The 72,089-nt window shown below is 45.9% G+C and overlaps 6 non-coding genes across 6 annotated transcripts; 4 read left to right on the top strand and 2 right to left on the bottom strand.

Annotated features, from left to right (window-relative positions):
* Positions 1-23,267: 23,267 nt before the first annotated feature.
* Positions 23,268-23,340, bottom strand: trnaf-gaa (transfer RNA phenylalanine (anticodon GAA)). The gene has a single exon. It is a non-coding gene; the product is annotated as a tRNA-Phe (tRNA).
* A 4,536-nt stretch (positions 23,341-27,876) lies between these two features.
* Positions 27,877-27,949, bottom strand: trnas-gga (transfer RNA serine (anticodon GGA)). Its single transcript has one exon. It is a non-coding gene; the product is annotated as a tRNA-Ser (tRNA).
* Positions 27,950-34,283: 6,334 nt separating this feature from the next.
* On the top strand, positions 34,284-34,374 carry trnar-ucu (transfer RNA arginine (anticodon UCU)). Its single transcript is given in 2 exon segments — positions 34,284-34,320; positions 34,339-34,374. It is a non-coding gene; the product is annotated as a tRNA-Arg (tRNA).
* Positions 34,375-43,503: 9,129 nt separating this feature from the next.
* Positions 43,504-43,575, top strand: trnaw-cca (transfer RNA tryptophan (anticodon CCA)). The gene has a single exon. It is a non-coding gene; the product is annotated as a tRNA-Trp (tRNA).
* Positions 43,576-57,933: 14,358 nt separating this feature from the next.
* On the top strand, positions 57,934-58,016 carry trnal-uaa (transfer RNA leucine (anticodon UAA)). Its single transcript has one exon. It is a non-coding gene; the product is annotated as a tRNA-Leu (tRNA).
* Positions 58,017-61,875: 3,859 nt separating this feature from the next.
* On the top strand, positions 61,876-61,958 carry trnal-uag (transfer RNA leucine (anticodon UAG)). Its single transcript has one exon. It is a non-coding gene; the product is annotated as a tRNA-Leu (tRNA).
* Positions 61,959-72,089: the final 10,131 nt, after the last annotated feature.

The following is a 72,089-nucleotide window of genomic DNA, read 5'->3' as shown; positions in this document are numbered from 1 at the left end:
TGAATAATAAAATTGTGAGTTTCTCGATATTTTCTGGACACAGTTCCTGCTGAAAGAACTAAGAACTCTTTTCTAATTTGCACAATACTCGATGCACACTCATCAAGCCTGCTAAGCTAGCATCCTTGGTGCTGCTCTCTCTTCTCCCAAACTTCATCTCATGTGACTGTTACATCATCACTCTGACACTGGGAGGGGTTGATCCCACTATCTTCAGCATTAACCCTTTACATCCTTGTACCACACTGTCTGTCCAAAGAAAATGGGTGGAGGGAACTTCCTTCATTTATCAAAACACCAACAGCAGCACAGTGGCACAATGGTTAGCACCGCAGCCTCACAGCTCCAGCGACCAGGATTAAGTTTTGGGTACTGCCTGTGTGGAGTTTGCAAGTTCTCCCTGTGTCTCTGTGGGTTTCCGCCGGGTGCTCTGGTTTCCTCCCACCTCCAAAAGACTTGCAGGTTGGTAGGTAAATTGTAAATTGTCCGTAGTGTAGGTACATGGTTGGACAATGGTGGGATGTGGTAGAGAATATGGGATTAATGTAGGATTAGTATAAATGGGTGGTTGCTGGTTGGCACAGACTCGGTGGGCCGAAGGGCCTGTTTCAGTGCTGTATCTCTAAATAAGAAAAGTAAAATAAAAGCTACCAGTCGTAAATCAACTCAAACCCATCAGAAAGATAGAGGGAGACTGTCAGAGAACTTCCTGCATCCAGTCCTGACCCTGTCACACTCAGCAGCTTCTCACCCAGACCCCACTCTCATCAACACTGAACATTGTTACCAAGACCCTTCAAATGCTGTTTATAAAAGGTAGAAAAATTCAAACTTCATCACAGCTCGATTGAATAGAACAAAGTTTAATATCTTCTCGTCATCACTCGGTAACCACATGAGACAGTCCTTAAATCAGTAGCATAAATTATCAGCTGTAAGAATGTTTGTCATTGGGTTGAATCATTTCTGTGTGAGGAATGTTCCAGCATCATAAACCAGGGGAACGTGTTGACTGAGCTGTGTCTTCATCTCTTCTGGACAGTTCACCCTTCATTCTGCTCTGATTCACTTTCCCAAAGCGAATCTACAGATTCTCAAATCCAGAGACTGGGTTTTCTTATTTTGTTCCTTTTGATTTTTCTTGCTCCTGAATGATAACATATTCCAACCTCGGATCAACCTTGCCCTGTGTCCCAGTCTCGGTTAAAAGCGACAAATAACGGCACCAACATTCTGAAACATACAACACGGTCACATTCTGCTTCAGTGAGATTAATGCTGAGGCATTTTCCGTGTCGAATGCGATTGTGAACAAATTTCTCTCAAGGAAATTGTGAGTGATCGAGTATTTGCACTGAATTTCTGTGCAAGAAGGGACAGTTTCAAACAGCCATTCCCAAATCACTTCCTTCACAAAGACAAAGACTGTGCTGTCTTAACGTGTGAATCAACTTCACAAACAAATTTGAACTCGAAGTTCAGGAGAAGACAGAGATGTGAATGATTGACAGTGTAATCTTTAAATTATAATTTTCCGTTTCTTCGTTGAAGTGAGGCTCAACCCTAAGCCACTGGAGATCGCGGAAAGCTACAAACCTGGATCCAGAAATCAGAAAAGTAGTGAAACAGTTGGTGAGTACATTGTGACACTGAAGAATTTATCACCACATTGCAACATTGGCACATTCTTAGACCGTACATTATGAGACAGATTTGTGCTTATATTGGTGGATGAGGAAAGATACTAAACACACAAAATCCCAATTTGAGCTAGTGTGTAAGATTGCTCTTTCCACAGAGATAGCATCAAAGAATGCTCGTGAATTGCGTCCTATGCCAGTGACAGTAACACACTTCAGAGGAACTTAATCACACTGGTAAAATGGGCTTTCACACAACAGATAAAATTTTACACAGAAAATTGTGAAGTGATACAGTTTGGGAGGAAGAATGAGACAATGTACACCAATCTTTTTTGAATCAAGGTTTGAAAAGGTTGCTAAGAGCAAACAGGACACTTGGCTTTATGAATAGAGGCATAGAGTAAAAGCAAATAAGTTATGCTAAACCTTTATAAAACACTGGGGCTGAATGACCTACTTCTGCACCTCCACGGAAAGCTTCCACTCCAGGCTCAGACACCCTCTTCAGGATCACTCTCCATACATCCTGCCATTCCACGCATGCATATCTCCCTCAGGATCAGATCACAGCTCCACAGTCCTGCCACATCCAGTCGTGAATGGTGGTGGATAATTAAATAACTAACAAGATGAGGAGGCTCCAAATACAATCACATCCTCACTGATGGTGGTGCTGAGCACGTCAGTGCAAAAGATGAAGCTGAAGCATTTGCAACCATCTTCAGTCAGAAATATTAAGTGGATTTGATCTGTGCTAATTTCAGCTCCTCATGCTCGCTGGTGCCTTGGTTCTCTGGTGCTAATTTCAGAGTAAATCATGCAGCTTGACAATTGGAGCCAAAGAAAAAGACACAGGAGAGGTTGAAAGTGCCAAAACCTGGGATTGAACCAAGAACTGTTTAACTGTTAGTACAGCACGAACTCAACAAAGCTATTTCAACAACACACTAAAGCCACCATTCTGTCACTGCTTTGGAAGACAATATATACATTAAAGTGTTTGTAAAAAGTTACAGAACACAACATGTGAGTAATATTCCCCATTGTTTTCTCAGTACTGATGGATTGTGAAGTGGGACACAGCCAGAAGTCCCATTGTGCCACACTGACCCTGAGCTGTGAGTGAAATGAGATAAAGTTCAATCTTTAGCAGAGAGATTCTGGAGAGAGGTAAGAGTCCTGAATGAAGGAAAGACTTTCTGACACAATAAAAGCAAAATACTGCAGATGCTGGAAATCTGAAATAAAAACAAAAAGTGCTGGAAATACTCAATAGCTCTGGCAGCACCTGTGGAGAGAGAAACAAAGTTAACGTTTCTGGTCTGTGACCTTTCATCAGAACTGACACAGGTTAGAAAATAATTAGGTTTTAAACAAGTGAAGGGGAGGGGCATGTGGGAGAGAACAAAAGGGAAGGTGTTTGATAGAGCAGAGGGCAGGAGAGATTAAATAACAAAGCTGTCCTGGGATAAAGGCAAAGAGTGTGTTAATGCTTGTGGTTGCCTGACACCAGTCATGCTCTGATGTTATTGAACACAATGTTCAATCCACAAGGCTGTAGAGTGCCGAATCAAAAGGTCGGGTGCTGCTCCTCGAGCTTGGGTTGATTTTCACTGGAACACTGGAGCAGGCCAAAGACAGAAATGTTGACATGAGAGCAGTGGGGAGTGTTGAAATGGCAAGCAACCAGAAGCTCAGGGTCATGATTTCGGCCTGAGCAGAGGTGTTCCACCTAATCTGCATTTGGTCTCCCCAGTTTAGAGGAGACCACATTGTGAGCAGTGAATCCAGTATACATAATTGAAAGAAGTACAAGTAAATCGCTGCTTCACCTAAAAGGAGTGTTTGGGGCTTTGGATAATGAGCAGAGAGGAGGGAAAAGGGCAGGTATTATATCTCCTGCGATTGCATGGGAAGGTGCCTTGGAAAGGGGATGAGGTATCGGGGGTAATGGAGGAGTGGACCAGGGTGTCGCGGAGGGAACAATCCCTTCAGAATGTTGACAGGGGAGGGGAGGATGCGTTTGGTGGTAGCATCACGCTGGCGGTGGTGGAAATGGTGGAGGATGATCCTTTGGATGTGGAGGCAGGTGGGGTGTTAAGTGAGGACTAGGGGAACCCTGTCGCAGTTCTGGGAGGGAGGGGAAGGGGGAAGGGGGAAGGCAGAGGTTGAGAGTCCTGTCAACCACACTGGGAGGGGGTGGGGGCGGAGTAGTCAATTATATCTGAGGGAAGAAATGAACAGAACTGGCAGCTCAAAACTGGACATCCATGAGGCACTGTGGGCCATCAGCCGCAGCAGAATTGTATTTAAACACAATATGTTACCTCATGGCCTGACATATCCCTGACTCTGCCATTACCATCAAGCCAAGGGAGCAATGGTGCTTCAATGAAGTGTGCAGGAGGGCATGTCAGGAGCAGCACCAAGCAGACCTAAAAATGAGTGAAGCTACAACACAGGATTACTTGCATGTCATATAGCGGAAGCAGCATGCAATAGACAGAGCTGAGTGATCTCACAACCAACAGATCAGATCAAAGCTCTGCAGTCCTGCCACATCCAGTCCTGAATGGTGGTGGATAATTAAACAATTAACAGGAGGACGAGGCTCCACAAATATCCCCATCCTTAATGACAGGGGAGACCAGTATATCAGTGCAAAATACAAGGTTGAATCATTTGCAAACATCTTCAGCCAGAAGTGCCAAGTAGATGATCCATCTCGGCCTCCTCCTGAGATCCCCAGCATCACAGGTGCCAACCTTCAGCTAAATCCACTTCACTCCACATGATATCAAGAAATGGCTGAAGGCTCTGGATACTGAAAACATCCTGGCTGCAGTGCTGAAGACTTGTGCTCCAGAACTAGCCATGCCGCCTGCCAAGCTACACCACTGGCATCTATCCGGCAATGTGGAAAATTGCACAGGTATGTCCTGTACACAAAAAGCAGGACAAATCCAACCCGGTCAATTACTGCCCCGTCAGCCTCCTCTTGATCATCAGTAAAGTGATGGAAGGTGTCGTTGACAGTGCTATCAAGCAGCACTTACACAGCAATAACCTGCTCACCGATGCTCATTTTGGTTTCCGCCAAGGCCACTCGGTTCCTGACCTCATTATGGCCTTGGTTCAAATATGGACAGAAGAGCTGAATTCAGGAGGTGAGGTGAGGTGACAGTGACTGCTCTTGCCAAGGGCATCAAGGAGCCCTTTCAAAATTGAAGTAAATGGCAATCAAGGAGAAAAACCTCCACTGGTTGGAGGCATACCTCTCGCAAAGGAATATGGTGCTGGTTGTTGGTGGCCAATCATCTCAGTACCAGACATCGCTCAGGAGTTCCTCAGGGTAGTGTCCTAGGCCCCAACCGTCTTCAGTTGCTTCATCAATAAACTTCCTTCCATCATAAGGTCAGAAGTGGAAATGTTCACTGATGATTGCAAAATGTTCAGTTGCATTAGTAACTCCTCAGATACTGAAGCAGTCCGTGTCCAAATGTAGAGAGACCTGGGCAAGATTGGGCTTGGACTGATAAGTGGCAAGTAACATGCACGCCACAAAAATGCCAGGCAATGACCATTTCCAACAAGAGTGAATCTAACCATCTCCCCTTGACAGTCAATGACATTACCATTGCTGAATCCTTCACAATCAACATCCGGGGGGTTACCAATGAGCAGAAACTGAATTGGATCAGTCATATAAATACCGTAGCTACAAGAGCAGGTCAGAGGCTGGGAATTCTGCTGCAAGGAACTCACCTCCTGTCCACCATCTACAAGGCACAAGTCAGGAGTGTGATGTAATACTCCCCACTTGCCTGGATGAGTGGAGCTCCAACAACACCAAAGAAACTCAACACCATCCAGGACAAAGCAGATCACTTGATCAGCACTCCATCCACTACTTTAAATATTCACTTCCTGCACCACCAGTGAGCAGTGGCAGCAGTGTGTACCATCTACAAGATGCACTGCAGCAACTCACCAAGCCTCCTTCGACAGCACCTTCCAAACCCCCAACCTCGACCACCTAGAAGGATATTGGATGAATGGGAACACCACCATCTGCAAGCTTGCCTCCAAGTTACACACTGTCCTGACTGGGAACTATATCACCATTCCTTCACTGTCACTGGATCAAAATCTTGGAACTCCCTTCCTAACAGCACTGTGGGTTTACATACAACACATGGACTGCAGCAGCTCCAAAAAGGCAGCTCACCACCACCTTCTCAAGGGCAATTAAGGATGGACAATAAAGGCTGCGTTTGCTGACAACGCAACCACTAGGTGGCACAACTCGCTTTCTCCCCCTGCTTTGCACCGGCCGCTTCCACCCTCCACAGTCGCTCGCTCCAGACCTCACTGCTCACCCTCCCGCTACTTCCCTGGCCGATTGTCTCCCGATCATGTCACCCCATTCTCCAGTCGTTCGCTCACTCCCCACCCCCCTCCCCTCCAGCCGCTAGCTCTATGCTGCGCTGCTTCCCTTCTCTCGGCCACTTGCTCCCACGTTTGTCCAGTCTCCACGCGCCGCCCGAAGAAGCAAGGTGGGCTGCAAAGTGTGACGTAGGAGTGAGTAGTGAGTGGCCTAGAGGAGGGAAGTGGCACGGCCTAGAGCTAGCGGCTGGAGCGGGGGTTGGGGGGCAGAGAGCAAGTGGCCAGAGAGCTGGATGACGCGAGTGGGGAACAATTGTCAAGGGGAGCATCGAGGTGTCGAGCGAGTAGCTGAGGGGAGGAAGCGTCGAGGCCTGGAGCGAGTTGCCGAGGGGGGAGAGCTCCAGCCTCAAAGTCTCCTATTCAGCCGCTTCCTCCAGCTGAGTGAGGGGCTGGATACCCGATGATGCTTTCGCGCCCGTGTGTGAAGATGGACCAGGCGCGGATATGCGATGATGTTGGCGCTGCGCAATGACATCATCCTACGCATGTGCCACTTAATCCTGGCAAGATGTAGCTGTGCCGATGCACAGCTTGGCACAGTCCGATGATGTCAGTGGGCCGCTCCGTTGATAGGAATCACATTGTATCAGCAGTGCCCACATCCCATGAAAGAATAAAAAAGAGATTTGCCACAATGGTAGCAGGGTGAGGGATTTCAGTGATGTGGAGAGATTGGAGAAGCTGGGGTTGTTCTCCTTGCAGCAGAGAAAATTCAGAAGAGATTTGACACATTTGTTCAAAATCATGAAGTTCTTCAATAGTTTAAATAAGGAGAAACTGTTTCCAGTGGCAAAAGGGGCAGTAAGCAGAGGACACGGATATCAGGTGATTGGCAGAAGAACCATTTTTTACACAGCAATGTGTTGTGATAAAGAAAGAAAAGACTTGCATTTATATAGCACCTTTCAAGACCACTGGACATATCAAAGCACTTTGTAGACAATGAAATACTTTTGAAGTGTAATCACTGTTGTAATGTCAGAAATGCAGCAGCTAATACCCACAAACAGCAATGTGATAATGACCAACTGATCTGAATGAGAGGCAAATATTGATCACAACACCAGGGAGAATTGCTCTTCACTTGTTTGAAATTGCAGCATGGGATCTTTTACATTCACCCAAACATGCAGACCAGGTCTTGGTTTAACATCACACCTGAAAGGCAGCACCTTCAACACCCTCAGTGCTGTACTGGAGTGTCAGCTGTGAAATCTGAACCCAGAAGCTTGTGATTTCGAGGTGAGTGTGACCAACTGAGCCACAGATTTTACCTGAGTCTCAATCCTTCTACCAACAGTTTCTATCGGGTCTGTCACGACCCCTCATGATTGTGAACACCTCTATCAAATCTCCTCTCCAAGGAGAACAACCCCAGCTTCTCCAATCTATCCACATAACTGAAATGCTAACCACACGTTGCAGAAAGGAATTTTTCCTCAAGTTCCTTCTGGTTTTGTGAGTCACCTTAAATCTATAACCTTCGGTTATAGACCCTTCAGCAGTTAGAAACAGTTCCTCAGTATTTACTCTACCTCAAACCTTCAAGGAAGCTCTGCAAAGTAACTGAAAATCAAGTTGTCAGAAGTGGGATTTTAGCACATGCCTCCAGTGAAAGCTGCAACCTGAACAGAGAAGCTGAAACCGCTCAGTCACCTTACCTGTTCAGACCTTTTTGACCTCGTCATCACTTCCGTACTTTGAAAGGTTCACTCAGTTCAGGAACTTGTTCAATGTTACTGGAATGCTCAGTGACTGGGATATTAACTCCCCCGGGCTTTCCTGAGCTTGTTCTCGGTGTATGGGGATGTTTGTCCTGGGCCGTGGAATCTTGCATCCCTGTAATGGACATTAACCCACTGATTGAATCTGTATTCACTGCTTTCCGCTGGTGCTGGGTAATTGCAGAGTGTGGGGCCGGAATGTTGCTGCTTGTCCCGGCCTCACTCACTCTGGGAAAGAGTGAATAATTGATGCGTCTGTTTCTGTATCTGAAATGTGACTTCGATCTGCTGTTATTAACCGAGGCAGCGCTGCAGAAGGATACGTTAATAATCTCTCACTAATCAACTGCAAACAGTCAGAATGTGTAACTTTGAGCAGCGCTTTCTGCACCGTCAGGGCTGTAAAGTTGAGGGAGGGAGAGACAGTGTCAGTATCTGAGTGTGTACAGCACTGTACAGAGAAAGAGCCAATATACCGGGGCTGAGAAACAGTGCATCTTTTCACATTTAATCACAAAAATATCCACAGTCAGGAGCTGAAAATGATGAAAAACCAAATAGCAAGAGCAAAAATAAGAAAAGGAAGTAATTATAAATTAGCTGATCAGCTTTCACTGTGTTACCTGGTAGTCTACAGTTTTATATTCAATGCTCTCTCCACTGTGGCCAGGGAATGATTTCTTCTCAAAGGCTGAATATTAACAAAACTGCTTGTAATTTAAAATCTTTTAAAAGTAATTTCATGGAGCGAATGGGGCAAAGTCAAATAACTGCACCAATTATAGGAGAGCTGGTTGGTGATGACGTGGATGTGTCTGCAGTGTGCAGGACCAGACTGTTTCTGTAGATTCACAATGAATCTTCCACCCTTTATTTATGACAGTAAAACTGATCGTGGGCAATGGCTATTCTGGTTGCAGCAACCTGAAGCTTTAACTCATTAACACTCTCCTTTAGGGTAATTTAGAAAGCACAACATGCAGCTCTGTCAGTTAGTGTGTTTGTTTGTTAACCCACAATTTGATGGTTCAAGCACATAAATGGATGAGGCTTTATTAACTAAAACTCTTCTACATCTGCTATATTACTCTTGCTGTTGATTTTTCAATGATAAGGTTAATCAAGTCTTTCTTTGTGAAATCCATGCTGACTGTGTTTTATTATTTTTCATTTCCATCTGTATTTTCTACTTTGGAGGATTACAGGATATTATCATTTTTTTTATTCATTCATGGGAGGTGGGTGTCGCTGGCTGGGCCAGCATTTATTATCCATCCCTAATTGCCTTGAGAAGGTGGTGCTGTGCTGCCTTCTTGAACCACTGCAGTCCATGTGCTGCTGTAATGAAGAGAGTTCCAGGATTTTGACCCAGCAACAGTGAAGGAACGGTGATACAGTTACAATTCAGGATGGTGTGTGGCTTGGAGGGGAACTTGCAGGTTGTGGTGTTCCCATGCATCTGCTGCCCTTGTCCTTCTCGGTGATAAAGGTCGCGGGTTTGGAAGGTGCTGTCTCAGGAGCCTTGGCGCATTGCTGCAGTGCATCTTGTGGATGGTACACACTGCTGCCACTGTGTGCCAGTGATGGAGGGCATGAATGTTGTAAATGGGGTGCCAATCAAGCGGGCTGCTTTGTCCTGTTGAGTTTCTTGAGTATTGTTGGAGCTGCACCCAGCCAGACAAGTGGAGAGTATTCCATCACACTCCTAACTTGTGGACAGGCTTTGGGGAGTCAGGAGGTGAGTTACGTGCCGCAGGATTCCTAGTCTCTGACCTGCTCTTGTCGCCATAATATTTATATGGCTACTGCAGTTCAGTTTCTGCTCAGTGGTAACCCCCAGGTTGTTGAGAGTGGGGGATTCAGCGATGGTAATGCCATTGAATGTCAAAGGGAGATGGTTAGATTCTCTCTTGTTTGGGATGGTCATAATCTGGCAGTTGTGTGGTGAGAATCTTATACATCTTTATTGTAGGGTACTCTATTGTACTGTTGAGTGACTACACTTGAAAAGTCCTTCCTTCATTGGCTGGAAAAGGCTTTGCAATGTCCTGTGGTCGTGAAATGCAAGTCTTGCTTTTTCCATTGCTTGCAGTGTCATTGTGATCAAAAGATAGGATTCATGAGCACAAAGTTTAAATCAATTTTGATTAAAATAATGTCAAAGCATCAATATTTTAGCACTGCACTTAATAATCTCCATCTTCCTATCCTTACCAAGTACAATGTCTTTGACCCTGAAATTGATTCCACAATCGCAGTCCCTCAGACAATTTCAGCTCAGTTCTGATGAAAGGTCACAGATCTGAAACGTTAACTTTGTTTCTCTCTCCACAGATGCTGCCAGACCTGCTGAGTATTTCCAGCATTTTCTGTTTTTATTTCAGATTTCCAGTATCAGCATTATTTTGCTTCTGTGTTACTTTGAAAGTTAAAACTGACCCACCTGTCTACAATTCACACTGGGGTCTCCCATGAAATGATTCTGTATCATGTTGATGTAATGAATACAGACGCCGAGCACAGAGCTTCCTGTGGGGAATTGGGGATATGAAAACCAGCAGACTCTGCAGGAATTTCCACTGGGAGCACAAATTCACAAAATCTACCTTTTATATATCGATTCATTTTGATTGTCCTTCTGGAAAATTATTTTGAAACAATTTAAACATCAACCCACAGCTCCATGACTGGGTCAATTATGAGGTCATCCTCTGACAGGTCATGTGACAGCTGGAGCCACAAGACGTCAGAACCAGATTTGTGACTGGATTAAAACCCGGAATCCTGTCCCAATGGCTTTTCAAATAAAGCTGTTGCTGTTTGAAAACACAGCAGTTAAACTTTCTGCCTGACCATGAGGGGAGCTAGGGAGAAATTTACAAAACTAAATCCTTTTACAAAATAGTTCAAAAACCATTCACTGAGAAATCATGTGAGGACTCATGTGCTGTAGAGAAACAAGCAGAATACAGAAAGTGCAGAGGAGAGCTGAAAAAGGAAAAGAGATCAGCAAGCTGTATGAGAAAAGATTGGCAGGTCACATAACTGGGAACACTGAAGTCTTTTCCCAACATATGGACAGTCAATGAAAGGGTGGGTCAATTAGGAGATCCTGTGGAGGCAGAGGGTGTGGCTGAGGCACTAATTAAGTACATTTCATCTGTCACAAAACAAACGGGTGCTGCAAATGTCACAGTAAAGGAGGAGGAAGTGGAGAATTTGGAGGGGATGAAAATAGATAAAGAGGAGACAATTACAAGGTGAGCAATGCTCACAGTAGAAAGGTCACCCGGTCTGGATGGGCTGCATCCTGGGTTGCTGAGGGAAGTCAGGGTGGAAATAGCAGAGACTCGAACCACAATCTTTCAATCCTCCTTGAATATGGGAATGACGCCAGAGGACTGGAGGATGGAGGTAAGCTTGGGTAGTTCGATCTCAGTTTAACTTGACCATTTTTATCATGTATCCATTGTCATAACTAACAACGTTAAGAAAGCCATTTTATAATGAACACATGACCAAAGGAACCATTTTGTGTTCAGTACTAACGTTTATATCCTGTATAATTAATGAGTAGCTACCCATCCTGAAACAGATGATTGTAAAAGTAATGAACCTTGATTGAGTTATAATTAATGAATCAATAAACATTTTAGAGAGAATGGGTTTTCATTTCAAGGTAGTTCAATCTAATTACTGTGAGTTTCTGTGTCTGTGTGGGAAAGGACAGTTTCAGCTAAATGTATTCAAACAATGGATCTTTCTCGGACCCCTGATAAAACCCATGGTATGGTACATCGTGACCTTCAAGAGTCTTGATTTAATGAACAGGAAACTTGTTTCCGATCAGATTGGGAGACAGTGTGAAACCACTCCATTGTACTCATGTCTGAGATTCTGAGGACAGGTGACTGTTAGTGGAAGACATTATTAAGAACTAATTAAATGTACCTAGCAACAGCTAGGACCAATTATTATTTTACATGGTGGTGTGATGGCCATCCAGGGGTTAAAAGTAGGGAGCTTGTAAGGTTTCAGTGTGCAGGAACACTAGAAGATCTCAGGGGTAAAGGCTCAGATCATCAACCAAGTTCTCCACCTGATGATGGATCTCGACTGGACAAAGAGGACCGTGACACTCTGAGACCAAGCTCGACCAGTCCCCAGAGCTGTAAAGTTATATTCCCCAAGTTTGTTAAGTAAAATTTTACTTTCAATTATTAAGTACTATTTTACTCTCAATAAAAGTTCTGGACTTATTAATCAAGTATCCTGTTGCTTTAATTGGTTAAAGTCATTCCCAAAGTGATTGTCTACAATAGACTTTCCAGAATTAAAAGATAAGTCTGCAAGGATTGTGAATATTACAGCCCTGTTTAAAAAGAGAGATAAACCCAGGAACTACAGGCCAATTAGTCTAATGTCGGTGGTGGGGAAACTTTTAGAGACAATTATCCAAGAGGAAATTAACTGTCACTTGGTAGAACATGGGCTGATAAATGACAGCCAGTACAGATTGGTTAACAGAAGATTGTGTCTGAAATAATTAATGAATTAATTTCTTTGATGAAGTTTCAGAGAGAGTTGACCAGGGTGGTGAGGTTAATGGTGCGTGTCTGGACATCAAAATTGTGTTTGAAAAGGTACCATAAACTAGACTTGGGGCAGCACAATGGCACAGTGGTTGGCACTGCAACCTCACAGCTCTCGCAACCCAGGTTCTGTTCTGGGTACTGCCTGTGCAGAGTTTGCAAGTTCTCCCTGTGACTGTGTGTGTTTCTGCTGGGTGCTCCGGTTTCCTCCCACAAGCAAAGACTGCAGGTTAATAGGTAAATTGGCTGTTGTAAATTGTCCCTAGTGTAGGTAAGAGAATGGTGGGGATGTGGTAGGGAATATGGGATTATGGTGTAGGATTACTATAAATGGGTGGTGGTTGGTCAGCACAGACTCAGTGGGCCGGATGGCCTGTTTCAGTTTTGCATCTCTCTATGACTTGTTAACAAAATTCAAGCAGATGGGATTAAAGGGGCAGTGGCAGTGTGGATCCAAAATTGGCTGCAGGGTAAAAAGTAGGGTGAATGCTTGTTTTTCAGAATGGATGGAGTTATACAGTAATGTCCTTGTTGTTGCAATATGTTCAATGTCAGACCCCGAGCTGTCCGAGGGATGGGGCAATTTGTGATGTTCCTGTGGTTGCAATATTTGCAGTGTCTGAACTTGATCTGTCACAGGGACGTGGCATTTATGAGGTCCCTGTGGGGTGCTGTTTGTTTGGTGTGTCACACTGACCTGTCCCAGAGAGCGGGAATGTTGTGATGTCCTTGTGGGTTGCAATCTGTTCAGTGTCTGACTCTGATCTGCACCAGGGATGGGGCAGTGTGTGATATCCTTGTGCATGTCATACAGGCCCACTGGTGTGTGGTTCCATCCTGATGCCAAGAAACAGAGCCCCATCTCTGGGCAAAAAGTCTCACTTCTCGATGGGTGTCTCGAGAAGACACAGTGCCGCAGTGGTTAGCACCGCAGCCTCACACCTCCAGTGATCCGCGTTCGATTCTGGGTACTGCCTGTGCAGAGTTTACAAGTTCTCCCTGTGACCACTTGGGTTTCTGCCGGGTGCTCCGGTTTCCACCCACAGCCAAAGACTTGCAGGTTGATAGGTAAATTGGCCATTGTAAATTGCCCCTAGTGTAGGTAGGTGGTAGGGGAATTGAGGGGATGTGGTAGGAATACGGGATTAATGCAGGATTAGTATAAATGGGTGGTTGATGGTCGGCACAGACTCGGTGGGCTGGAAGGGCCTGTTTCAGTACTGTATCTCGAAATAAATGAATAAGAAGGCTGAGGGAGTAAACCTGGAGAGTAAATCCGGAGTGGAGTCCTGGAGGCAGTTACCTGTTACTTATCAGGCAGTTTTCCAGCAACTCCAACAGCAGAGCTGTTAACAAACAGTACTGGCTTTTCCTTTCCTTTGGACAAGACTAGCAATGCTGAGAGGGGGTCCTGATTCTCAGGGTCTCCATACTATTTGCCCAGGCCTGTGCCCTGGAGAGGACACTCCAGCTTCTTGGTTAAACATTAGCACAACCCGGGAATAAACAGTTACTGATTATAAGCTCTCATTGAATTGGTGCAGAGTATGAGCGCCAGGGGTTACTTCGGACAGTGGGAGAGCTCTTAGTGTCTCATTGGATAGCTACCATTCACTCCAAGCTGGGCAGCCCCCAGTCAGTTAGGTGCTGTCCTGCCACGACCCGCTTGCTTCAATGAGTGCTTGGAGCTTGGAGAGTCATCTCTCAACATGCGGATCGATAATCTATGCACCAAGAAAAACAAACTCAACAAAGAAGACACCAGTCCTTCGCATCACAAGCTGGAATGTGAGGACCATGTGTCCTGGCCTTACCGACAACCTTCTGCAGGTTGATGACACACACAAGACAGCTGTGATCGACAAGAAACTCACAAGGCTCAATGTGGACATTGCTGAGCTGCAAGAAACTAGACTCGTTCAAAGTGGATCCCTCAAAGAGAAACACTACACCTTCTTCTGGCAGGGGAAAGCCCAAGAGGCAACTCGTGAGCATGGAGTGGGTTTCACAGTAAAAAACACGCTACTTGAGATGAGTGAACCACCCACAGTAGGCTCAGAGAGACTTCTTACTCTTCACTTGTCAACAAGCGTGGGCCCAGTTAATCTCATGTGCATCTATGTCCCGACACTCACCTCCACCCCAGATGTCAAGGATCAATTCTATGTGACACTTGACACTGCCATCAGTAGAATTCCCAGCACTGAGGGACTGTACCTTCTAGGAGACTTCAACACAAGCTTGGATACTGACTACACAGCTTTGCCAATGTGCATAGAGCACCAGGGGATTTGCAAGATGAACGAAAATGTACAGAGGTTGCTGGAGCTATGCTGTCAAGATGGATTCTGTGTGATGAACAGCTACTTCCAGGTCAAGCTGTGCCACAAGGTGTCCTGGAGACATCCGAGATCACGCCACTGGCACCAGCTAGACCTTATCATCACCAGACATACCACCCTCAGCAGTGTCCTCATCACTCACAGATATCACAGCGCTGACTGTGACACTGACCACTCCCTGGTGTGTAACAAGGTCAGGCTTCAGCCAAGGAAGCTTCATCCATCCATGAAGAAAGGTCGTCCTCTGATCAACACTTGCCGAACCAATGACCCAGGAGTTCCTCAACATCCTCGATCAGGCTCTTTCAGACAACAATGCTCAAGGCCTCAGTGCAGTGTCAAAGTGGAATCATCCGCACGCCACCATCAATAACTCTGCACTCACTGTGTATAGGAAAAGAGATGGGAGGAATGCTGACTGGTTTGAGGCTTATTGGACTGAAATGGAGTCAGTTACTGCAACTAAGAGGAGAGCCCTCATGAACTACAAACAAGTCCCCAGCAAACAACATCTAGATGCTCTCAGAGCTGCCAGAAACAAGTCTCTGCAGACTGCTCAGCACTGCACCAATCAATACTGGTTAAAACTCTGCTGCTGAATCCGGGGATGCTCGAGGGATGTATGAAGGAATTAAGAAAGCAATGGGCCCAGTAGTAACTAAATCAGCACCTTTTGAAGACAAAGACAGGGGTGATCATCACTGAACCTAACAAGCAGATGGAAAGGTGAGTGGAGCATTACCTTGAACTCTACATAACGGAGAACATTGTCATTCAAGTAGCTCTCAGTGCCATTCCAGACTTCCCTGTCATGGAGGAACTGGACAGTGAGCCCACCATAGTCCAGCTCAACAAGGGCTCAAAACATGCGTGATACAAACATTGTCACCTTGTACAAAATTAAGGGGGATCGAAGTGACTGCAGCAATTATCGGAGCCAGCTACTCAGTTCCACTCACCTGCTCGATCCCTTTCCTCCTGCAAGTTCCTTTGCTTCAGGTATCCATCCAATTTCCATTTCAAATCATTGATTGTCTCTACTTCCACCACACTCGTGGGTCAGGTCATTACCACTCACGGCATAAAAAAATTCCACCTCACCCAAGGATGGGAAATATTTATATCTTCTATATTTAGCTTATTCTCTATCTCTACGAGAATAGAATGGCAGTCAACATGAAAGGGAACCCAAAAATCTTTGAGCAGTCTTTAAATAATAAGCAGGTAGTAAGCGGTGAAGTGGGCCCCATTAGGGACAGAGGGTAATATATACTTAGAGCTGCAGGGCAATGTTAATCTAGTTAATGAGTACCTTGTATCAATGATCACTAAGGAAGTGGAATTTCACAAAATATCAGTAGAAGTGGAGAGTGTAGAGGCAATGGAGAGGGTACAAATTGAGAGAGGGAGGTACTGAAAAGGCTGGTTATGCTTCAGGAAGATAAATTACCTGGTCCGTATGGCTTTCATCCCAGATTGCGAAAGGAAATGTGGATGCAGATAACAGAAAGGCTTTCTATAATCTTCCAATCTTCCCTGGATACGGGGAAGGTGTCAGAGGATTAAACAGTGGCAAATGTGACACCCTTATTCAAGAAAGGGTGTAATCACAGTCCGGCTAACTACAGGCCAGTTAGATTAACTGGGTAAGGTTTTAGAAAGAACAATCAGGGAAAAAATCAACAGTCACTTGGAGAGGTTCGAGTTAATTAAGGAGAGTGAGCATGGATTTATAAATGGGAGTTCATGCTTGACTAATCTAACTGCATTTTTTGATGAACTAACAGAGAAGGTTTATGAAGGGCATGCAGTGGATGTTGTTTATGTGGATTTTAAGAAGCGACACATAAAAGGGTGATTAACAACATTGAGGTTCATGGAATAGGAGGGTCAGTGTCCAATTGGATAGAAAATTGGCTTAAGGACAGAAAACAGCAAGTCGCAATAAATGGTTCATTCTCAGACTGGAAGGTTGTCGACAGTGCTGTTCCCCAAGGGTCACTGCTGGAACCACTGCTTTTTACTTGCGACAGATAAATGACTTGGATCTTGGAATATAGAGTAGAATCTCAAAATATGCCGATAACACCAAACTTGGAGAAGTGGCAAACAGTGAGGATGAAATGAACCACCTGCAACAAGACAGTGATAGGCTAGCAGAATGGGCAGACAGGTGCAGATGGATTTTAATAGTGACTAGTGTGAGGTGATGCATTTTAGCAGAAGGAATAGGGAGAGGCAATATATACTTAATGGCACAGTTCGAAAGAGTGTGCAGGAATAGAGGGACCTGTTCACTGTCACGTGAACAATTACTTCTTGTGTGCTCTCAGATTTGTAACCTTCACTGTACTGGAGTGAGGTGACATCTACTGGCAGGAAGCAAGAACTGCAATCAAGCAGCAGAAATTCCATCGTCTGTCAGGGTGAAAGAAACATTGCAATGTGAGGAAATAGTGAATGGGTTTGATTGGGTTGATGGAGACATGATTCCACTTGTGGTGGAGTCCAAAGCAAAGGCCAGAAATATAAAATTGTCACTATTAAAAGATATGAGGAATTCATGATAAATGTATTTAGGTAGTGAGTGGGTGGAACCTAGACAGAATAGAAAGTGAGATTGGGTGGACAGAAGCAGTGTGAAAGGATGGCTCAAACAAAAGGTAAACGCCCTGAAAGGTTAACTCTGTTTCTCTCTCCACAGATGCTGCCAGAGTTTCTGAACATTTCCAACACTTTCTGTTTTTATTTCAGAATTTGCAAGATGATGCTTTGCTCTGAAAAAAAAATGGATGATCGGCTTTGGCTGCCAGTGAAATTCCACAGGAGCTAAAAGGAAGTTCTGATATCAGTGGCATGTTGATTCTTGCTTAGGGTGAGTGATTAATTAATGTGTGAGAGATCCTGGGTTCAAATCCTAGAAAAGCCCTTCTTCTTTGGCATTTTTAGTGTAAGGTCATTGATTGGTTTCAGCCTTGCAGAAGGCGGAATTGATTTCCATATGGAGCCTGCTTGAGGACCAGAGAGCTGGAGTCAAAGAGCTTGATTAACTAAATGTACAGATAGCCAAGTGGGAATATAAAGTTGTTGCAGCAATTGTGACCTGACTCCAAAAACAACAGGACTGGGTTCTGGACTGGAATGGAATGGAATTCTTCAGTGTTTCTGTTGTTTGGCTTGCATTGACTCATCGATTTTCTTGTTTTTCACTTTGTCGATGCCTTTGAATAATTGTGGATCCTTCTTCAGAGTGTCTTCTTTCACCAGGTAGTTCTGACCTTTGATGATGATGATCGTAATGAGCTTCAATTCGCTGATAGTTTTGGAACTGAACAGATTGCCTTTGCTTGAGTCTACAACATGGAACTCAGTCTGACATGTGGACCCATGGGAGGATTTGAATGCCACCCCTGCATTGAAGAATACAGTTGCATCCATCCAATAAGAGAGCGAGTAGAAGTGACAGTTCAGTCAGTCAAACATTAAACTTTTATTTTCAGGGTGGTGAGTTTGAGTGCCATTTTGTTTTTCCCTTTTTTAAGGCTTCATTAGCAGAGAGTACAAGGAGTGTTTGAAATGAAATTCAGCAAAAGTATGAGAAAGTCTCACTTTGATTCAGGACTCATCTCTCTGCAGCATCTCGCTGTGAAAGATTGAACTTCATCTCATTTCATTCCCAGCTCGGGGTCAGTGCGGCTCAGTGGGACTTCTGGCTGTCTCCTGCTTCACAATCCATCAGTGCTGAGAAAGCAATGGGGAATATTATTCACGGCTCTGTAACCAGAGGACACCAATTTAAGGTGAATGGCAAAAGAACCAAAGGCAACATGAGGAAAAACTTATTTTGCACAGCGAGTGGTTAAGATCTGATATGCACTGTTTGAGAGTGTGATGGAGGCTGATTCAACCATGGTTTTCAAAATGGTATAAAATAATTATCTGAAGTGAAAAAAATTGCATGTTTTCATGGAATACATGAGTCTGTGGCATGAGCTGAGTTGCTCGTGCAGAGAAGCAGCACAAGTACAATGAGCTGAATGGCTTCCTTTTGTTCTGTAACTATTCTATGATCTATGATTCTTTTCAGAGTGAAATCAACACTCACATACAAGAAACTGACAGGTACAATGTAAACCCCACACTAACATACCAGCGAATGCTAGGGACAGAGTAAAACCAATCAGTCCTGGACTAGAAAGTGACAGGTACACTGTAAACTTCGCATTACCAGACAAGAAATTGACAGATACAGTGTGAAACCCACAGTCACGTTGCAGCAGTTGGCAGGTAACGTGTAAAATTCTTTCTTTCATATCCCAACTGCAAGGTACAAAGGAAATTAGGTACACACCCAGGCTCACACTTCAAAGACTGAGAGATACAAAGCAAAACACATACTCACCTACAAGTACAGAGACGAAGACACACTCAGAGGAGGTGCAGATTCAAGACACATGCATGTAACAGAAACTGATAGGGATAGAATCAAACCCTTTCTCACTTCTCAGAAACTGATAGATCTCGACAAAAGCTGATGCTCACATACAAGTTGTTGAAAGATATGTGGTGAAACTCACAGAGCAATAGCAGAAACAAACAGGTACTGAATAATACCCACAGTCACAGACCAAAAACTGAAATATACTGAGTTAAACATCACTTTCTCACACCAGAAACTCATGGCTACAAAGTGAAGCTGACTCTATCCTCCCAGGCATTGACAGGTGCAAAAGAAAACACTCACGACGATTCCAGGTCATGAAATGTACGTAATAAAATCTTTCAGCTGAAAGAATAGCATTAATGACAGGTGTGGTACCCAGAATGCTCAGCGGCCTAGAATCCGCCCGATCTGTGACAGGAGCGGGGCGCGCAGGCGCAGTAGAGACAGCTCTGTCAGCAGCTGGAGCTGCGGGTTCGGAGTTGGAGCGGAATATTCACAAAGTGCCAGAAGACTTTGTTGGCTCACACAGCTGGAGCAGGGCCTCAGGGCCACAATAACATGAACAATCCCATCTGTATCCCTGCAGATGGCGGTGGTGAGGCTTTTCCCAGTGAGGCTTCCCGAAACGGCGTCGAGAAATGGATAAGAATTGGGGACTGGGCAGGGAGCGTCTCTAAATGAATAAAATTTGGGTACTGGTCAGGGAGCGTCTGTAAATGGATAAGAATTGGGGACTGGGCAGGGAGCGTCTCTAAATGAATAAAATTTGGGTACTGGTCAGGGAGCGTCTCTAAATGAATAAGATTTGGGTACTGGTCAGGGAGCGTCTGTAGATGGGTAAGAATTAGGGACTGGGCAGGGAGTGTCTCGAAATGAATAAAATTTGGGTACTGGTCAGGGAGCGTCTGTAAATGGATAAGAATTGGGGACTGGTCAGGAAGCGTCTGTAAATGGATAAGAACTGGGGACTGTGCAGGGAGTTTGTAAAATTGAATACGAGTTGGAGACTGGGCAGGGAGCGTTTCTAAATGAATAAGATTTGGGGACTGGGCAGGGAGCGTCGATAAATGCTTAAGAATTGGGGACTGGTTAGGGAGTGTTTTATTATTCGTTCGTGGGATGTGGGCGTCGCTGGCTCGATCTCAGCTCGAGTAATGTGTCCAGTTCTGGGCACCAGGCTTTAGAAAGGACATCAAAGCTTCTGAGACAGTTCAGAGGAGATTTACTAGAATGATACCAGAGATGAGGGGTGTCAGTTCTCTGGACAGGCTGGTGAAGCTGGGATTGTTCTCCTCAGAGTAGAGAAGGTTAAGGGAAGATTTAATAGAGATGTTCAGAATCATGAAGGATTTTCATCGGGTAGAGAGGGAGAAACTGTTTCCACTGTCCTGGGGGTCAGTAACCAGAGGACACAGATTTAAAATAATCGGCCAAAAATGTCAAGGGGAGGTGAGGAGAGATCTTTTTACCCAGTAACTGATTCGGATTTGGAATGAATTGTCTGACAGGGTGGTGGAAACAGATTCAATTATAACTTTCATAAAGGAATTGGACAAATATTTCAAAGTGAAATTCTCCAGGATTATGGGGAAATAGGCAGGGGGTTGGACTAATTGCATATTTTTGTTAGAGAGTCAGCAGAGGCACAATGGGGCCGAATGGCCTCCTTCTGTGCTGTATGATTCGATGAACATAAGAACGAGGAGCCGGAGTTGGCAAGTCAGCCACTCGAGCCTGCTCAGCCATTCAATACAATCATGGCTGATCTCATCACGGCAGTTCTTGTTTCTTGCCAGTAGATGTCACTTCACTCCAATGCAGTGAAGTTTACAAATCTGAGAGAGAAACAACAGGAAAGAATTGTTCCCATGATAGTGAATGTGTTGGATTTAGAAATACCAGGAGTGGAGACGAGTTATTACTTGTCTGCTCGATCCCCATAGCCCTGTAAAATTATTTCCTTCAAGGGCCCATTCAAATTCCTTTTGTAATCCTCGATTGTCTCCATTTCCAACGCCCTCGTGGGCAGCGAGTTACAGATCATCACCAATCAGTGTAAAAAAGTTATTGCGCACATTCCCCCTGTACCTCCTGTCCAAAACCTTTAATCTGTGTCCCCTAGTCCTTGTACCAATAGTTAACGGGAACAATGTTTCCTTGCCAACTTATTTAAAACTGTCACAGCCGAAAACACATCCATCAATTCTCCCCTCACTCTCCTTTGACACAGGCAGAACAGCCCTAGCTTTTCCAACCTAACCTTGTAACTAAAATCCTCCATCCCTGGATCCATTCTGGTGAATTACCTCTGCATCCTCTCAAGGACGCTCACATTCTTTCTTAAGTGTGGTAAGCAAAACTGGAAGCAAATCTCCAACTGGGGCCTAACCAGAGCTTTATAATGGTTCAGCATAACTTCCCTGCTTTGTACTCAATGCCTCTATTTATAAAGCCCAAGATCCCATATGCTTTGCTAACCACTCTCGCCATATGTCTTGCCACCTTCAAAGATTGATGCACATGAACTCCAAGTCCCTCTATTCCAGCACACTCTTTAGAACTGTGCCATTAAGTAAATATTGCCTCTCCCTATTCCTTATGCCAAAATACATCACCTCACACTTGTCACTATTAAATTCCATCTGCCACCTGTCTGCCCATTCTGCTAGCCTATCATTGTCCTGTTGCAGGCAGTTCATATCATCCTCACTGTTTGCCACTCCTCCAAGTTTGTTGTCATCGGGATATTTTGAGATTCTACTCAATATTCCAAGATCCAAGTCATTTAGCTTTAGCAAAAAAAGCAGTGGTTCTAGCACTGACCCTTGGGGAACACCACTGTCGACTATCCTCCAGTCTGACAAAGAATCATTTCATAAGACTCGCTGTTTTCTGTCCTTCAACCAATTTTCTATCCAATTGGACACTGACCCTCCTATACCACGAACCTCAATTTTGTAAACCCCCTTTTTATGTGGTACCTTGTCAAACGCTTCCTTAAAATCCATATAAACAACATCCACTGCATTCCCTTCATCAACCTGCTCTGTTAGTTCATCAAAAAATGCAGTTAGATTAGTCAAGCATGAACTCCCATTTATAAATCCATGCTCACTCTACTCAATTAACTCGAACCTATCCAAGTGACTGTTGATTTTTTACCCTGATTATTCTTTCTAAAACCTTACCCACGGCTGCTGTTAATCTAACTAGCCTGTAGTTAGCCGGACTGTCCTTACACCCTTTCTTGAATAAGGGCGTCGCATTTGCCACTGTTTAATCCTCTGGCACCTCCCCCGTATCCAGGGAAGATTGGAAGATTATGGCAAACTCTTCCATTATCTGCATCCGCATTTCCTTTCGCAACCTGGGATGCCAGCCATCCAGACCAGGTGATTTAGCTACCCTAAGCACAGCCAGCCTTTTTAGTACCTCCCTCTCTCAATTTGTACCCTCTCCATTGACTCTACTCTCTTCACTTCGACTGATATTTTGTCAAATTCCACTTCCTTAGTGATCACTGATACAAAGTACTCATTAAGTAGATTAACATTGCCCTGCACCTCTAAGCTTATATTATCCTTTTTGTCCCTAATATGCCCGACTCAACCTCTTACTACCCACTTATCATTTACATGCTGCTCGAAGATTTTTGGGTTTCCTTTCATGTTGACTGTCAGTCTATTCTCATAGAAATAGAGAATAAGCAAATATAGAAGATGTAAGTATTTCCCATCCTTGATGAGGTGGAATTTTTTATGTTGTGGGTGATAATGTCTTGGCCCACGAGTGTGGTGGAAGCAGAGACAATCAATGATTTGAAAAGGAAATTAGATGGATACTTGAAGGAAAGAAACTTGCAGGAGGAAAGGGATCGAGGTGGTGAGTGGAACTGACTAGATTGCTCCGGGGAGAGCCAGCATGGACGTGATCGGCCAAATGACCACCTTCTGTGCTGTAAATGACTCTGTGTTGTTTCTCAAATTCAATCCACTGGTGCTTGGTAAATAATTTCAAAGTAAATTGTGCAACCGGAAAATCAGAATCAAGGCAATGGACGCATAAGGAAGCGAAATTGCTGAAACCCGGGATTGAACCAGGGACCTTTAGATCTTCAGTCTAACGCTCTCCCAGCTGAGCTATTTCAGCCCTACATTAACAGTGGCTTGGTGTCCTTGTTTTGGAAGAAAATACATACATTCAAGTTTTCCAAAAAATTAAAGAACACAACATGTGAGTAATATTCCCCATTGCTTTCTCAGTACTGATGGATTGTGAAGCGGGAGACAGCCAGAAGTGCCACTGAGCCGCACAGACCCCGAGCTGAGAATGAAATGAGATCAAATTCAATCTTTCATAGTGAGATGCTGCTGAGAGGTAAGAGTCCTGAATCAAAGCGAGACTTGCTCATTTCAAACACTCCCTGTACTCTCTGCTCATGAAGCCTTAAAAAAGGGAAAAACAGAATGGCACTCAAACTCACAACCCTGCCATTAAAAGTCTCATATTCGACTGACAGAACTGTCACTTCTACTCGGTCTCTTATTGGATGGATCCAACTCCAACACAGGGATGGCATTTAAATCCTCCCATGGGTCCACATGTCAGACTGAGTTCCATGGTGTAGACTCAAGCAAAGGAAATCTGCTCAGTTCCAGAACTATCAGCGAATTGAAGCTGATTACGATCAACATCATCAGAGGTCAGAACTACCTGGTGAAAGAAGACACCCTGAAGAAGGATCCACAATTATTCAAAGGCATCGACAAAGTGAAAAACAAGAAAATCGATGAGTCAATGCAAGCCAAACAACAGAAACACTGAAGAATTCCATTCCATTCCAGTCCAGAACCCAGTCCTGTTGTTTTTGGAGTCAGGTCACAATTGCAGCAACAACTTTATGTTCCCACTTGGCTATCTGTCCATTTAGTTAATTACAATTTTGTCGACAACCTCTTTGAATCCAGTTGTCTGGTCCTCAAGCCAGCTCCGGATGGAAGTCAATTCCACCTTCTGCAAGGCTGAAACCAATAGATAACCTTATTCTAAAAATGCCAGCAGACCAGGGCTCGTCCAGGACTTGAACCCGGGATCTCTCGCATGTTAATTAACCATACTCCCAAAGCGAGAACCATACCCCTAGACCAACGAGCCACTGACAGGTCAGGCTTTATTAGCTGCTGTGGAATTTCACTGGAACCCCCCAGCCAATCATCCATTTTTTTTCAGATCAAAGCAACATCCTGCAAATGCTGAAATAAAAACAGAAAGTGCTGGAAATGTTCAGCAGCTCTGGCAGCATCTGTGCTGTGAGAAACACAGTTAACGTTTCAGGGCACTCACCTTTTGTTTCAGCCATCCTTTCAGACTGCTTCTGTCCATCCAATCTCACTTTCTATTCTATCCACATTCTAACCATTCACAACGTTGCTACATTTTTCATGAATTCCTCATTTCTTTTATTAATGACAATTTTGTATTTCTGGCCTTTGCTTCAGACACCACCACAAGTGGAATCATGTCTCCATCTACCCAATCAAACCACTTCGCTGTCTCCTCACATTGCAATGTTTCTTTAACCCTGACAGACTGCGGAGTTTCTGCTGCTTGATTGCAGTTCTTGCTTCCCGCCAGTAGATGTCACCTCACTCCAATACAGTGAAGTTTACAAATCTGAGAGAGACACAACAGGAAATAATTGTTCACATTATAGTGAATGTGTGGGATTTAGAAATACTAGGAGTGGAGACGAGTTATTATTGCACTCTGCTATTACATCTTTTATAATGGACTCCAGCATTTTCCCCACGACGGATGTCAGGGTAACCGGTATATAATTCGCTGTTTTCTTTCTGCCTCTTTTTTTAAATAGTGGAGTTACATTAACTACCGTCCAATCCATTGGAACTGTTCCAGAGTCGATAGAAGTTTGAAAAAAGACCAGAAATGCATCTGCTATTTAAGTACTCTGGGATGTAGATTATCAGGCCCTGGAGATTTATCGGCCTTCAATCCCATCAATTTCCCAAACATTCCCTACTAATACTGATTTCACACAGTTCCTCCTTCTCACTAGGCCCTATGTTCCCCAACATTTCTGGGAGATAATTTGTATCCTCCTTTGTGAAGACAGATCCAAAGTATGTATTTAATTGGTCTGCCATTTCTTTGTTCCCCATTATAAATTCCCCCGTTTCTGACTGTAAGGGGCCCACATTTGTCTTCACTAATCTTTTTCTCTACACATATCTATAGAAGCTTTTACAGTCAGTTTTTATGTTCTCTGCTAGCTTACTCTCATACTCTATTTCCCCCTTCTTAATCAATCCTTTTGTCCTCCTCTGCTAAATTCCAAACTGCTCACAATCTTCAGGTTTGCTGCTTGTTCTGGCCATTTTATATTTCTCCTCCTTGGATCTAATACTTTCCTTAATTTCTTTTGTAAGCCACAGTTGAGCCACCCTTCCTGTTTTACTTTTGCACAGACAGGAATGAACAATTGTTGTAATTCATCCATGCGCTCTTTAAATGCTAGCCATTGCCTGTCCACTGTCAACCCTATAAGTAACGTTCCCCAATCTATCATAGCCAACTCCCGCCTCATACCTTCATCGTTCTCTTTGTTTAGATTCAAGACCCGAGTCTCGGAATCAACTCTCTCACTCTCCATCTTAATGAAGAATTTTATCATATTATGGGCGCACTTCCCCAAGGGCCCCCACACAACAAGATTGTTAACTAATCCTTTCTCATTACACAATACCCAGTCCAGGATGGCCTGTTCTCTAGAGGTGTTATACACCTCTATCAATTCTCCACTCAATCTCCTTTGAGAAAGGCAGAATAATCCTAGCTTTTCCAACCTAACCTTGTAACTAAAATCCCCCATCCCTGGATCCATTCTGGTAAATCGCCTCTGCGTCCTCTCAAGGACCCTCGCATTCTTTCTAAAGTCTGCTGAGCAGAACTGGAAGCCACACTCCAATTGGGGCCTAACCAGAGTTTTATAATGGTTCAGCATAACTTCCCTGCTTTTGTACTCAATGCCTCTATTTATAAAGCCCAAGATCCCATATGCTTTGCGAACCACTCTCGCAATATGACTTGCCTCCTTCAAAGATTGATGCACATGAACCCCAAGTCCCTCTATTCCAGAACACTATTTAGAACTGTGCCATTAAGTATATATTGCCTCTCCCTATTCCTTATGCCAAAATACATCACCTCACACTTGTCACTATTAAATTCCATCTGCCACCTGTCTGCTCATTCTGCTAGCCTATCACTGTCCTGTTGCAGGCAGTTCATATCATCTTCACTGTTTGCCGCTCCTCCAGGTTTGGTGTCATCGGCATATTTTGAGATTCTACTCTGTATTCCAAGATCCAAGTCACTTACCTTGAGCAAAAAAAACAGTGGTTCTAGCACTGACCCTTGGGGAACACCACTGTCAACTATCCTCCAGTCTGACAAAGAACCATTTAATAAGACTCGCTGTTTTCTGTCCTTAAACCAATTTTCTATCCAATTGGACACTGACCCTCCTGTACCACGAACCTCAATTTTGTTAACCGCCCTTTTATGTGGTACCTTGTCAAACGCTTCCTTAAAATCCATACAAACAACATCCACTGCATTCCCTTCATCAAGCTGCTCTGTTAGTTCATCAAAAAATGCAGTTAGATTAGTCAAGCATGAACTCCCATTTATAAATCCATGCTCACACTCCTTAATTAACTCGAACCTCTCCAAGTGACTGTTGATTTTTTACCCTGATTATTCTTTCTAAAACCTTACCCACCGCTGCTGTTAATCTAACTAGCCTGTAGTTACCCGGACTGTCCTTACACCCTTTCTTGAATAAGGGTGTCGCATTTGCCACTGTTTAATCCTCTGGCACCTCCCCTGTATCCAGGGAAGATTGGAAGATTATAGCAAGCCCTTCCGTTATCTGCATCCGCATTTCCTTTCGCAACCTGGGATGTGAGCCATCCGGACCAGGTGATTTATCTTCCCTAAGCACAGCCAGCCTTTTTAGTACCTCCCTCTCTCAATTTGTACCCTCTCCATTGACTCTACTTTCTTCACTTCAACTGATATTTTGTCAAAATCCACTTCCTTAGTGATCACTGATGCAAAGTACTCATTAAGTAGATTAACATTGCCCTGCACCTCTAAGCTTATATTATCCGTTTTGTCCCTAATAGGCGCGACTCAACCTCTTACTACCCACTTATCATTTACATGCTGCACGAAGATTTTTGGGTTTCCTTTCATGTTGACTGCCAGTCTATTCTCATAGAAATAGAGAATAAGCAAATATAGAACATGTAAGTATTTCCCACCCTTGATGAGGTGGAATTTTTTATGTTGTGGGTGGCAATGTCTTTGCCCACGAGTGTGGTGGAAGCAGAGACAATCAATGATTTGAAAAGGAAATTGGATGGATACTTGAAGGAAAGAAACTTGCAGGAGGAAAGGGATCGAGCTGGTGAGTGGAACTGACTAGATTGCTCCGGGGAGAGCCAGCATGGACGTGATAGGCCAAATGACCACCTTCTGTGTTGTAAATGACTCTGTGTTGTTTCTCAAATTCAATCCAATGGTGCTTGGGAAATAATCTCAAAGTAAATTGTGCAACTGGAAAATCAGAACCAAGGCAAGGGACGCATAAGGAAGCAAAATTGCTAAAACCCGGGAGTGAACCAGGGACCTTTAAATCTCCGATCTAACACTCTCCCAACTGAGCTATTTCAGCCCTGCATTTGCAGCGGCTTGGTGTCCTTGTTTTGGAAGAAAATACATACATTGAAGTTTTCCAAAAAATTAAAGAACACAACATGTGAGTAATATTCCCCATTGCTTTCTCAGTAGTGATGGATTGTGAAGCGGGAGACAGCCAGAAGTGCCACTGAGCCGCACAGACCCCGAGCTGAGAATGAAATGAGATCAAATTCAATCTTTCATAGTGAGATGCTGCTGAGAGGTAAGAGTCCTGAATCAAAGCGAGACTTGCTCATTTCAAACACTCCCTGTACTCTCTGCTCATGAAGCCTTACAAAAGGGAAAAACAGAATGGCACTCAAACTCACAACCCTGCCATTAAAAGTCTCATATTCGACTGACAGAACTGTCACTTCTACTCGGTCTCTTATTGGATGGATGCAGCTCCAACGCAGGGGTGGCATTCAAATCCTCCCATGGGTCCACATGTCAGACTGAGTTCCATGTTGTCGACTCAAGCAAAGGAAATCTGCTCACTTCCAAAACTATCAGCGAATTGAAGCTGATTACAATCAACATCATCAGAGGTCAGAACTACCTGGTGAAAGAAGACACCCTGAAGAAGGATCCACAATTATTCAAAGGCATCGACAAAGTGAAAAACAAGAAAATCGATGAGTCAATGCAAGCCAAACAACAGAAACACTGAAGAATTCCATTCCATTCCAGTCCAGAACCCAGTCCTGTTGTTTTTGGAGTCAGGTCACAATTGCAGCAACAACTTGATGTTCCCACTTGGCTATCTGTCCATTTAGTTAATTACAATTTTGTCGACAACCTCTTTGAATCCAGTTGTCTGGTCCTCAAGCCAGCTCCGTGTGGAAGTCAATTCCACTTTCTGCAAGGCTGAACCAATAGATAACCTTATTCTAAAAATGCCAGCAGACCAGGGCTCGTCCAGGACTTGAACCCGGGATCTCTCGCATGTTAATTAACCATACTCCCAAAGCGAGAATCATACCCCTAGACCAACGAGCCACTGACAAGTCAGGCTTTATTAGCTGCTGTGGAATTTCACTGGAACCCCCCAGCCAATCATCCATTTTTTTTTCAGATCAAAGCAACATCCTGCAAATGCTGAAATAAAAACAGAAAGAGCTGGAAATGTTCAGCAGCTCTGGCAGCATCTGTGCTGTGAGAAACACAGTTAACGTTTCAGGGCACTCGCCTTTTGTTTCAGCCATCCTTTCAGACTGCTTCTGTCCATCCAATCTCACTTTCTATTCTATCCACATTCTAACCATTCACTACGTTACTACATTTTTCATGAATTCCTCATTTCTTTTATTAATGACAATTTTGTATTTCTGGCCTTTGCTTCAGACACCACCACAAGTGGAATCATGTCTCCATCTACCCAATCAAACCACTTCGCTGTCTCCTCACATTGCAATGTTTCTTTAACCCTGACAGACTGCGGAGTTTCTGCTGCTTGATTGCAGTTCTTGCTTCCCGCCAGTAGATGTCACCTCACTCCAATACAGTGAAGTTTACAAATCTGAGAGAGACACAACAGGAAATAATTGTTCACATTATAGTGAATGTGTGGGATTTAGAAATACTAGGAGTGGAGACGAGTTATTATTGCACTCTGCTATTACATCTTTTATAATGGACTCCAGCATTTTCCCCACGACGGATGTCAGGGTAACCGGTATATAATTCGCTGTTTTCTTTCTGCCTCTTTTTTTAAATAGTGGAGTTACATTAACTACCGTCCAATCCATTGGAACTGTTCCAGAGTCGATAGAATTTTGAAAAAAGACCAGAAATGCATCTGCTATTTAAGTACTCTGGGATGTAGATTATCAGGCCCTGGAGATTTATCGGCCTTCAATCCCATCAATTTCCCAAACATTCCCTACTAATACTGATTTCACACAGTTCCTCCTTCTCACTAGGCCCTATGTTCCCCAACATTTCTGGGAGATAATTTGTATCCTCCTTTGTGAAGACAGATCCAAAGTATGTATTTAATTGGTCTGCCATTTCTTTGTTCCCCATTATAAATTCCCCCGTTTCTGACTGTAAGGGGCCCACATTTGTCTTCACTAATCTTTTTCTCTACACATATCTATAGAAGCTTTTACAGTCAGTTTTTATGTTCTCTGCTGGCTTACTCTCATACTCTATTTCCCCCTTCTTAATCAATCCTTTTGTCCTCCTCTGCTAAATTCCAAACTGCTCACAATCTTCAGGTTTGCTGCTTGTTCTGGCCATTTTATATTTCTCCTCCTTGGATCTAATACTTTCCTTAATTTCTTTTGTAAGCCACAGTTGAGCCACCCTTCCTGTTTTACTTTTGCACAGACAGGAATGAACAATTGTTGTAATTCATCCATGCACTCTTTAAATGCTAGCCATTGCCTATCCACTGTCAACCCTTTAAGTAACGTTCCCCAATCCATCATAGCCAACTCCCGCCTCATACCTTCATAGTTTTCTTTGTTTAGATTCAGGACCCGAGTCTCGGAATCAACTCTCTCACTCTCCATCTTAATGAAGAATTTTATCATATTATGGGCGCACTTCCCCAAGGGACCCCACACAACAAGATTGTTAACTAATCCTTTCTCATTACACAATACCCAGTCTCGGATGGCCTGTTCTCTCGAGGTGTTATACAGCTCTATCAATTCTCCACTCAATCTCCTTTGAGAAAGGCAGAATAATCCTAGCTTTTCCAACCTAACCTTGTAACTAAAATCTCCCATCCCTGGATCCATTCTGGTAAATCGCCTCTGCATCCTCTCAAGGACCCTCACATTCTTTCTAATGTCTGCTGAGCAGAACTAGAAGCAACACTCCAATTGGAGCCTAACCAGAGTTTTATAATGATTCAATATAACAACCCTGCTTTTGTACTCAATGCCTCTATTTATAAAGCCCAAGATCCCATATGCTTTGCTAACCACTCTCGCAATATGTCTTGTAACCTTCAAAGATCGGTACACATGAACCCCAAGTCCCTCTATTCCAGCACACTCTTTATAACTGTGCCATTAAGTATATATTGCCTCTCCCTATTCCTTTTGCCAAAATACATCACCTCACACTTGTCACTATTAAATTCCATCTGCCACCTGTCTGCCCATTCTGCTAGCCTATCACTGTCCTGTTGCAGGCAGTTCATATCATCCTCACTGTTTGCCACTCCTCCATGTTTGGTGTCATCGGCATATTTTGAGATTCTACTCTGTATTCCAAGATCCAAGTCACTTACCTTCAGCAAAAAAAGCAGTGGTTCTGGCACTGACCCTTGGGGAACACCACTGTCGACTATCCTCCGGTCTGACCAAGAACCATTTAATATGACTCGCTGTTTTCAGTCTTTAAAACAATTTACTATCCAACTGGACACTGACCCTCCTAATCCATGAACCCCAATTTTTTTAACCACCCTTTTATGTGGTACTTTATAAAATGCTTTCGTAATATCCATATAAACAACATCCACTGCATTCCCTTCATCAGTATTCTCAGATAGTTTATCAACAAATGCAGTTAGATTCGTCAAGCATGAACTCCCATTGATAAATCCATGCCCACTCTCCTGAGTTAACTCAAACCTCTCCAAAGGACTTGATTTTTTTCCCTGACCTGTTGACCTCATGCTGATAGCAAGCTCACCATAGAGCATGTTTTTGGCAATGTGACCGTCATCCATTTGGCCCAGTCAACAGAGTCACCGCTGACTCAAGAGGGCAAACATGCTGCGGATCCCTGCACGCTGGTGTACTTCCGCATTCGGCACTCTGTCCTGCCAGGAGATGCCCAGTATCCATCTGAGGCAGTGGAGGTGGAAGCTGTTCAGCCGCTTTTTTTGGCTTGTATAAGTTGTTGATGCTTCTCTACTATAAAGGAGGGTGCTGAGAACACAAGCCTGGTACACGTGGAGCTTTGTATTTTAGGTCAGTTTGCTGTCGTTTCACACTTGTCTTCTCAACTTTGACATGACAGCTGCAGCATTGGCAATCCTGGTGCTGATTTCAGCATCAAGGGCCAGATTGCTGGTGATTGTTGATTGAAGGTATGTGAAGCTGTTGACAACCTCCAAAGTGAGGTTGTCGATGTTGATGGAAAGTGGAGTCTCTACGTCCTGGCCCGTAACTTTCATCTTCCTGATGCTGATTGTCAGTCCAAACTCTTTGCAGGCCAGGGAGAACCGATCTACAAGCTGCTGTGACTGAACTTCATTATGGGATGTCAGCACAGCATCATCAGCAAATAGCAACTCACAGACTAGGAATTTACCCACTTTGGTCTTGGCGCACAGTCTTGCCAAGTTGAACAGCTTGTCGTCAGCTCTGATGTGCAGGTGAACACCTATATCTGAGTAATTGAAAGTGTACAATAGCAGCATGGAGAAGAATATGCCAATTATAAAGGATGTGATAACTAGACAGTTCGAAAATGATGACATGATTGGGCAGAGTCAACATAGATTTATGAAAAGGAAAACAGGTTTGAAAAACCTGTTGAGATTTTTGAGGATGTTACCTATAGAACAGATAAAGGAGAACCAGTGGATGTGTGGTATTTGTATTTTCCTTTGGTAAGGTCCCACACAGGAGGTGAGTAAACAAAATTAGAGCACATAGGCTTGGGGATAATATGCTGATATGGATTGAGAATTGGTTAACAGACCGAAAACAGAGAGCAGGAATAACGGGTCCTTCTCAGGATGGCAGGCTGTTACTATTGGGGTACTGCAAGGATCAGTGTTGGAGCCACAGCTGTTAACAACCTATATAAATGATTTGGATGTGGGGATTAAATGTAATATTTCCAAGTTTGCAGATGACACAAAGCTCGATGAAGTGTGAGTTGTGAGGAGGATGCAGATAGGCTTCCAGGGGACCTGGAGAGGCTAAGTGAATGGGCAAGAACATGGAATATAATGTGAATAAGTGTGAAGTTATTCACTTTGGTAGAATAAACAGAAAGACAGAGTATTTCTTCAATGGTGAGAGGTTGGGAAGTGTCGATGTCCAAAGGGACCTGGGTGTCCTTGTTCCTGAGACACTAAAAGCTCTTGTGCAGGTGCAGCAATCAATTAGGAAGGCAAATGGTATGTTGTACCCACACGAGGGGTCATGAGTACAGGAGTAAAGATGTCTTGCTGCAATTGTCTCGAGCCTTGGTGAATCCGCACTGGAATATTGTGTACAGTTTAGCCTCCTCATCTTATGAAGGATACACTTGCCAAAGGGGGGTGTGAAACAGAGGGTCAACAGACTAATCTTTTTTTTGCATTTATTTCATTTCATCTCAGTTTGTTCAGTTTGCTTACCTACTGTTTTTTTCAGGTTTGTACTTCCTGCTGTTCAATATTCAGTCCATTAACATCTAATCTGTACTAATGCTTTGTCTTTCAACACACCATTAACATATTGTTTGCCTTTGCTGCATGACCTTTTGGTCAGCTATGTGGCCTTGTCCAATCTACACCTTCTCCTTTGTTATCTCTTGCCCCACCCCCACCCCACTTGCTTATAACCTGTGACTTTTCTAATATATGTCAGTTCCGAAGATGGGTCACTGACCTGAAACGTTAACTGTGCTTCTCTTTTCACAGATGCTGCCAGACCTGCTGAGTGGTTCCAGCATTTCTTGTTTTTATGTCGCCAGACTAATCCCTGGGATGGTGGGATTGTCTTATGAGGAAACTAGGCCTGTATTCCTTAAAGTTTCGAAGAATGAGAGGTGATCTGATTGAAACTGACAAAATTCTTACAGGGCGTGACAGTGTGGATGTAGACAGGATGTTTGCCCTGGTTGGTGAGTCTAAAACCAAAGGACATCGTCTCAGAATAAGGAGTAGGCCATTTAAAACTGAGATGGGTGGAATTTCTTCACTCAGACGGTGGTGAATCATTGGAATACTGTGCCCCAGAGGGCTGTGGCAGCTCAATCATTGAGCATGTTCAAGACAGAAATTGATAGAAATCTTGATACTCATGACATCAAGGGATATGGGGATAGCATGGGAAAGGGGCTTTGAGGTAGGTGATCAGCCATGATCGAATTGAATGACAGAGCAGGCTCGACGGGCTGAAATGCTTACTCCTATGTTCCTCTGTTCCTAAGAGAGTTGGCGCCAGCGCGCAGCCCTGCTTTACCCCCCTGCTGATCTTGAAAACGTCTGATGTTGCTCCATTGTAACTGATGGAACTGTGCATGTTCTCGTTGAAAGAAGAGATAATGCCCAAGAGGTCAGGAGGGCAGCCTGTGTTCCATTGCAGTTTGAAGAGGCCGTCTCTGCTGACAAGATCAAAGGCCTTAGTGATGTTAACAAAAGTGTGTGAGGCTCTGTGGCGCAATGGATAGCGTGTTGGGCTTCTAAATAATGATTGAGACGATGTTCAAAGGTTGTGGGTTCAAGTCCCACCAGAGTCAGATTTTGGACCAGAAACAGAGGAGCACAACGGAACAATAAATGAAGAAATGCGCCAAAAGCACAGACTCGGAGACAGAGCGAGAGAGAGAGGAGCAGAGCAGGGGAAAAAAAATCGAGGAGTGACGTCACAATGGAGAGAGAGAGCAGGGAAACAGAGAGCCGCTGGGGTGAGGATGCAGGATTTGGTTCTTTCTTTGGTGCAGTGGAAGGAGCTGTTTGGTGAGGATCTGGTAAGCTGTGACATCACAGGCAAGCAGGTAGTTGATTGGTTTGGAAGAACCGACCTGCTTGATGCGCATCTGGTAAGTGATTAAGATCCATTTTAGTCCTTACGTTTAAAATAGTAAACAAACTAGTGGTAAGTTTAATAAAATGTGCAATAAAATGAATAATTGAATAAAATATTTAAGTAGTTAATTGAAACACGTTAAGGATGACAGGACAGGTGATGTGTCACAGCTGCAGCATGTGGGAGTTCCTGGATGCCAGTGTGATCCAGGGCAAACACGTCTGCAGTAAGTGTTTGCGGCTCAAAGAGGGAGAAAAAAGGAATGTAGTGGTAGTAGGGGACAGTATAGTAAGGTGGATTGACTCTGTTCTCTGCAGCAAAAGCAAGAGTCCAGATGGCTGTGTTGCCTGCCGGTGCCAGGATTCAGGACATCTGCTCAGGGCTGGAGCGAAACATACAATGGGAGGGGGAGTATCCAGTCGTCGTGGTCTATGTCGGTCCCAAAGACATAGGCAGGACAAGGATAGAGGTTCTGCAAAGTCAGTATGAGGAACTAGGCACCAAATTAAGAAGCAGAACCTCAAAGTTAATCATCTCTGGATTATTACCTGAGCCATGTGCAAATTGGCATAGGACAAATAAGATTAGAGAAAGTAATGTGCGGCTGAAAGACTGGTGTGGTAGTAGTGGGTTCTGGTTCGTGGGGCATTGGCACCAGTACTGGGGAAAGAGGTGGCTATACCGTTGGGACTGTCTACACCTGAACCGTGCTGGTGCCGGTGTTCTAGCGAGCCACATAACGAGGGAAGTAGAGACGGTTTTAAACTGAATAGTGGGGGCAAGGGATCAAATTTGGGAAGATATGGTGAATCAAGGAGGAGAGACAAGGCAAGAGAGAAAGGTATAAATATGGGAAATGATAAACAGACTGTGACAGGAAGGGACAGAATGTACAAATCTAAGAGTAAATCGACAGATAAGGCTAGAGGTGACAAAAATAATAAAAGGACAAAACTAAATGCTCTGTATCTGAATGCATGGAGCATTTGAAACAAAACAGATGAACTGGGAGCACAAATAGAATAAATAAGTACGATCTGATAGTCATTACAGAGACATGGCTGCAGGGCGACATAGATTGGGATGTGAATATTGGAGGTGACATGGCATTTTGGAAGGACAGGAAGCTAGGAAAAGGTGGCGGGGTAGCTCTGTTAATTAATGATGGTATTAGCGTAATAGAGAGGGATGACCTGAGTTCTGGAGATCAGGATGCAGAAGCAGTTTGAGTACAAATGAGAAATCATAAAGGCAAGAAGTCACTTGTGGGAGTGGTGTACAGGCCACCTAACATTAACCACACTGTCGGATGGGATATAAAGGAAGAAATAATGGCAGCTTGTCAGAAAGGTACTGTGATAATTATGGGGGATTTTAATCTACATATAGATTGGAAAATTCAGATGGGCAGATGCAGCCTAGATGAGGAATACATAGAATGTTTTGGGGATAATTTCTTGGAACAATACATTCTGGAGCCAACCAGAGAGCAGGCTATACTAGACCTGGCATTGTGCAACGAGATAGGATTAATTAATGACCTCATAGTTAAGGTGCCCCTAGGTAGTAGCAATTACAATATGATTGAATTTTACATTAAGTTTGAGGGAGAGGAGAGTGGGTCCCAGACTAGTATTTTAAATTTAAATAAGGGCAATTATAAGGTCATGAAAGCAGAGCTAGCTAAAGTGAACTGGCAAATTAGGTTAAGGGATAAGTCAATAGAGATGCAGTGGCAGACATTTAAGGAGAAATTTCAGAATACACAGAATAGATACATTTCAACGAGAAAGAAAAGTTCCAAAGGTGGGACTCACCATCCATGGTTCACGAAAACAGTTAAAGATACTATCAAACTTAAAGAAAAAGCCTATAATTGTGCAAAGGTGGGAGGCAGGTCAGAAGATTGGACAGAATATAAAAAAAACCAGCAAAGAATGACTAAAAGATTGATAAGGAAGGTAAAATTAGAGTATGAGAGAAAGCTCGCAAGAAATTTCAAGACAACTAGTAAGAGTTTCGATAGATATTTTAAAAAGAAAAGAGTTAACAAAGCGACTGTTGGTCCAATAGAAAGTGTGTCTGGGGAATTAATAATGGATAATTAAGAGATGGCAGATGAATTGAACAGATACTTTGCATCGGTCTTCACTATTGAGTATACAAATAACATCCCAGTGTTAGCCGTATATCAGGAAATTGAAGGGATGGAGGAACTCAAGAAAATTACAATCACCAGGGAAGTGGTACTAAACAAATTGTTGGAGCTGCGGGTTGACAAGTCGCCAGGTCCTGAATTGGCTAGTGAGATAGTTGATGCGCTGGTTTTAATATTCCAAAATTCCCTAGATTCGAGAAGGTTCCGTTAGATTGGAAAAGAGTGAATGTAACTCATTTATTCAAAAAGGGAGGCAGACAGAAAGCAGGAAACGACAGGCCAGTTAGCTTAACATTTGTCTGAGGGAAAATGTTTGGAGCTATTACAGAGGATGTTATAGCAGGGCATTTAGAAAAAATTAAGGTAATCAGGCAGAGTCAACATGGTTTTTTGAAAGGGAAATCATGTTTAACCAATTTATTGGAGTTCTTTGAGGGAGTTACATGTGCTGTGGATAAAGGGGAACCAGTGGATGTATTGTATTTCGATTTCCAGAAGGATAAGGTGCCATATCAAAGGTTATTGCAGAAAATAAAAGCTCATGGTGTCGGGGATAACATATTGGCATGGATAGAAGATTGGCTAGCTGACAGGAAACAGAGAGCCAGCATAAATGGGTCATTTTCTGGTTGGCAAGAAGTAACGAGTGGTGTGCCACAGGGATCTGTGCTGGGGCCTCAACTTTTTACAATTTATATAAATGACTTAGATGAAGGGACCGAAGGTATTGTTGCTAAATTTGCTGATCACAAAGATAGGTAGGAAAGTAGGTTGTGAAGAGGACATAAGGGGGCTACAAAAGGATATAGATAGGTTAAGTGATTGGGCAAAGACCTGGCAAATGGAGTATAATGTGGGAAAGTCGGAAATTGTCCACTATGGCAGGAAGAATAAAAAAGCATATTATCTAAATGGTGAGAGATTGCAGAGCTCTGAGATGCAGAGGGATCTGGGTGTCCGAGGGCATGAATTGCAAAAGGTTAGTATGTATGTCCAGCACGTAATTAGGAAAGCTAATAGAATGTTATAATTTATCACCATGGGAATTGAATACAATAGTAGGGAGATTATGCTTCAGCTATACAGGACATTGGTGAGACCTCTTCTGCAGTACTGAGTACTGTACTGGTCTCCTTATTTGCGGAAGGATGTAAATGCATTGGAGGTAGTACAGAGAACGTTTACGAGACTAATACATGGAATGGGTGGGCTGTCTTACGAGGAAAGATTGGACAAGCTAGGCTTGTCTCCGCCAGAGTTTAGAAGAGAAAGAGGCGACATGATTTGTTATTTAATTTATTAATTAACAAATTAGCTATCCTCCAGTCTTCCGGTACCTCACCCGTGGCTAACGATGATACAAAAATCTCTGCCAGCGCCCCAGCAATCTCCTCCCTTGCTTCCCATAGCATCCTAGCATACATCTGATCAGGCCCTGGGGATTTATCCACCTTAATGCGCTTCAAAACCTCCAACACCTCCTCCTTTGTAATGTTGATATGCTGCAGGATATCGCTGTTCCCTCCCTTGAACTCACTAGCTTCCATGACCTTCTCCACGGTAAATACAGACGAGAAATATTCATTTAAGACCTCGCCCATTTCGCGTGGCTTCACACATAGATTGCCACACTGATCCTTAAGGGGACCTACTCTCTCCCTAGCTACCCTTTTACTCTTAATACACTTATAGAATCTTTTAGGATTCTCCTTTATCTTATCTGCCAGGGAAATCTCATGGCCCCTTTTCGCCCTCCTAATTTCCTTCTTAAGTATACTCCTATATCCCCTATACTTCTCGAGGGACTCGCTCGATCCCAGCTGCCTATACCTGACGTATGCCTCCTTCTTTGTCCTGACCAGACCCTCAATATCCCTCGTCAACCAAGATTCCCTAAACTTGCCAGCCTTGCCCTTCCATCTAACAGGAACATGCTGGCCCTGAACTCTTCCTATCTCACTTTTAAAAGCCTCCCACTTGCCAGAAGTCCCTTTACCTGTAAACAGCCTCTCCCATTCAACTTTTGAGAGTTCCTGTCTGATGCCATGGAAATTAGCCTTCCCCCAATTTAGGACTTCAACCTGAGGACCAGTCCTATTCTTTTTCATAACTATCTTGAAGCTAATAGAGTTATGGTCACTGGTCCCAAAGTGCTCCCCCACTGCCATATCAACCACCTGCCCATCCTCATTTCCTAAGAGGAGATCGAGTGTAGCCCCTTCTCTAGTCGGGCCATACACGTACTGCTTCAGAAATCTATCCTGGACTCACTGAACAAATTCTTCCCCATCTGATCCCTTAGCACTAAGGCAGTCCCAGTCAATATTAGGGAAGTTAAAATCACCTACTATTACAACCCTATAATTCCTATACCTATCTGTGATTTCCCTACATATATGCTCCTCCACTTCCCTCTGACTATTGGGGGGCCTTTAGTATAATCCCATCAAAGGGATCACCCTTTTATTATTTCTAAGTTCTACCAGTATGGCCTCACTGGACATTCACCCCGGAATATCCTCTCTAAGTACTGCCGTGATGCCCTCCCTAATCAATAGTGCAACTCCCCCTCCTCTCTTACCTCCACCTCTGTCACGCCGGAAGGATCGGTACCGCGGAACATTGAGCTGCCAGTCCTGCCCATCCCTCAACCACGTTTCCGTAATAGCTACAATACCACATTCCCATGTACCGATCCATGCTCTGAGTTCATCTGCCTTACCTGTAAGGATACTTGCATTAAAGTAAATGCGGTTTAGCCCACCAGACCTTCCACGCTCCCTGTCCTGCCCCTGCCTGGCCTGCCTACTGGACTTGCTTGCTTTAACCTCTCCATTTGCCTCAACTATCTCATCGGAGAGCCTACTAATTTTGGTCCCACCCCCGCTGCAAGACTAGTTTAAACCCTCCAGAGTATTACTATAAAATCTCCATACAAGGATATTGGTCCCCTTCCAGTTCAGATGCAACCCGTCCCTCTTGTACAGGTCACCTCTGCACCAGAAGAGATCCCAATGATCCAAGTACCTGAAGCCCTCCCGCCTACGCCAGTCTTCAGCAATGCATTCATTTGCCTAATCCTCCTATTCCTACCCGCACTAGCACGTGTCACAGGGAGTAATCCTGAGATTATAACCCTAGAGGTCCTGCTCTTTAACCTTCTGCCTAACTCCCTATATTCACTTTGCAGAACCTCATCTCTCTTCCTGCCTATGTCGTTCGTACCAATATGGACCATGATCTCTGGCTGCACACCCTCCCCTTTCAGAATTTCCGGCAGCTGCTCCGAAACATCCTTGACCCGAGTATTAGGGAGGCAACATACCATCCTGGAGTCTCGTTTGTGGCCACAGAAACGCCTATCTGCACCACTTATGATAGAATCCCCTATCACAATAGCTCTTCCTCCCCTTTTCCTCCCCTGCTGTGCAGCAGAGCCCTCCGTGGTGCCACGGACCGCGCTGTTGCTCTTTTCCCCTGGGAGGTCTTCCCCCCAACAGGAACCAAAGCGGTGTATCTGTTTGAGAGGGGGATGGCCACAGGGGACTCCTGCACTACCTGCCTGCTCCTACTATTCCATCTGGTGGTCACCCATCCCTTTTCTGCCTGTGCATCCATTACCTGCAGTGCGACCACCTCACTAAACATGCTATCCATGACGCCCTCAGCTTCGTGGATGCTCCACAGTGAAACCACCTGCAGTTCAAGCTCCATAATGCGAGTAGCCAGGAGCTGCAGCTGGATACACTTCCTGCACACATGGTCGTCATGGAGACTGGGAGGGTTCCTGAATCCCCACATAGCGCAGGAGGAGCATATCACGGGGCTGAGCTCTCCTGCCATGACTTACCCTTAGATTAATTAGTTACTCCCTTAATTAAAAAATACTAATGACACTAAGGGCCTTGTTCTACCCACTACAATCTAAAGTCCTTCATAAGCTACACTGAATAAAAAAAAACACTTTCGTAGTACTCATCTTATCAGCAGAGGTTTTTTTTTCAAGTAAAAAAACTTTGCCCTTTTCTTTAAGATATTTAAATACACTAACAGCAGTGACTCACCAACCAATCACCTTGCAGCCCTCCTCTGACATCACAGTTGGCTTCTTTTTTTTCAAAACTCCAGCACACTGGAAGAGCTCCACTCCACTCCTGGAAGGTAAGAGCTGGGCCTCGATCCTCGGATTGGATTTATAGGCTCCGCTCTCGGCGTTCTCCTCATATCGGTCCATTTAGGTCTGCTCCGCTCCGCTCCTCTCCGCTCCCGGAAGGTAATTCACCAGCTTTTGCAGAAAAGTAGGTCTTAAGCTGTTGCAGTACCTGTTAGAAAGATAGTCTAAGTTATTCTGAAGCCATCTTCCAATGTCATCTACATGGAAGCAGGATTTTAAAGGATAAGATGTAGTTTTTAAAAGTCACTTCAATCTTGCTCAAGATTCTTTACAAAGAAGCCAAGTAAATCTTGATAAAAAGTCATATACATTTAGAGATCATTTAAAAGCACTTCAATCTTGTTAATAAAAAGTCAGATGTAAATTTAAGAACTCTGATCAGGCGATGCTAAAAAGTTACATGCAATTAAGAAATAAAATACAACATTTAAAATGTCTGAACTCCCTCTGAAAGTTGACAACTGCTGCTGCCGGTGTCTTCTTGGAATAGTGGAGCTGTTGTGTCAACAGAAAAGTCCTTCCCGAGCACCCCTGAGCCTGTTGGTACCGGCTTTAATCCAACCCAGGTAAAAATCAGGGTACATTGTGGGCAATGAGCCCAAATTGCTGAACTACATGTCCCTGTCACTTTAAAGAGTGGGCTGGTGCGATTATGATCAGAGGCTCCTTCTAAGCACATTTCTCACCACCACAGCTTCCAGATGCTGGTGTTAGTGTGTGCATGTACCAGCAGTTGCAGTGCTGTTCAGACCCTCAATAGCAGTGAAAGTCTCAGAATTCACCGCTATTGGGGCTGTAAAATCCAGGCCAATATCTCACAGTCCTGTTAGATTTGCTCTCCCTCTGTACAAAATCAAACTCCACACATTGTCTTTCACTCACTCCTGTTTCCAGCCCTGATGGTGCAGAAATCCCCTCTCAAAGGTACACAATCCAGTTGATTTCTGATCAAATCCCTCCTTCCTCATTCAATAGAGGAAACAGAGACATGAACAGGAGTCAGGTGCAAGAAAGTTTCACCAACAGAGCAAAGAAAGGCACCAACAAAAGTCACCCCTACTTTCCAAATCATTTCACTGGAATATTCTTGCACTTGTTTTGTCGGATGACTGCAATAAATCTGAAAATGAGCACCATGAGGTTTGTGTTCACTAGTCACTTGTTCTCCTGTGTTTGTCTGTCAGGTTTGTAATTCAGTTTGTATTGGATATTGAAGAGAATCTCTTTTCAAGATGATTGCACATCGCACTGTGTTTAAAGCAACCAACTTGGAAAATGGCAGAAAATGAATGTTTCAATACCTGTGTGACCAGATTCTTCCAATGCTTTTCAACAGCTAGATTGATGATGCTTGCAATCTGTATCCTGTGGAGAATGGGAGAGGAGAATAAAAACATGGTGCATGAACAGGACAGACTGTGTAAAATGGGAGCACAGAAATACTGCCACCTCATTGAAAGTTAATGAGATTTATTCCAAGTCAGACACCTGTCCACAATGAACAAGTGAATACATTAATTGTCCACTTTCAATCTAAATGGGACTGAGGTTCCAACAGAGAAGTTTTCTGGAAAATACCTGCTGCAGTTTTAAAATTGATGAACTGGAACATCTTATACTAACTTTCAAATAACTGGAGTGATTGTATACTTCTCATACTGGAGAGTAGGAGTTGTTTATAAATATAAGCAGAGAAACACATTTGTGGATTGGTGAATGAGCTTTAACTTTCTGAAATGTATTTGTCCATTGGTTGCAGGTCACTGGAAATTCTTTTTTACATTTCAATTGTAGCAGCAGCAGTTAACAGCAAAATGTCTGATTAATCAGAGTAGTGGGTCTGGGAAACACTTAAACAGCCGAGACCCTGTAATACAGAACTCCAAGTAATAGTTTAAATAAGGCACTGAACTGACAGAGCGGTAAAGGCCTGCTCAGGTCAGGAACCTGACAGAACCACATTGGACCCGAGCCCGACCCGGCCCGAGTATCTCCATTTATTCCCACGCCCAAACTAACCCGAGCCTTCCCCGACCACTGGAATGTTCACTTTATCTACCTCCCGATTCCGAATCTACAGGAAGCTGCAGCATGAGCGCAATGACGTCATAGAGATGCTCACTTGCTCACTGAGCAGACTCAGAGTTTCCCTCCTTGATGACCCGGACTCCCAGCTTAGATTGGCTTTTCAACTTTTGACACTTATTAAACTCAACTTCCCAGCAGAGTTAAATGTAATACTTACTGTGTGTGTCCGACACGGACTCAGCCCGACCTGGACCCAGCCCGACCCGAACCTGGCCCGACCTGACCCGAGCCCGAAAGCCAGACCCGGAAGAGCGACCCAACACGACCCGGACCCGACACAGGTCGTCGGGTCCCGTCGGGTTCAGGTCGGGTGGCAGGCCTTTCCAGAGCGGAGGTCAGATGAGGATTGAATTAATTTCAATCACTGAATCTGAACAAGAAGTAAATCTGTCAGGAATGGAAGACTTTGCTTTATGTGTGAGCTTGTGGCGCAACGGTAGCGTGTCTGACTCCAGATCAGAAGGTTGTGTGTTCAAATCACGTCAGGCTCAGTTATGTTTTCCAGCAGCTCATGTTCCTGGATTTTATATCAGAAGAGAGTTCGTTCTCTTGGAATGTTCGTGCATGGTAGAATTTCAAGATCAACTTTAATAGATTAAAATCCTGATTTCTGGTTCCGTTCCATTTCCATGCGCAGTTCTTATTTCACACTGTTTTCTATCAGAACAATGTTTCGGGGATGTGATGTGTCCATTGTTTGCACAATCGCTCTGTCACCCAGTGTGAGAAATAAAACACAAACCGCACAGCGTGCGGCTCAAACCCATACCTGGCTCTGTCTATCGGCCGCTTAGTTCAGTTGGTTAGGACGCAGTGTTGATAACAACAAGGCTGTGGATTTGATCCCCATGTGCGCTGTCACATGGTCAGTCATTAATTTGACACATTTTTGTAACACTTAAAATCCAACTTTTAGATGCAAACAAGTTTACATAAAATGTCAAAGGGAATTTATTTTGAATAACATCCATTGCATCTTTGTCACTGGTCTGGAGTAACACAGAATTCTTTCCAATTATCTTCCGTTTGCTGATAAACATTGAACTCGTGGCCTTTCTCGTTAATGGTCACGAGCAGCAAAAACAGACAGAGCAAGTCTGACCGCCCAGAGATGTGGAAAAGGCTTCAGTTTGGGACAAATGCAGCAAATCAAATGTTCACCCGGCCCCGAAAGATTCAAAAACTGAGGAAAAGGACACAAGGAGATAGAGAATAAGCTGAAGCTGACAATGTAAATATTTCCCATCATTGATATCTCTCTATTCCAATCCAACCTTCAGAGTTGGGTAAATAATTTCAGTGTAAATTGTGCAGCTCAAGAGTCAAAACCAAAGGGCGATGCAGAATAAAGGAGAACTGCCAAAACCCCAGATTGAACCAGGGATCTTCAGTCCAACACACTCCCAACTTAGCTATTTCAGTCTCACAGGCTTGGGATGATAAGTGGCAAGTAACATTCGCACCACACAAGTGCCAGGCAATGACCATCTCCAACAAGAGAGAATCTAACTATCTCCCCTTGACAGTCAATAGCACTACAATCACTGAATCCCCCACCATCAACATCATGGAGGTTACCATGGGTAGCCATACAAATAATGTGACCACAAGAGCAGGTCAGAGGCTTGGAATCCTGAGGTGAGTAATTACAGTGCAGCTGTTGGCTCCACCCCAGGGGCTGAATTTGTTCTGTAAACCATGAAGCAGCTTCCTCTCAAATCCCAGATTTATCAATAAATCCTCTTATAAAAGCCCCAAAGTGTGATATACTCCTCTCACTCATCCATGACTCCTGACTCCCCAAAGCCTGTCCACCATCTGCAATTCACAAGTCAAGAGTGTGATGGAATACTCTCCACTTGCCTGGATGGGTGCAATTCCAACTCAAGAATCTCAACACCGTCCAGGACAAAGCAGCCCACTTGATTAGCACCCCATCTACAAACATTCACTCCCTCCATCATCGGCACACAGTGGCAGCAGTGTGTACCGTCTACAAGATGCACTGCAGCAATGCACCAAGACTCCTGAGACAGCACCTTCCAAACCAGTGACCTTTCCCACCTAGAAGGGCAAGGGCAGCAAATACAGGGGATACCACCACCTGCAAGTTCCCCTCCAAGCCACACACCATCCTGACTTGGAACTATATCGCCGTTCCTTCACTGTCGCTGGGTCAAAATCCTGGAACTCCCTTTCTCACAGCACTGTGGGTGTACCTACCCCACATGGATTGCAGCGGTTCAAGAAGGCAGTTCACCACCACCTTCTCATGGGAAATTAGGGATGGGCAATAAATGCTGGCCTAGCCAGCGATGCCCACATCGCATGAATGAATGAATAAAAATGTGAAGTATCCCTTGTGTCATTCTTTTGGTATAAAATATAACCCTGGTGGAATTGCCCTCCCAATCACACCTCACTTCATAGAACATAGAAAATGGAGAACATTTATGGCACAGAATGAGACCATTTAGCAATCGTGTCTGTGCCAGCTGAAAAAGAGCGATCCAGCCCAATCCCACTTTCCAGGTCTTGGGAATGGGATCTGAACAGATGTCAGAGCTCACATTATGTGAATGTTCTGTTGAAGTGTTGGTGAGCTGATATACCAGTGGAGATTCACACTGTTGGACACAGTGTGAAATACATTCAAGTATTTATAAAACATTACAACATGTGAGTAATATTCCCCATTGATTACTCAGCACTGATGGATTGTGAAGTGGGAGACAGCCAGAAGTCCCAGTGATCCACACTGACCCTGAGCTGAGAATGAAATGAGAAAAAGTTCAATCTTCAGCAGCGAGATGCTGCAGAGAGGTCAGAGTCCTGAATCAAGGAGAGACTTTCTCATACTGCTGTTGAATCTCATTTCAAACACTCCTTGAACTCTCTGCCGAGGAATTCAGAGCTGGATAACGCATGTAATATCAGCCTAAAAAGGAAATAGAAAACACCCACCGTGGGCTCAAACTCAAAAACTTGAGATTCAGAGTTTCATGCTTTCATCGACTGAGCTCACTAGGCCTGAGACAGTGTCCCCGGCCTGTCTGTTATTGGACGGTGCAGCTGTTGGCTCCACCCCAGGGGCTGAATTTGTTCCGTAAACCATGAAGCAGCTTCCTCTCAAATCCCAGGTTTATCAGTAAATCCTCTTACAAAATCTCCAAAGTGTGATATATTCCTCTCATTCATCCAGAATAAAAGTTACATCTTTTGCTCTTTTTACCTTCCAAACATTGACTTCTATTTTGCTCAGCATTTATTTCTCTCTCCTTTTTATGTTGTGCATTTCCTAATAAACATTTCATTTCAATTATTTATGAGGGATGAAATGAACAGAAAAGATTTTCTGCAATGGTACCGGGGTGTGGGACAGAGTGAGTGGTTCGGATCTGGAATACACTGCCTGAGAGTGTGCTGGAGGCAGATTCAATCGTGGCTTTCAAAAGGGAATTGGATAAACACCTGAATCGAGAAAATTTGCAGGGCTACAATGAAAGGGCAGAGGAGTGGAATTAGCTGATTTGCTCTTGCAAAGAGCTGTCATGGACATGATGGACTGTATGGTCTCCTTCTGTACTGTAACCATTTGATTCCTTGATTCTAACTCTGTCAAAGTTGTTCTGAACTTGCTCTGCTCCGAAGGAGAACAACCCCAGCTTTTCCAGTGTCTGCACATAACTGAAGTTATGAGGAACCATGGGGAACCCACTGTAAACCTTCCTCCAGACAGAAATACAACTGTTCACCACCACACTGTGACCCAGCTGTTCACATGATTTGGATGCGGGGACCAAATGTAGTATTTCCAAGTTTGCAGATGACACAAAACTAGGTGGGAATGTGTGTTGTGAGGAAGTTGCAAAGCGGCTTCAAGTGAATTTGGACAGACTTAGTGAGTGGACAAGAAAGTGGCACATGAAATATAATGTGTAAAAATGTGAGGTTATCCACTTTGGTAGGAGAAACAGATGTGCAGATTATTTGTTAAATGGTAAGAGTGTGAATGTACAAAGGGGCCTGGGTGTCCTTGTCAATAAGTGACTGAAAGCTAACATGCAGGTGCAGCAAGCAATTAGGAAGGCTAATGATATGTTAGAGGATATGCAAGAGGATTTGAGGACAGGAGTAGTGAAGCCTTGCTTCAATTGTATATAACCTTGGTTGGTCTGCACTTTGGAATACTGTGTGAAGTTTTGTTCCCCTTACCTTCGGAAGGATATCATTGCCATAGAGGGAGTGCAACGAAGGTTCACCAGACTTGTTCCCGGGATGGCGGGACTGTCAAATGAAGAGAGATTGGGGAAACTGGGCCTGTATTCTCCAGAGTTTTGAAGAATGAGAGGTGATCTCATTGAAACTTACAAAATATTTAAAGGGATAGACAGGTAGATGAAGCTAAGATGTTTCCCCGGGTTGAGGAGTCTAAAACCAGGGGACACAATTTCAACGTAAGGGGAAAGCCACTTCGGACAGAGATGAGGAGAAATTTCTTTACTCAGTGGGTTGTGAATCTTTGGAATTCTCTACCTCAGAGGGCTGTGGAAGCTCAGTCATTGAGTATGTTTAAAGCAGAGATTGACAGATTTCTAAATACAAATGACATAGGGGATATGGAGATAGTGTGGGAAAAAGGCATTGAAGTGGACAATCAGTCATCATCATATTGAATGGCAGGGTGGGCTCGACGGGCTGAATGGCCTACTCCTGCTCCTATGTTCCTATCAGTCTGCAAACTTCATATGCATGCTGTCATTGTCCCTTTTATTCCATGGGCTTCAGTTTTACTGGCAGTCTAGTCTGTGACATCATCAAGAAGGTTTTTAATAAGTTAAATAAGGAGAAATTGTTTCCAGTGGCAAAAAGGTCAGTAACCAGAGGATGTATTTATCAGGTGATTGAGAAAAGAACCAGAGGCGAAATGAGGAATGATTTTTTATACAGTGATGTGTTGTGATCTGGAATGCACTGTCTGATCAGGACTTGAAAGCAGCTTCAGTAGTAACTTTGAAAAGCAATTGGGATAAATACTGGAAGGAAAAATGTACAGATTACAGGAGACAGCACTGACACAATGGACCAAATGGTCTCCTTCTTTGGGTATCATTCTCTGGTTTTATGAACATAATGTTGATACAATTCGCTGAGTTGGAAGGGAAGTGAACCCAGATTCCGGGTATTCTAAACACCAGACCCAAACCAACTGAACAAGCCTATTGTTTAATCTCTGTTTTTCACACCAGATTCTCCTCGCTCTTTCTGTGTTTCCAGCCTGGTCTGTTCCTCTGACCTTCATTCCTGACACTCTATTGAGAATGGCCAACTCACTGCACCTCTCACTTACACCGTCATTCCACCCCTTCACCCACTTCCAAACCTCTCTGTTCAACAGTACCTCACATCTGCTCCTCTGCTCCATTAATATAACAGGAAAACATTTTCAAACAGACATTTCCAGACAGTGAACGTTCCAGTCAGACAAGGTAAAGATCAGATTCATTCACTTTAAACACAGAGAGAGCAGCTCTCCCTGTTCAGTCGAAGGAGCAGATGTGGTTTCACTCCCATTAGTCTTAGAGACATGGGCCAGAATTTTAAGGGACCGTTGGAGACGGGAATGGAGGCCGGGGAGGGGGAGGGGGGGAGTATAAAATAGGGATGGAAGACGTTGGACCGGATTTTTCTGTCGGCGGCTGACATGGAGGGCAGACTTCGCACATCCACACGGCAAGAAGGCATTTAAAGTATTTATGAATCCAATTGTCAGCAATTTTATTCACTGGATCCAATTGAACTAATAGCACACGGGAACCACGAGGCTTCAGAGCCTCGCCTGGTTAAAGGAGGCAACTGGGAGGTGGGAGCTGAGTGTTGGCTTCACTGGGAAGCTATCGGGTGAGGCAGCGTCACTTGGCAGCAAGGGTGGAGGGGGAAAGGGCATCGGGAAACACTGTCAGGAGTGGGGGCCAATTGATTAGATTAGATATACAGCACTGAAACAGGCCCTTCGGCCCACCGAGTCTGTGCCGAACATCAACCACCCATTTTTTATACTATTCCTACGCTAATCCCATATTCCCAACAAACCTGTTCCTATATTTCCCTACCACCTACCTATACTAGTGACAATTTATAATGGCCAATTTACCTATCAACCTGCAAGTCTTTTGGCCAGCTCTGCAGAGGGAACAACACCAGGGTGCCATTGGGGCAGTCCCACTTCATTGAGGATGACAAATGAGGTAAATGTGGCTGGGTGTTGTTTACTGTGAAGGCCTTGCACTCAGGGAGGGGCAACCTGTCATGGGCCTCATTCGTGGCTCCCATTGAGGAGGAGGAGGAGGAGTAGAGAGGAAGGGAGGGAGGCGCAGGCACCAGCAGGGGCACCACAGCAGCTTGGGGGCCCACAGGAAGGCCAGCCTCGAACAGGAGGCTGGAGAAGGAGGCAGAGGAACACGTCAGCCGAGGTTCAACAACCTGCAGATGTCCGAGTGACAGTGTCTCCGCAGACTGCACCTCTCCACGGAGGTCGTCACTGATCTCACTGCCATGATGCAGCTGTGCCCCATGCGACTTGGTGGGCACCTGATGCCAGTGTCACTGAAGGTCACCGTGCCACTGAACTTCTTCACCACCAGATCATTGCGGGGATCCACTGGAGATATGTGTGGAATCTCACAGTCTGTAGTGAATCAGTGCATCAACGAGGTCACCAATGTCCTGTTCAGGAGGGCCGGTGACTATGTGCACATTGATCCAAACAGTCAAGCTGAGAGAGCTATAGGATTTGGGGCCATCGCTGGATTCCACCAGGTGTAGGGTGTCATTACTGCACCCATGTGACCATCAAGGCTCCTGCAGACCAGCCAGCAGCCTTCAACAGGAAGGGCTTCCACTTACTCAGTGTGCAATTGGTCTGCGACCACTGCAAATGGATCCCATAGGTGTATGCACAAATCCCGGGAAGCAGCCACAACGCCTGCATACCAAGGCACTCCCAGGTGCCAGAACCTTTGCGCGGCCCCATCCGCTTTCAGAGATGGATCCTTGGAGACAAGGGCTACCCACTGAGGACATGACTACTGACGTCTGTGAGGAACCCACGCACGGATGCAGAGGAGAGGTGCAACACCTGCTGCGGGTCAACCCGAGCGACCATCAAGGAGGCCATTGGTCTCCTGAAGATGAGATTCAGGTGCCTAGATCGATCCAGTGGAGCCCTTCAGTATGTCCCGGCGAGGGTCTCGCATATCGTGGTGGTTTGCTGTGCACAGCACAATCTGGCATTACAGAGGGGTGAGGTGTTGACTAGTGAGGATATCGTGCAGTGTGATGTCTCCTCTGATGATGAGGATGTGGAGGAGGATGCTGCCCATGCAGTGCCAGATGAAGAACCTCAGGCACAGCAGGAAAGGGGCCCACAAGGGAGACATGAGACACCCTTATACATTCAAGTTTCCTTTGAGCCTTACCACCTTCTGGAACCACAGCAATAAAGTCTTAGCTTTAAACAGCCCTGTTGTCGCCTCCTTCCTTCTGTACTGCAGCGTCCAGGTACACATCGCACAGTGACAAGGCCGAAGCTTTGTGAACTCAGGGCTTGGTCCCTCACTTCCAGCCCCTTGGGAGGAACGGTTTAAATGAAGTCCCAAAGGGCATCAACAATAGGAAGGAGACATAGTGAGAGAACATCATTTCTTTCTTCCGTGTGACAACAAACGCAACCCTATCCATCTGGAATGTACATTCACCGTGAACCCCTCAGTGAATCTAGGTGCTCTTCTGAAATCTTTTCCGCGTGCTCCTACGTGGTGCTCCCCCTGCTCTGTCAGCTGAGGTGGAGACAGGCTGCTGACCTTGCTGCCCCATGGCTTGGGATGACATTGGTGGCCGTCCTCTTGCTGCCTGAGGCCTGGAGGGCCCCGGCACACTGAGGGCCTCCTGCACAGGTACAGGGACCCCCCTCTGTCATTGAGGGTGATGGAGGCAGGCACTGGCATCACTTGTGTCACTGGCAGAGGGGCTTTGGAGCTACTGTCCACACCAGGAGCACCCTGAGAGGAGACCCCAGATGTAGCAGCCAGCTGCTCCTCCCCCTTATAAGACACACTTGTAACTCGCTGCTGACCTGAGAGGGACGTGGACCTGGTGAAGAGTTCAGGTGCCTCGTTCCCCCCTCTCGCCTTGTTACCGCTGGATGGAGCTCATGGACAAAGCGATGGAGTGCAGGTCTGCACAGATCTCCGGCAGCCACTGATTGGTCGGCTGGATCTGGCTCTCCATCAGAGTCACCAATCTCTCAAGGAAGGAAGCCAGACACACCCCCATCAGAGACAGTACATCATGCAAGGCCTGGATGGACTCCTCCATCATCCGAACTTGGGTACACATAACCTCCGGCAACTCTGCCAGATGTTGCCTGACCTCTTGCTGCAGCTTCAGCATTTCCCGTGTTGCTGGTGACACCAGAGGCACGTCATCAGCCTGGGACTCAGCATGGGCCTGGCCTCCCACAGACTTCCAACTGCCAGTGGCCTCGGCTGTCACTGCCTCCGTCATCTGCCCGGGCCTGTCTGTGACGTGCTCACCAGCTTGTGTGCCCAAATCTAACAGCGAGTGGATACCCACCGAGTGAGGGTTTCTGTGCTGGTGGAGGGTGCAGGGGAATGATGTGACGGTGCACCCTCTGAGGCTCCCTCCTCCTCCTCAGAGGTGTCTGGCTGTCCCCCAGTCTCTCCAGCTCTTCGCTCTTGTCTTTCATCCTCGCCTGCATGTGAAAACAGGGACATTGAAGGGTTAGGGTCTGCCCATCGTGACATTCCAACCACCCCTACTGTGCAGCTCCATTGATGCAGTGGTGAACAGATGAGCAGTGTGGCTCCTTTGCAGCAGATGCAGCCTTGTGCCCCAGGAGATGTTCATTCACTCTCTTAGGTAGGTGTCCCTGTCTCTCCATCAGCTATGGAGCCGCTGCTTTGCTGCCCGGCCTGTTCCATGGCCTCCTCCTCCATCGGGATGAGGACATGGAGATAAGGCATCCACTGCCAGTCTTGACATGCTCTTTCCGATTGTGGGCTGTCTTCTCCTGCAGCCACTATGATCAACAAAGTTAGTCTCCCAGCGGGGACAAACCCAATATCTCTGATGGTGATAGTCCAGCAGTCCATGATGTGGACACACATATTCCTCCTGCATGTGGCCCCTCTCGAGGGACTGTGTGAGTTTATACAATGACTGACGTGCACCTCCCACCGAGATGCAGCCAAGCCCCAGGCAGCATGTCCTGCTGCCATTCCCCAATACACATGACTGGGTGGTCACTCCCTTTCCACCAAACACTCCCTCTCACTCTGCCATGCGCAATGTCCAAAGGGTCCAAAGTGTTTTGAGTTTGCGCCTGAGCAGCCCGGATCCGGTCATTGACCCACTTCTTGCACTGGATCCATGTCTTGGGGGTGACTCCACGGCTGCTGACTTCACCTACTATCTCAAAGCAGCTTTGCTTGGTCAGGTGGACAGGTCTCCACCTCCCATCCCTGGGGAAGAGGATCTTCCACCTATCTGTTGTCACCTGGAGGCGAACCTGCAGGAAGGCATCGCTAAACTATTGGACCATGGTCACTGCAGGCTCGCATTCAGCTCCTTACCTATCAGGCAGCAGAGACAGCAGAACGGGTCCTGGGGCATCAGTGACAGCAGAACGGGTCCTGGGGCATCAGTGACACAGAACGGGTCCTGGGACAGCAGAATGGGTCCTGGGCAGCAGAGGCAGCAGAACAGGTCCTGGGGCAGCAGATGCAGCAGAACAGGTCCTGGGGCAGCGGAGGCAGCAGAACAGGTCCTGGGGCAGCAGATGCAGCAGAACAGGTCCTGGGGTAGCGGAGGCAGCAGAACAGGTCCTGGGGCAGCAGATGCAGCAGAACGGGTCCTGGAGCAGCAGAGGCAGCAGAACGGGTCCTGGGGCAGCGGAGGCAGCAGAACAGGTCCTGGGGCAGCAGATGCAGCAGAACAGGTCCTGGGGTAGCGGAGGCAGCAGAACAGGTCCTGGGGCAGCACATGCAGCAGAACGGGTCCTGGAGCAGCAGAGGCAGCAGAACGGGTCCTGGGGCAGCAGAACGGGCCCTGGGGCAGCAGAGGCAACAGAACGGGTTCTGGGGCAGCAGAGGCAGCAGAACGGGTCCTGGGGCAGCAGAGGCAGCAGACCGGGTCCTGGGGCCGCAGAACGGGTTCTGGAGCAGCAGAGGCAGCAGAACGGTCCTGGGGCAGCAGAACGGGTCCTGGGGCATCAGAGGCAGCAGAACGGGTCTTGGGGCAGCAGAACGGGTCCTGGGGCATCAGAGGCAGCAGAACGGGTCTTGGGGCAGCAGAACGGGTCCTGGAGCAGCAGAGGCAGCAGAATGGGTCTTGGGGCAGCAGAACGGGTCCTGGGACAGCAGAACGGGACCTGGGGTAGCAGAGGCAGCAGAACGGGTTCTGGGACAGCAGATGCAGCAGAACGGGTCCTGGGGCATCAGAGGCAGCAGAATGGGTCTTGGGGCAGCAGAACGGGTCCTGGGACAGCAGAACGGGACATGGGGCAGCAGAGGCAGCAGAACGGGTTCTGGGACAGCAGAGGCTGCAGAACGGGACCTGGGGCAGCAGAGGCAGCAGAACGGGTTCTGGGACAGCAGCGGCAGCAGAACGGGTTCTGGGACAGCAGAGGGCTCTCAGGAAGACACTCCTTTAAACCAGGCAGCAGTGAATACAGGTCTGGCAGTCCTTTCAATATGGTGCCAGCACCTGCCGTTGTGTCAGATGTCGGTGCCATCGGTGCCTCGTTCCCTACCTCTGGTCCTTGTTTACATGGGCCCCACGCCTCCCCTTCATTAATTGGTCAGCTGCTCCGTGATCGGGGTCGGCCGGCCACATTTCACTCGTGTGGTGACGACACCCACTCACGGTGTCTCTGCCGAGAGCCGCACCGTTAGTTTAAAATTCAGCCCATGGGGTCAGGAGTGGAAAATCTCCCCTCTGATTCTCTCTACTTAAACTGATGGAGACACCAAATTAAAACTGATGAAACCAGGGATTGTATTCTGGTTCTTCAATCTAGTGTTCTCCCAACTGAGCTATTCCATCCTCACTGTGAACTCATCTTCATTGGAGACAAATATAACTCCAGGTGGAATTTCCCCACCCGTTCATTCCTCACTTCAGGGGAATGGGACCCGACCAGATCGCGGAACTCAGATTATGTTAATGTTCTGCTCTTGATATCTTAATATTATCTTGCGTTTGAGCCACTTTTAATCAGGTTCACGGACAAATTCTTCCATCATCCCTTCTCCCACATTCTCTCTCTCTCATTCATTCTTTATTCCTCACAGTCCAGAAAGTGTTAGGAATCAGAGCTCACCTCCAAACCCTTTGCACACAGACCTCTGTCTGTTACCCTGTTTGATCCAAGAGACCAGTCAATAAATTACACTCTTTATAAACACAGAAAGCTGCCTCAGAGTGTTGGACAGAGATAAATACACTGAAGTCTTTTGAAAAAAGTTCATCTTACGGGTTGTTACTGAGCCCACAGAGCAGAGAGGGCCCAGGCTCCAGCCCCAGCCTGTGCTGTGTTAGCTGATGCCACCTGGTGTGATACTGAGCCACACGGAGCAGGAAAGGGCCTGGTTGTATTCATGGCCTGTGTTGAGTTAACTGATCCCACTCAGTGTGGTAGGAGCCACACAGAACAGAATGGGCCCAGGCTCCTTCCTCAGCCTGAGGGATGATAGTTCTTCTCACACATTGTTGTACAGAGCCCCACACAGAACAGGGAAATGTCAGGCTCCATCCCCGGCCTGTGGTATTTTACTTCAGCGCACCTGGTATGGTACGGAGCCCCGAGAGCAGGAAAGATCCAGCTTCCATCTCCGGCCTGTGCTGAATTAGCTAATCTGACCTTGTTGGCACTGAACCGCAATCAGGGAAGGATGGGCCGAGGCTCCATGGCCTGTGGTGTGTTAGTTATTCTCATTTGGTGAGGTACTGAGCACTATATAGAGCAGGATGGGCCTGTGCTCAGTGAGCTGATCTCACCTTGTGTGGTCCTGAGACCCACACACAGAGCAGGACAGGCCTAGGCCTCATCCCCAGCCTGTGTTCAATTAGCTGATCTCATCCAAAAGATTTTGATAAGGTTCCACACAAGAGGCTTCTCTATAAGATTAAAGTCCCTTGCATCAGTGGTAATATATTGATCTGGATTGGGAACTGACTGGCAGGACGTAGGCAGAAAGTAGTTGCAGATGGATCTGGATCTGATTGGAGACCAGTTACCAGTGGTGTCCCACAGGGATCGGTGTTGGGACTGTTGCTCTTTACTATTTTTATTAATGATCTGGATGTAGGTGTAGGGGGCACCATCTGTAAATTGACAGATGATTTGAAGATCTGTGCGAGTGTTCAGACTGTAGACGATACTCGACTGTTCCAGGCTGATCTTAATGTGTTGGGAGATTGGGTTCATGACTGGTAAATGATGTTTAATTTGGGTAAGTGCAGTGTTATTCATGTGGACAGGGCGAATGCTCAACATTCATACACCCTTCAGGGAAAAACATTAAAGTAGGTGGAAAAAAGAAAATAATTTTGAGCAGAGATCTGGATGTTCTAGTGCACAGATCTCTAAAGGTACAGCAGCAATGCTGTGAAGTGATATTTGAAGCAAATAGAGGGTTGGGCTGCATTCAGAGGACAATTGAGTATAAAATGAGGCATATTCTTTCATGGGATGTGAGCGACACTGGCAAGTCCAGAATTTGTTACCCATCCCTAATTGTCCTTGACAAGGTGGCAGTGAGCTCCCTTCTCGAATTGCTGCACTCCATGTGGTGTAGGTACACCCACAGTGCTGTTAGGAAGGGAGATCCAGGATTTTGACCCAGCATCAGTGAATGAACAGCGATATATTTGCAGATCAGATGGTGTGTGACTTGGAGGGGAGCTTGCACATGGTGGTGTTTCCATGCATCTGCAGCCCTTGTCCTTCAAGGTGGTGGAGGTCTTCGGTTTGGAAGGTGCTGTCTGCGGAGCCTTGGTGAGTTGCAGCAGTGCATCTGGTAGATGGTACACACTACTGCCACTGTGCGTCAGTGGTGAAGGGAGTGAATGTTTCAGGTGGTGAATGGGGTGACAATCAAGGTGGCTGCTTTGTCCTGAACAGTGTCGAGTTTCCAGAGTATTGTTGGTGCTGCACTCATCCTGGTTTGTGCCTTGTAGATGGTTGACAAGTTTTGGAGAGTCAAAAATCACAAAATTATTACAGTGGAGAAGGAGGCCATTGGGCTCATTGTGTCTGCATAGAATCATAGAACATAGAAAGTTTACAGCATAGGCAGGCCAAAAAACGAGCCACCCAGCTGAATCCCATTGTCCAGCATTTGGACCGTAGCCCTGCAGGTTCAGGTACTTGAGGTGCACATCCAGACTCCTTTTAAATGAGTTGAGGGTTTCTGCCTCAGCTACCCTTACAGGCAGTGAGTTCCAGACTCCCACAGCCCTCTGGGTGAAAAAACCTTTTCTCATCTCCCCTCTAATTGTTCAACACATCACTTTAAATCTATGCCCCCTAGTCACTGACCTCCCTACTAAGGTAAATAGACCCTTCCCATCCATTCTATCCAGACCCCTCACAATTTTGTACATTTCAATCAAATCTCCCCTCAGCCTCTTCTATTCCAAGGAGAACAACCCCAGTCTATCCAATCTTTCCTCATAGCTGCATTTTTCCAGTCCTGGCAACATCCTCATAAATCTCCTCTGTAACCTCTCTAGTGCAATTACATCCTTTCTGGAATCAGGTGACCAGAACTGCACACAGAACTCAAGTTGTGGCCTAACTTATGATTTATACAGTTCCAGCATAACCTCCCTGCTCTTATATTCTATACATTGGCTAATAAAGGAAAGGATTCCATAAGCCTTCTCAACCAACTTATCAACCTATCCTGCTACTTTCAGGGATTTGTGGACATTCACTTCAAGGTCCCTCACTTCCTCTACACCTCTCAGCATTCACCCATTAATTGTGTCTTCCTTTGCTGTGTTTGACCTCACCAAAGGCATCACCTCACACTTCTCCAAGTTGAATTCCATTTGCCACTTTTCTGCCCACCTGACCAGTCCATTTCTCCAGCTCTCCTAATGAGCATTTCACCATGTGCCTTGAGCTGAGTTACTCATCACAGAATTCCCACTATCTGATTTACTCTTGTAGCCAGAGTATGTATATGAATGGTCCAGTTAAGCTTTTGTCAATGGTAACCCCCAGGATGTTGATGGTGGGGGGATTCAGCGATGGTAATGCTGTTGAACGTCAAAGGGAGATGGTTACATTCTCTCTTGTTGGAGATGGTCATTGCCTGGTACTTATGTGGTGTGAATGTTACTTGCCACTTAGCAGCCCAAGTCTGAATGTTGTCCAGGTCTTGCTGCTTCTGGACATGGACTCCTTCAGTATCTGAGATGTCCCGAATTTGTCCTTTTATGAAACCTTGGTCAGGACTCACTTGGAATATTGTATCCAGTCTTGGTCTCCTCACATGATGGGTGATATTGAGGCTTTGGAAAGGGTACAGAGGAGAGACATTCGACGAATTCACAGTATAAGACATCTTGGTTATCAAGTTAGACTAAAAGAGTTGGGACCCTACACCTTAGAGAAACCTAGACTGAGGGGTGATCCGATTGAGGTTCATAAATAATGAAGGGTCCAATTCAGCATGGGAGAGGAGTCATAACTTTACATTGTGAAAGGTCAGATAGCACCCGTATCACATTAAATTTCATTTTCAGTTGTTGGCTAAGGTACCAGTATGGCCGAGTGGTTAAGGCGTTGGACTTAAGATCCAATAGACATGTGTCTGCGTGGGTTCAAACCCCACTCCTGGGATCTGTGCTTACAAAATGTTACTTTTTCTTTCCCTGACTTTTGCCTTGCACCATCATCTCTTCTGTCATTTAATCACTCTTGCCTTCCAACTGATCACAGCTTCCTATTATTTGATCTGCCCCAGCACCGTTCCTTGGCTCTGCGCTTGCTTATAAACTGGTAAATCTTTAACTTAATCTCCTCTGTCCCCTGACAATGACCTTCTCATCCTTCCTGGATCGTGGTTCCTCACAGGATCCGCTGCCTCTCCGACTCCCCTCCAGGTAACTGAAGGCCCTGAGCCTTGGTCTCTCTTTATACGCTAGCTGGTAGTTGATTCCTTGCAGGTCTGCCACCGCTCAGGAGAAGCTCAAAACCCAGATCAAGCAAAGTGTCAAGAGGAATGTGAACAAAGGCTCCCTGGTGCAGAGCAAGGGACAGGGAGCCTCCGCCTCCTTCAAAATCAGCAAGAAGGAAAACCTAGGGAAAAGTGGGAAAGAAGGTGAAGAAACCAGCACACAAGAAATCTTCAGTGAAGAAACCAGCAGACAAAAAATCTTTAGTGAAGAAACCAGCAGACGTGAAAGTGACAACAAAGAAGGTAACAGCCAAGAAAACGAGCAGCAAGGCGGTGGCAACGCCAAATAAGGTGGTGAAGAAAGCAGCGCTTCAGAAAAAGTCTCCTGCGAAGAAGGTCAAAAAAGGCAAGAGTGCGGCGGGCGGAAAGGCGCTGAAGAAAGTGCAGACATGGAAGAGCAAGGTCAAGCCGAAAGCAGCGAAGGCTCAGAAAGCAGGGTCTGGAAAGAAGTGAAAGAGCGCGGGAAACTTGGAAACATCTGAACACAAAGGCTCTTCTCAGAGCCACCCACATCTCTCAGGAAAGAGCTGATCCCCTGATCAAATGATCCCTGTCCCGGCCCCGCCTGCAGATTCCACATGGAAATGATTTGGAGTAAATCCAGGATCCCTGGTGACTCCCCTCCACCCAGCCCTTTCCCCACTCTCTGCAATAAAACAGAGGGATATCCGGCCCTCACTCTAACTGGAGATGTGTTCGGTACAGTCTCAGTTCACAAATTCAGAGGGAGAGTCTGTAAGACAGGAACACTGGCGGAGAAACCCCACCTCACAACTCAAACCCCAACACATGAGTTTCTCCAATTCAGCTGGAGTCGGGTGACAACAGGAGCTGGGATAGGCTGTGATCGGGAATGTGAGGAATGGATTTGTTCAGGGAGGAATGAACCTGGAATCTCCGAAAATAATAGTTCCTTATTTCCCCAGATGACACATTCTGCAGTGAGAGTGAAAAGTCTCTTCACTGCTTCACATTTACTAATTGTTTGGTTCTAGATGAATAATGAGTCAGAGAGTAATGACAGGATCTGAAGCTTCTCTCACACCATTCCTTGAATGACTCAGTGTGAAGTGTCCAATGTGTGAAGCTACTGCCAGGGTTTGTCAATCTGAACAGTTTCAGCTCAGTTACTGGGGGCCTGGAATCCCCGCAGTTTGACTCTGTCTCTGATTGGTCACCCGCTTCTCAATCCAATTCTTAACCAATAGGAGAATCACATATAAGTAAATAGAAGTTCTCATTGGCTTAGATTTTCCAATTGGAAAAAGCCCAGCAATTCCAGAGCAGGAAGGAATTGAAGTGATGGAAAATTTTAATTTTCAGGCAACAATTTTAAAACCTCTCATTTTATGTTCTGTTTTACAGTATTTACCGTCACAAAATCCTGACGCGATTTTAGGAATCGTTTTAATTTGTCAATCTGTTAACTGTAAGCGGCGGGAGGAAGGTCCGGTTCAGCAATTTAAAACGGGACAAATATCAGCTTCCTCTCTGTAAAAGGAACAAATTAGCGACTAACCGCTTCTCACAGGCTTCTCGGGGACTGACAGAAACGAGCGGTTTCTGATCCTTTCTCCTGAAAGAGGCGGATAATGCTGCAGGGAGCAATGAACTGCCCTTCACTTTCTGGCTGCTAATACACCCCTGACTTTAAACAGTTCAAACAGCGACTGATGCTTCTGTCGGAAAATGAGCAGATTCACCAGAATGATCCCGGTCCATCATGGCCAAAGACATCCAGCTGGCCCGCCGCATCCGCGGGGAACGCACCTTAAACCCAGCTTCAGTAACAAGTGTAAAAAGGGCTCTTTTCAGAGCCACCAAATCAGCAAAGGAAAGAGCTGCCATCTCTGTTCATCATCAAACCCATTAGATTGAAGGGGCGGTCACATGGTTTCTGTTTTGTCACATCACTTTCCCGAAAGGCCTGTCGGACTGAGAGCTGGTCTGGAATTTAGAAAGCAGCATTACCGGAGACTCATTGCTGCTCAGCACAATCTCAACCCCGCTCCTGGGATCCGTTAGCTGGCATTTGGGGAAAAGAAATGGATCCCAGTTTTATTTGGAAGGCATTAATGGAGCCGTGTCTGTTCACATGAGGGTTATTTACAAACATTACCCAATGAGTTCACTAATATTTGAATCCATTGGAGATCAGTACACAGGATATGTAAGTTAGCTCGGTCACTCTGACTGAAACCGCCAGTTCCCCGGGGCTGCAGACCCTGACACTGCGGGGAGAGAATCACCGACCCTATCCCGCCGCCGCGGGGAACAGACAGCTCTGTGTCCGGAGAATAGGGAGGGCCGGGGGGAAGGCACATATTAAAGCGCTGCAATGGACTCAGCTCCTGTGTGTGAACAACTCTCACTGATACCGTCCTCTGGGAACAGTGCGGTCTAAACAGATCAGGTTAGGAGAGAGACACACAGCCCGAGAATGGCCTCTTCCTTCCTGCATTTACTCTGTTCCGGGAGCAGATTCTCATTGCGAAGCGGCGCTCAGATCACCGGAGAGAAATAAAAACACAATTCAAACTGTCCAAATGAAAAACAGAGAATTAACCCGGACACTTCCATTATTAAATTAATTCATCAGCTCCGAACCAGTTCCCGTTAATGTACCGGGATAATCTCGGGATTTATCAAATCGAAGGCAGCGGGATTTATTAAATTGTTGATTCTGACACCCTGTAGTTCACTTCTTCACTTAACTAGAGGGGGAGATGTGTGAGCAGAGAAACAGAGCGAAATCCAGAGAGGGAACTGAAAACACACCTGGACAGATGTGAAACAGGTCAATCCACTGTTCCAATAACTCCATCTCTGATTCCCTCCTGACAGTAACCAGCCCTTTCACAGAGACTGTGGGTGGCTCTGAAAAGAGCCTTTGGTTTATTAGATGACATTTTGGCCGCTTTACTTTTTCTGGGAGCTCTGAGCGCTGGTTTTCTTGGGCAGCAGCACGGCCTGGATATTAGGCAGCACCCCGCCCTGAGCGATGGTCTCCCCTCCCAGCAGCTTGTTGAGCTCCTCGTCGTTGCGGACGGCCAGCTGCAGGTATCTGGAGATGATGCGGTTCTTAAGAAGGGTCACTGACCCGAAACGTTAACTCTGCTTCTCTTTCTACAGATGCTGCCGGACCTGCTGAGTGAATCCAGCATTTCTTGTTTTTGTTTCAGATTTCCAGCATCTGCAGTATTTTGCTTTTATTTTAAGCGGTTCTTCTTGTTGTCCCGGGCCGCGTTGCCGGCCAGCTCGAGGATTTCAGCGATCAGATACTCGAGCACAGCAGCCAGAAAGACCGGGGCTCCGGCACCCACACGCTCAGCATAGTTACCCTTTCTCAGGAGCCTGTGAACACGGCCCACCGGGAACTGCAGTCTAGCCCGGGAGGAGCGAGACTTGGCCTTGGCCCGAGCTTTCCCGCCGGTCTTTCCTCTTCCAGACATTTCCACAATCTCACAAATACTTTCACAAAGAATGAATAATTTCCTTAGCATTGATAATACATCGCCGGCAGTCAGGATGGCCGAGCGGTCCAAGGCGCTGCGTTTAGGTTGCAGTCTCCATTGGAGGCGTGGGCTCGAATCCCACTTCTGACAAGTTGCGTTTTGACTGCACTTGAGGCGTTTGGGAGCAGCGGTGAAGAGCAAAGAGAAAGCAGGAAAGAACATGGACAAACAAAGTAACAATGGACCCAAAGATGTTGCAACAAAACATGAGAGTCAGAGGCAACTGAGCAAACAGCAGGGCACATAAAAGATCAAAAATGTAACCTTTGTATCGGGGTGGAAGATGTTGCCAATATCCTGAATGAATACTTTACTGTTTTCCCGAATGAGAGGGTGATGCAGATATTGTTATTAAGGAGGAGGAGTGTGAAGTATTGGACGTGATAACTTAAGGAGAGAGGAAGTCTGAATGGGATGAGCATCGTTGAATGTGGATAAATCATCAGGACCAGTTGAAATGTACCCCAGGCTGTTGAAAGAAGCCAGGGAAGAAATAGTGGAAGGTCTGACCATCATTTTCCAATCCCTCACTGGATACAGGTGTGGTGCCAGAGGATTGGAGGTCTTGTAACGTTGCAATAAAAGCAAAATACGAGGCAGATCAAGCATGGCTGATCCTTTCGAGTAGAGAAACAGGGCTGAATTCCCTGAACCAGTGCTACAGCTTTCAGAATAGAAGGAGCCTATACACACCTGATGGGTTCCACTTAAACAAAAGAGCTGGAGGTGTTGACGGTCAGAACAGATAAAATGTGGAGGAGTGTTTGAAGCAGATGCTGTGTGGTTACTGCAGTTGTACTATGGAGTTATTTCAAGGAGGTGATTCTGAATGTAATGGATCAACGTGGACCCATCCAAGGCAAAGGTTCTAAGCTTCCCTGTGGTCCAGCCTGGTTGAATGGAACTGAAGCAAACAAATCATCCAGAAGTGGAAAAGAAATATAAGGCCATGAAAGCACAGAATTCAGATGGATGCAATACCAGATGGTATGGCAAGAGTGTAAAACAGCAACAGACTGGTGAATAAAACTTTCCCATTGAATGAGACAAGAGAAAAGAAGGGTAATAATAGTGTCAGGTGAGTTGTGACACGATTCACATTCCACCTTGATCTGAATAGGACTGTTGAAGGGAGTGATTGAGAAGAATAGAGGAGAAATGAAAAGAAAGGAGAAATAAACAAAAGGTCTTTTGATTTCAGAATGCTTGTTTTTGGAAATGACAGACTATAAAGTGTGTGTGTCAGAAGATATAGAGCGAAGTTGGGTATGACAAGATCACAGGAAAGTTGTGCCCTGAGACAAGGTGTGTGTTGACAGGAAAGCTGCTTTCTTTTGCACAATATGTATTTTCTTCATATAATTTGTGCAATTACATTGCAAAGCAGTTCAAATTTAATATTACATAAGGTACAATACAGATCATTTTCCTTCAATAATGTACATGATGTATCTCACTATCCCTGCCTGCACAGGTTATATTTACAGTATTTACATTACAAATCAAACATTCTCTGGTGCAAACAGTCCGAGGGGTTTTTAACGGGTTCCAGCCCCTCACTGTCCTATGGCCTACTGGGGCCTCAGACTGCAGCCTTTCCCCATTGAGTCTCCATGGTGGCTTCCCCAAGCTTTAATGCCGTCCCACAGCACATAGTCTTGGACGTTGCAATGTGCCAGTCTGCAACACTCGGTCATGGACAGCTCTTTGCACTGGAATACCTGTCCCACGGCCGGGCTCGTTCTCAATAGAGATCATTTCAAATGAACATTTCCTAAATCCGTGCTTTCTCTCTCGCAATAAAGAGAACAGGATGTCTGGCAGATTCAGTGTGAGACAATAACACTGCCGGGTAAAGGCCGCTTTCCAACTCCAATCTTAACACAGGAGATTCCCCAAACAGCTGCAGTAAGGTGCTGTGAACTGCTGGAAGCGGATGTGTGAGGAAATGGTGATGTTACTGAGGAGGTTTCTTAGTATAGAATGGACTGTGTTTAGGTGGGAATATTACTGAGTGTTAATTGCATCGGGACCATATTTAAAAGCTCAGGCTTTCTGGAAAGCCTTGACTATGAAGGCCGAGTCTGGAAGGGTTTGTGTGGAGAGCTGGGTTTCGGTTCGACTGTTAATAAAGTGTTTGAAATTGGCAGCCCGGAGGAAACTGGAGGTGGAGCTGAAAGATGAGGGGCCGTTCTCTCTCTGTCTGTCACTCTGGGTGTCTCCTCCATCTAGCTCTCTGTTTAATCTTCACTCTTGTCTCCTCCCCTCCCTGCTCTCACTCTGCCTTTCTCAGCCAGGTCCAGGTGGCCTGTATAAAAAGGAGCCTGACAGAATCAGTCTCTTTTATTGTGCACTGATTTGAGGAAAGAATCAACATGTCTGCCAGTAAACAAGAGTATGCTCCAGGCTGGCAGCATGTTAGAATCCATGAGGAAAGGCATCATCACCCTCATCGACAAGCAGAAGGGGGAGAGGACAGAAATCAGAAATTGGTGGCCCAATTTCTGCTTCATGCTGACTACAAGATTCTGTCAAAAGACATAGCCAGTCGATTCAAGTCTCCTCTGGAGTTGGTGATTCACCCTGATCAGACCTATACTATACCAGGCAGAACAATCTCTGATAGCTTTGTGCTACTCAGGGATATGATCACCTATGTACGGGACAGGAGGGTGGACACCTGCCTCATCAGCCTGGACCAGGAGAAGGCTTTTGACAGGATATCGCACACTTACATGATGGATGTGCATTCCAAAATGGGGTTTGGGGAGGGAATCTGCAATTGGATCAAACTACTCTACACAAACATCAGTAGTGCAGTCTCAATCAATGGGTGGGAATCAGAAAGTTTCCCGATCCAATCTGGAGTCAGACAGGGCTGCCCTCTCTCCCCTGTCTTGTTTGTTTGCAGTATTGAACCCTTTGCTGAGTCTATTAGGAAGAATGCGAGCATCAGAGGGGTGACAATCCCAGGCAGCGGAGGCACTCAGGTTAAAACCTCCCTGTACATGGATGACGTCGCCGTTTTATGCTCGGATCCACTGTCTGTGCGCAGAGTGATGAGCATCTACGACCAGCTCGAACTGGCCTTGGGAGCCAATGTTAAACACGGCAAGAGCGAGGCCATGTTCTTTGGGAACTCGGCTGACCGATCCTTTGTCCCCTTCACCGTTAGGTCAGATTACCTGAAGGTGCTGGGGATATGGTTTGGAAGGGCTGAGACGTGCACCAAAACCTGGAAGTAGCGAGTAGCCAGGGTACAACATAAGCTGAGCATGTGGGAGCAGCGATCTCTCTCCATTATGGGTAAGAACCTGGTCATCAAGGGCGAGGTGCTCACATTGTTGTACGTGGTGCAGGTCTGGCCCATACCGCATTCCTGCGCTGTGGTGATCACCTGAGCCATTTTCCGCTTCATCTGGGGATCCAAAATGATCCGAGTCCGGAGGGACACGATGTTCAAACCTCTGGATAAGGGCGGGAAAAATGTACCCAACGTCGCCTTCATCCTTATGGCTACCTTTGTGTGCGGCTGCATCAAGCTGTGTGTAGATCCCCAGTTTGCAAACTTCAAGTGTCACTACGTGCTGTGGTTCCATCTGTCCCCAGTGTTGCAAAGGATGGGCCTGGTCATATTGCCGCGCAATGCTCCATCCAGTTGGACTGTGCCGTACTGCCTATCCTTCATGGAAAAGTTTCTGTGGAAAAACACCTTTGACCACCAATCCATCAGGCAGTGGTCTGCACGGAATATCCTCAAGGCCCTACGGGAAAAGGAGATGGTGGATCCTGTCGGATGGTCCCCTGAGCAGAAGTGCAAAGTCATTTGGCAGAATGCCTCATCACCAGAACTTTCAAACAAGCACCAAGATGTAGCCTGGCTGATGGTGAGAAGAGCCCTCCCTGTCAGATCCTTCCTGCACACCCGAAGTCTCACCCCATCCACACGCGGCCCTCGAGGTGGCTGTGGTGGAAAATAGACGTTGCCCACCTCTTTCTGGAATGTGTCTTTGCAAAGCAGGTGTGGAAGAGATGCAGTGGTTTTTGTCGAGGTTCATCCCAAGCAGCTCTGTTGCACAGGAGTCTGTGCTCTATGGGCTGTTCCCAGGGACGCACACCGAGATAAACATCAACTGTTGCTGGAGGACTATCAATTCGTTGAAGGACGCTCTTTGGTATGCCCGAAACCTGCTGGTCTTCCAGCGCAAAGAGATGTCCACGACCGAATGTTGCAGACTGACACATTCCAAGGCCGAGGACTACATGCTGAGGGACGCACTAAAACTTGGGACAGCTGCAGCAAAGGCTCAATGTGGAAATACCACTGTGTAAGGTCCCCTCACCAAGCTGAACTGAGGGGCTGGATCCATGGGAAACCACTCGAACTGTAGCCAGAAAATATTGGTTTGCTGTAAAATGTACATGGCATGACAATGAAATTGAAGGGTTGTGAGGCAACTCACTCCTGCATTGAAGGAAACTGATCTCCTTTGCACTGTTTGTACTGTTTGACTTGGTGCTTTTTGGAACTGTTTTGTAATGTATTTTTTTTTACAGATTTTTATGAATAAAGTATATTTTGGAAATTAATAAAAGAAAGTCTGGCAGAGGTAAAGGAGGGAAAGGACTGGGCAAAGGCGGAGCAAAGCGGCACCGCAAAGTGCTTCGTGATAATATCCAGGGCATCACCAAACCAGCAATCCGCCGCCTGGCTCGCCATGGCGGGGTCAAGCGAATCTCGGGTTTGATCTATGAGGAGACTCGCGGGGTGTTGAAGGTTTTACTAGAGAATGTGATCAGGGATGCGGTCACCTACACTGAACACGCCAAGCGCAAGACGGTCACTGCCACGGATGTGGTGTACGCTCTGAAACGGCAGGGCCGCACTCTCTGCGGATTCAGCGGCTGAACACTCGACCCTTTCCAGCAAACACAACAAAGGCTCTTCTAAGAGCCACCCACCGCCTCACAGAGAGAGCAGTGACCTGGAAACGGGAGCTGGGATAGGCTGTTTCGAACTGTCTGGAATAAATCTGTGCTGTGTTCGAGATACAAAACTAGAATCCCCAAATTTGACATTTCATTTGTAGCAAGGATGTGCAGTGGATTTGATTTTCTCAACGGGCTGTGTAAACAGTGCCCGAGGCTCCACACTTAATTATTTCCCCCGTCCACACATGCCCTCAATGAAAAGCCACATCACTCCTCCAGAATCACTCATTGTTTTCATAGAATTTCAAAATGATTTCGATGCAATGAGGGAATCCGGGAGTTTTGCAGCAGCCGTTGAATCGGTCACGGGAACCAGACCCACTTGTGATGTTATTTCCCCCGAGACGGTGTTTCCTGCACTGAATCTGACAGGGTTTATGAAACTAATCAGTTTCAGCTCAATCATTCAGGGACCTGGAATTCCCGCAGTTTGAGCCCGCGCTATCCAGAGCCCACTAAAATAGAAGCAAAATACTGCGGATGCTGGAAATCTGAAACAAAAACAAGAAATGCCGGATTCACTCAGCATCTGTGGAAAGAGAAGCAGAGTTAACGTTTCGGGTCAGTTCCGAAGAAGGGTCACTGACCCGAAACGTTAACTCTGCTTCTCTATCCAGAGCCCACTTCTGATTGGTCACCCTCTTCCCATTCGCATGTCTTAACCAATTGCCGATCCTCGAATTAGAAAATACAGCAAATCATTGGCTTAAATTGTCGTCCTGGCAGAAAGGTTGAATTCAAAAAAGCCGCCAATTTCAGTGTTGGGCAGAATCGAATTACTCAACGCATCTCAATAACGAATTGGCAGCACATTTTATACTTTCCCCGATTTTCCTTTCCATCGATTGGGGTGCTAATTCACTCTGGTGCGTTTCCTAATACTAACTGTAATCCTCAGATCCATTTAACATTTCAGTAATCCTATTAAATACAAAAGGAATTTTATGATTGAATTTCCATTGGAAGATAGTGAATTAGCACCCCGATCGATGGAAAGGAAAATCGGGCAGAGGATAAAATGTGCTGCCAATTCGTTATTGTGATTTGTTTATATAACTGACCAGGATTGACTTCACCCGAACGCAGCTACTAGCTCCCACCTCACTGACCGCTCTCCCCCCCTCTGCAACTCGCTTTCTCCCCCTCCTCCCTACTGGCGAAATTCCGCACTCTGGCTGTTCGCTCTCCGCACCCCCACCCCCCATCCTGTCCCAGCCCAGCCCACAGCTGCTAGCTCTGGCCGTGACACTCGCTCCCACATTTCTTCACCAGGCGCCACCTGTAGAAGCAGGAGGGCCTCAGGGGGTGACGGGGCGACGTAGGAGTGAGTGGCTGAGAGGAGGGAAGCGGCGCGGCCTGGAGCAAGTGGCCAGAGAGTGGGGTGGTGCGAAGCGAGGAACAACTGGCCAGGGGAGTGGGGGGGTGGGGGAGCAGCGAGGTCTGGAGCGAGCGGCTGAGGGGGGGAATCGTCGAGGCCTGGAGTGAGTTGCCGAGGGGGGAGAGCTACAGCTTCAAAATCTCCCATTCAGCCACTTCCTCCAGCCAAGTGGTGGGGGGATCGGGTGGCTAGATACCCAATGACGCTTTATCACGCATGCACGAAGATGGATTTGTTGCGGAAATGTGATGACGTTGGCGCTGCAAAATGACATCATCCCGTGCACGCGCCACTCAATCCTGGCAAGATGTCAAATATCACTGTGATTTTTTTGGTCTTTTCAGTGCACTCCTCTTTCTTTAGTTGCCTCTTACTCTAATGTATTGAAGAAACATCTTTGGGTCCATTTTCATTTTACTTGTCAATATTCTTCCATGTTCTCCCTTCACCGCTGCTCCCAAATCCCTCCAATTCAGTCAAAACACAACTTGGCAGAAGTGGGATTTGAACACACGCCTCCAGAAAACACTACGACCTGAACACAGCCCCTTAGACCACTCGGCCATCCTAACTGCTTCATGCTTATGATAAAAGCTGAGAAATTATCCATTCTTTGTGAAAGTATTTGTGAGATTGTGGAAATGTCTGGAAGAGGAAAGACCGGCAATAAAGCTCGGTCCAAGGCCAAGTCTCGCTCCTCACGGGCTGGACTGCAGTTCCTGGTGGGCCATGATCACAGGCTCCTGAGAAAGGGTCACTATGCTGAGCGTGTGGGTGCCGGAGCCCCGGTCTATCTGGCTGCTGTGCTCGAGTATCTGACCGCTGAAATCCTCGAGCTGGCCGGTAACGTGGCCCGGGACAACAAGAAGTTTTTAGTTTTCCAGATACAGCACTGAAACAGGCCCTTCGGGTCACCGAGTCTGTGCCGAACATCAACAACCCATTTATACTAATCCTACACTAATCCCATATTCCCACCAAACATCCCCACCTGTCCCTACATTCCCTACCACCTACCTATGCGAGTGACAATTTATAATGGCCAATTTACCTACCAACCTGCAAGTCTTTTGGCTTGTGGGAGGAAACCAGAGCACCCGGAGAAAACTCATGCAGACACAGGGAGAACTTGCAAACTCCACACAGGCAGTTGCAGGATTGAACCCGGGCCGCTGGAGCTGTGAGGCTGCAGTGCTAACCACTGCGCCACTGTGCCGCCCGTCGAACGTTGAAGAAGACCCGCATCATCCCCAGACACCTGCAGCTGGCCGTCCGCAACAACGAGGAGCTCATCAAGCTGCTGGGAGACGTGACCATCGCTCAGGGCGGGGTGCTGCCTGATATCCAGGCCTTGCTGCTGCCCAAGAAAACCAGCGCTCAGAGCTCCCAGAAAAAGGAAAGCGGCCGAAATGACATCTAATAAACCAGAGGCTCTTTTCAGAGCCACCCACAGTCTCTGTGAAAGGGCTGGTTACTGTCAGGAGGGAGTCAGTGATGGAGTTATTGTAACAGTAGATTGACCTGTTGCACATCTGTCCAGCTGTGTTTTTTAATTTGCTCTGTTTTTCTGCTCACACACCTCCCCCTCTAGTTAAGTGAAGAACTGAACTACAGGATGTAGAATCAACAATTCCCAGGAGCGGGGGGTCAGATTGTGCTGAGCAGCAATGAGCCTCCAGTAATGCTGCTTTCTAAATTCCAGATCAGCTCTCAGTCCGACAGGCCTTTCGTATTTTAAATATCACAACAGAGCTGAGCGGGGGTGAGCGCAGCCTCAGCTGCACCGAGTCTCAGGGGCTCTCAGGACCCCAATCAGAGCCACTGGGCCTGGCGGACGTGCAGCAAGGACCCGGGGGAGGGAGGGTGCACCATTAAAGTGATGGTGCAGCACCTCCCCCATCCTCACCGCCACTTCCAGGTTTCTTCTCCCGTTTATCTCAACATTAAGAAGACGCTTTTGCTCTGGACTACACTGGTTATAAAGTAAGACTCAACTTTGTCTCTGAAAGTGATGAATAGCAGCAACAACAGCAGAATCCAACCCCTGCAGTTACATGTGAACTTGCTGATGTTGCAGCAGATTGAATGACTGAGTGAATCCCTTCCCACACACATGGCAGGGGAACGGCCTCTCCCCAGAGTGAATGTGTTGGTGTTTCAGCAGATCATTACTGCTTTTCAAGCTCTTCTCACAGTCAGGACATTGAAAAGGTCTCTGATCAGTGTGAACAAGTTGATGTTCAGTGAGGTTGGATGACTGAGTGAACCCCTGCCCACACACGGAGCAGGTGAATGATCTCTCCCCAGTGTGAACTCACTGGTGTTTCAGCAGGTTGACTCTGGCTGGGTTCAGTTCTACACTCACTGGTTCCTCTCTCTCTCCTCCCCTGAAGGTGCTGATTCTGACTGTATGTACGTGCTCTCTCCCCCTCCGACCCTCCCTGTCCAATGTAGTATCTCCCAGTTTTGGTGATGTGCTCTCCCTGACCTGTCTCCATTTCTCCTTCTTATACAGACTTGCCCTGACTGTCACTATTTCATAGAATCATACAGCACAGAAGGAGGCCAATCGGTCTTTTGTGCCTGTGCTGAATCTGTGAAAAAAATGATGCAATTAGTCCAACCCCCTGCCTATTTCCCCATAGTCCTGGAGAAATTCACTTTTAAATATTTGTCCAATTTCTTTATGAAAGTTATAATTGAATCTGTTTCCAGCACCCTGTCAGACAATTCATTCCAAATCCGAATCAGTTACTGGGTAAAAAGATCTCTCCTCACCTCCCCTTGACATTTTTGGCCAACAATCCCAGCTTCACCACCCTGTCCAGAGAACTGAAACCCCTCATCTCTGGTATCATTCTCGTAAATCTCCTCCGAACTGTCTCAAAAGCTTTGATGTCCTTTCTGAAACCTGGTGCCCAGAACTGGACACATTACTGCAGCTGAGATCGAGCCAGCGACGCCCACATCCCACGAACGCATAAAAAAAACGCTCCCTGCCAAATCCCCAATTCTTATCCATTTACAGACGCTCCTTGCCCAGTCCCCAAATCTTATTCATTTAGAGACGCTCCCTGCCCAATCCCCAATTCCTATCCATTTACAGACGCTCTCTGACCAGTTGACCTTGCTGGCGGGCAGTTTCGGGACGCCTCACAGGGAAAAGCTTCACCGCCACCCGCAGGGACACAAACGGGATTGTTCCATCCTATTGTGTCCTTGACGCCCTGCTCCAGCTGTGTGCACCCACTACGGGCGCGGTCTCCCTGCACTTTGTGAATATTCCGCTCCAGCTGCAGATGGAGGTCAGCCACTACCGCGCCTGCTCCTGATCAGAGACAAGGCAAATTCTGGAGCGCAGAGCATTCTGGGTACCACAACTGTCATTAATGTCAATCTCTGACATGATAATCAGGTTTTATTTCCGACATTTCATTTCCTGGTATGTTAGTGCGTGTTTTCTTTTGTACCTGTCAGTGCCTGGGAGGAGAGAGTCAGCTTCACTTTGTAGCCGTGAATTTCTGGTGTGAGAATGTGGGTTTTTACTCTGTATGTTTCAGTTTTTGGTTTGTGACTGTTTCTGCTATTGCTATGTGAGTTAACTTTGTGGAAAGAGATGCAGTGGTTTTTGTCGATGTTCATCCCAAGCAGCTATGTAGCACAGGAGTCTGTGCTCTACGGGCTATTCCCAGGGACGCACACCGAGACAAACATCAACTGCTGCTGGAGGACTATCAATTCGGTGAAATACGCCCTTTGGTCTGCCCGAAACTTGCTGGTCTTCCAGCGAAAAGAGTTGTCCACCACCGAATGTTGCAGACTGGCACATTCCAAGGTCCAGGACTACGTGC

This window comes from Heterodontus francisci, unplaced genomic scaffold (genome assembly GCF_036365525.1).
Source record: "Heterodontus francisci isolate sHetFra1 unplaced genomic scaffold, sHetFra1.hap1 HAP1_SCAFFOLD_286, whole genome shotgun sequence".
Lineage (NCBI taxonomy): Eukaryota > Metazoa > Chordata > Chondrichthyes > Heterodontiformes > Heterodontidae > Heterodontus > Heterodontus francisci.
The sequence above is the reverse complement of the archived record's forward strand: the minus strand, read 5'-3'. Positions and strand labels throughout refer to the sequence as shown.